Source organism: Fundulus heteroclitus, unplaced genomic scaffold (genome assembly GCF_011125445.2).
Source record: "Fundulus heteroclitus isolate FHET01 unplaced genomic scaffold, MU-UCD_Fhet_4.1 scaffold_61, whole genome shotgun sequence".
Lineage (NCBI taxonomy): Eukaryota > Metazoa > Chordata > Actinopteri > Cyprinodontiformes > Fundulidae > Fundulus > Fundulus heteroclitus.
In genome coordinates this window covers 1,392,715-1,460,214 of record NW_023397044.1, presented here as the reverse complement: position 1 = coordinate 1,460,214, position 67,500 = coordinate 1,392,715, and the positions used below count along the sequence as shown (strand labels likewise).

Here is a 67,500-nt window from a genome sequence, read left to right as displayed (position 1 = left end):
ACGTGTCGATAAGAACTTGGGATTTGCGTGCGGTCACAGAGGTGAAAGTCCGGGAAGCCTTGGCCAGGCTTCCGAAAATACTGTGCACCTTGAGAATTTAGGGTTTAAAAGGTCCCCTTGTTAGGCACAGAGGAAAATACGTGTTCCTCTGTGTGTAGCATAAAAGCGGCCATTCTGACAGACACGCCTGTACGCGTGGCTTCTAAAACATCGTGTAGCCTAGAAAATGTGGGTTTAGAGCCCCCTTATTTTCCGCGAGGACGAACATAAAAGTCGTTTTTGCGGTAATATAAAAGCTGCCTTTTTCGAAAAACGAGCGCGTACGACCTGGCTAATACACAATAGTATGAATGCGGTGGTTTGACGTTTTGTTAAAACCCCGATTACAGACGAATATAGAAAGAGAAAAAAGCCAGTGGACGCACACACAACCAGCAGGACCGGAGGTACGTACTGAGTTAATTAAAAATTGGCCAGAGAGAGTGTGAGTGTGTATGTGTGTGTGTGTGTGTGTGAGACACGTTACTATCATTGAGCCGTGGAAGTGAAGAGTGAAGGGGGCACCTGTTCAGGTGACATATAACCTGCTCATCCTGAGTACACTGGCTCATTGAAACTGCCGTGTAAAAACACAATAATAAGGCACATAGGAACATAATAAGTTTTGGTGTCTGAGAGATAAAAAATAAGCTCTCATTGGACCGGGGTCAGGACGCTGTCCCAGCAGGTTGGCCAAGACGTGTGAGTGCTGGAATGGCTGAGAATCAGGTAGAAAATGAGCTCCAGGGGTGTTCTTTAGGAACACTGCTGGAGACAGGAAAAGGGAGCATAATGGCAAAGACAAATTTAACTGATTCTCTGTGTCTTCTTTGTGCAGGTTGCTAAATAAGATGTTTGGTGTTTAAACCTAACATTAAATGGTCCTTCGAGCCGGATTTCAACATACCTAACGACCCCAGCAGGTAAAGTGAGGTTCCAGCAAGTCTGTGGCCACAGCACTAAGACCCTTTCCGGGACTGGTCCCTCCTTTACGGGCTGGGATCCGAAGGTTGAAGAATTCCAGGGACACAGAGAATTGTGAGTAGAATTTCGTTAAAGAGGAATGAGTGAACATTTCAGATAAAAAACAGTTAAAGTCCGCAGGAGGACAGACTCCTCTAGTTTAAACTAACTAGTTAAATTCTGTGAAGGACGGCGGAGTCCTCTGTTTTCTGAGAAACAAGATAAAACCCTGACAATCCTAGGCACTATCAGGTAGCAGATAAAAAACAGTTAAAGTCCGCAGGAGGACAGACTCCTCTAGTTTAAACTAACTAGTTAAATTCTGTGAAGGACGGCGGCGTCCTCTGTGTTAGATTAAAAGTAAGAGCTCAAAAGTGTGACTGTGTGTGTGTGAGGAAATACAAATACCACTAGGTATTTTATTTCATACCAAAACAGGCAAGAACAAATATGACGAGCTTTTGTGGATGCATGTAGGCAAGAAAACTCCACCTTGAAGGTTGAAGTGAGTTTTACCACAAACAGGTATTGATCGTCATCTTGTCTAAATAAACCCAGTGTTAGAACACAGCAGGTGTTGCAACCCACTGGGTCCAAACATTCACCAAAATGGGAAAGGGACAAAGTAAACAAAAACGCGAGCTGCTTGAAGAACTTACATGTAAAGATTGGAAAGTTGTTGAGAAATAAGATAAAGCAGCAATTGTGCCCTTATGTTATTGGATAAAAAGTACAGCTTCAATGGCAAACTATCCACTTCTGGCATAAACGAACTACAGGAAAAAATTAAATTAAAATGCAAAAACAAGGAGAAGCAAATGGCAAAAGAAGGTCTTGCCCAGACCCAAGTCTGGATAAAAACAGCAGGACCCACTCTGATCAAATTTAACATTTAGCTACATGGGTAAAATAATACAATTCAGGTTTAAGAGGTGACTTAACAAACAGAAAATAGCTAAAATTCCAGGAAGCTATCATTAATAAATCGGGAAATCTAAAGGGGAAATACAGAGCAACACTCTGGGAGTTTTTTTTTAGAACAAGGAGGTTTCGTAAAAAAAGAAAGAGAGAGACGTCTCGCAGAACACTACGCGCAAGCTGTCTGTCTGTCTTGTACAACATATTGTGTCTGTGGAAATGAGATCATTTTGTTTGAGTGAGTGGGGGAGAGACTGCTTGGATCCGCGGAGATTGATGTCTGTGCGCAAATGGGTTTTTGTGTATAAGTCTGTGTGTGTAGATTTGTGCGTATGACAGAGCTGAGAATAGCAACTGAAGCGTAAGAGAATTATGGTGCATTTGATCAGGATATTAGTGAAAATAAATAGAATTGTGCAGCATGGATATCAATGGATTCATGACAGCTGTAAAAAATAATAGAGTAGGGTCTTTTTATATTGTAATTTTAGAACATTGATAAAATGGCAAACAGCATATGGGGAGCATATGGGAGAATGTTTGGGAGAAATGGAACCGGATGGGATATGTTTAAGGGGAGATTTTTAACTAAGGATTTTACAGCTGCCTAAAAAGAAGAATTTAAGAGCATTAAGATATACATGATTTTTGATTTAAATAGATGAGACAAACTGTGCTTTAAACAAACTGTATGGGACTAAATATGGTTGCTTTTCTAAGGGTTCTGTATTAATTTATTTTATTTCTTTTTACTGGGGATTTGAATGCAGCTAATGAGAAATTTAGAGAAGTGTCAAGATATCACAAGGCCACATTAAGCATGTCATCAGTTACAAAAGCATCTGTTATTAGTTATGCTGAGCTGAGGCAAGCCTCAGTGGGTCAGTTTAACCTGAAACAGGACAAAAGATATGATAAACAAATCTGACCATGATGTAAACATCTGAATGTTATGGCAAGGCTGGGTCTGTGTGTTCTAGCCTGGGGGCACGAAAACTATGTCAGAGGGAAAAAATAAAATAAAGCCAGCTTGTGAAGAGTTAGATTCTACTTCTAATCTCTTTGTTTTTGGGTAGCTTTCTCAATGTGCTGAATTACGGGGAAAACTCTTATCATGTATAGAAAAACACCAGAAGCTCAAAACACTGAAAGAGAAAATGGTTGCTTTAAAGTTTCACCCTTGACAAATTAAGATTGAAAAGCATTAATAACTAAGTTTGCATGATCAAAAGGGCTAGAAAGAAATCAAAAGAATGCTATAAGATATTGGAACACACATAATGCACTCCTGGGGAGACTTTTTACTTTCGGGTTTTTATTGTTTTGTGTATATTGATTATTTCTTTGTTAAATGATTCATTTGCTTTAATTTTTACATCACCAGCGGCAAAAAAGTGACAACATTTAAGGTTGTTCGGCAGATAATTTAAGAAAAGGAGAAGTATTAATACAAAACGCTGAAAGAAAAGGAACAAGAGATTCCTACCTCCCCTGGACCAACCAAGAACTTAGACACATCACGTTAAGAACCAAGACACTAGAAAGACCAGGTTTTCTTTTTTCACCTAATACACTAACAGAATTGTTTTTCTCTGAGTTACTTCTTTCAGATGATGTGAGATGAAACTGTAAAGCCACCTTGTTCCGACAGAAGACTCTGGAAAGTGAGCTCTTTCAGGCCGTATGGTAAGAAGTCATGATCTAAAATGGACATGCAGGGATTGACAAAAGTGACTAAATTATGCTAAGTTTAACAAACTTATGACAGGTAATATTGAGACCTTCTAGGCAAGGCAAGGCAAATTTAGTTATAAAGTACAATTCAGTATTCAGTATCCTTCTAGAGGTAAGAAGGTGGCTTTGGAAATTGTTCATGTAGCCCTTCCCACTGCTGCCCTCTCCACTGACTCACATTAACATTTCTATCCTGTTTTCTGCTTTTTTCTTGCAAGGAAACCTGGTCATATATAATTGGAATGTGCTAACGGAGAGATTTTAGTCTCTTTTCTTAGGCATTCTCAGAGACAAGTTAGTACCAAGCGGTGCCACAGTGGTCCAGGGGACGGAGAAAAAGGTGATGTACTTGACTCCTGCCTAATCCAGTTTTTAATCAAATTTTGGACAAAAAATCAGTAATTTTTGCAGAAGCTGCATAGAGGTTTAATGGGGAATGTGATGCTACAAGGTTAAGAGAAATGTTTTTTATTATTGAACTTATACAAAGAGGTTGAACTGTCTGTAAAATATTTTGCTTGGATAAATTTTTAAGGGATCAAGATCTGGGGTAAAGGTGAAGAACTTCAAGAATAATTTTGTTTTAGAGGGAACAATGTGGTTGATTTTGTTTTGAGACAGTTTTCTTGTAATTTTTGTTTTGATTTTTTCTTTTCAACTTATTTACACTACACTACGGATGAAGATGGACAATTCTTTTATTAGACAATTTGATTTTGGACAAAATCCATATTGGCAAAATGCTGGCAGAATTCCTTGTGGTTTCAGACAACGATTGGAGAAAGAAGATTCATGGACAATGTTCGTTCTGGAACGATGTTGTGGTGCTGAACTGAGACATGAGGACTGAAAATGGACAACTAATTGCGGGGGCAAAGACAGAGGCATCGGATAACCTTCAATGGACCGCAACACGAAACAAAGATGAGTTGGCAGACACCCCTTCTGCATTTCACATCAGATTTTCCTGCACATAATTAAAACACGAAACACACATTAGAAACATACACATTGGCGGATGCGCTTAGAAGAAAACTTTCAGATTAAAAGCAATCAAGATTATTATTAAACCCCTAGGATGTTAATTGTTTTAAGTCAGAGCTGTTATTAGCGAGCGATAAGAGGGTCAAACGCATTCGGACAAGTGGTACTGGTCTGGAAACAAAGATGGTAGAGATTTTGGGCCGCCGATAAGAAGGATTTTCTTTTACTTTTCTAACAGAATTTTTATTTAAATCATTTAGAATACATATAGATATGTTTTGGAATATTATTAGCCCCACAAGGGGTTTTGAATAAGATTCAAAGAGGCACCTTTTAGAGACAATAAGCTTCATAAAATACATCATGCATGAAAAGAAATAGGGGGAACCGCTAAAAGACATCCATTTTGCACCAAAATATTAAGTTACGGGATGAGAGCATAGAGCAGCTTAAGTAATTATGCTAAACCTAAAAGGTTTGACAATTTATATTGGGGATTACAGTAAGGGAATTACATAGAGGGGCCGTTTAAACGTAAAAGGAAAGTGGATAAGAACAATGTATGCTATAACATCAATGGGCGATAATTATGATCATGAAAAAACTAGTGGGCGAAAAAGTTAAAGTAGGCATTACAGCAACAGTTAATAGCATAAACGAATGAACTAACGAGTGAGCAAGCTAATATTTCAATATAAGCAGAATAAACTCTAAACCTTTTAACCTTGTTCAAGCGAAGGAGAAATTGTGAGCACAACATTTACTGGGTATCTTAAAGTAAGCAGAGGCGCAACTAAGAAATTAATTATTAGGATGTAAAGCAACACAAAGGTTAAGGACTTGAATGGATAAAACTGCAAGTTTAGAATAATGCCTTATTCTAATAAATAACTTGGGTAAATTAGGGATTAAAGCACCAGTGTAAATAGTTTGGAATTGTACGCAGTTACCTAAAAGGTGTGAGGAGACTTAACAACTATCTGTTTGAACACAAAATAGCACAATAGTTGTTCTTTAACTAAATGTTAAAACATCCAGAAGAAAAAAAAAAAAACACATAAACATAGTTTAGCCACCTATTAACCTAGTGGTCTTTTAGACCAGGATAATCTAACGATCGTCCTCTTGTACATGCAGAAAAGAAATGAGGTCAATTAGATTAGTTGGACATTTGGTATCTGGTCAGGACAGCAGAAGTGACTCCTGGACACAAGATGATGAGGAAGGATAACAGCTTCAACATGATATCGATGCATGAAGGTTGGCTCTGAGGAACATCAGAGCTGCAATGGCACCGGACAGTGAAACTCCTGCTGTGCTAACAAGACTATGCATGACTGCTTTGCTTCACAGGTGATGGAATTCAACTACAAGGTTTCACGAACATGACATGGAGAGGTTGGCGTTCAGAAAACGTACCTAGAACACACTCTTGGACTCTTTGGGGTAAATGGGCTCTAAAGGGGGACACTTAACAGGAGATAAACTGAAAGCCTGGGCTTACGACGAGAGACATTTCAGACAGGGGGTGTGGACACCCAGGAATTGCTGCTGTGGTTCGAAAATGTCAGAGATTTGTCGCAGGTGGTGGAGTGTTTCGATGACCCAGGCGCTTGGAACCAGGTTGGACCAAGGAGACAACGTCGTGTTCCCACAGGGATTACCTGTAACCTAACACTGACTGTGAACAATTTTATGTTTGGGTTTGCTGGGGTTGCCAAAAGGAGCATCGGAGATGATTTTCTCTATCCTGACCAGGTTCACACTTAAAATGCAAAAAACAAAATTATAGAGGCCAAAACAAATGCGGACACAGAGAAGTGTTTATACAAAGAATTCCACTATTCGTCAATTTAAGGTGCAGATACTAAGGCTAAACAAAGAATTAGAAGAAGGGCAAAACTTAAAGCTGATCATTTACCAATGGGTGGTCAATATTTAAGAGGGTTTAAAGGAACTGCACAATTTCTTCAATAATCACAACAGACAGTGATTGATGAAACAAAAAAGCAAATTCTAAAATGGGAATTTTTAATCTGCTGGGACAAGACGGTGTAAACATAAAATAAGGATTTATAGATCACTGGGTGATATAAGATCACAAAGGTAATAATAATAAATGAATAATAATGTAAGAAAATCACTCGGAGTAATGTCTGCTTAAAGTTTTTCAAGGATAAACTAAACACATGAGAACAAGAATTAGATACTTGTTAAAGGGTTGATTTACTTGGGGATATAATTATGCTTGGATGTATTATCAATTAAACTAATGTTGAAAGACTGAAAAAGGTTTAAAGACCTAGAGCAGTATGGAGCTTCTTACATGATCAGGGGGCGATGTGTTTAATAAGCAACAATGAGTTACTGCTCACAGCATACTACAGTTTAAAGGTTTGTTTCAAACAAGATTCGAACAGGGGGACATAAGATAAAACCAGGGTTGTTTACAAAAGCTGTCTGTTAGAACAAGCAGAAGTGATTAAAAAAATCAAGAATTAATGGGGTTAGAATTGCTCTTCGCTTCAGGTGGAGGGCGCATTCAATTACAAGTCTTTTGGGTTGATGCACGTCAAGCTGAAAGTGATTCACAGAACTACTTCCTGTCTCCGCCCTGGGCTACACCCACTTCCGGAATAGCAACCAATCACAACTCCGTGTGGGCGAGGGGCATGCACACACTTCCTTTCTCTTAGCTGAGCTTTTCAAAATAAGACAAGAAGTACATAGGGCTGCTTCTTATTAATATCACAACATTATTCTGCAAATATATATAGTGGGGCTTTCTTTTACAAACTTAAGGGTTTTTCTGTTGGACTTTTTAGAAAAATGTGAAGTATTTTGCAGCTGGTTCAGTAAGAAGTTTCTGAAAGGTTTTAATACAATTCCTTGTGTGCTAGATAAATTGAGATGAACCGTGTCACAGTAGCCATGAAACATATGATGATAAATTTCTATTGCAGAGATTGTTCAACTGTTGGACAATTGTAAGGTGAGACACACATGGGAAAGAATTATAGAGAAATGCTGCTGCAGATAACGTTGAACTTTCAGATTTCTCTTTTATATAAGGGTAATGCAAGATCTAATGATTACAGTAAAGGAGGTTAAGCTAAGAGCACAATAATTGTGAACGGAAATATCTGGATGTGAAAGTGTTTGAAGAAGGTAAATGAAAGAAGGATTGGGAGTCTTGATAAGAACACTAATTACACCTTGTTTCTGTTATCCAACAGTAAACAAGGCCTGGTGTCTGCCAACCATCTCAACAGAGCATTTTCCTGGGGATAAAATGCTTATTGCCTGAAAAAGGACAGGACACTCATTACCATCCAACTAAATCGTTTTTGTCCATGCTGAGGAATAAGAAGAGGACTTAAGAAGTTTGGGAGTAACATGCCAGAGACCTATGATTTTTTTTATGTTTTTTCTTTCTGTTTGCCATGAAGGAGCAGTTGCCTGAGAACACTGAGCTGACCACTTATGCGCGAATAGATTCATGTCTGCCACGTGCTCAGACTGGCCTGACGTTTTTTCTACTTGCGTTATTGACGTACAGACTCTTTTTATTTCACAAAACTGATTTTTTCCTTTCTCTTCTCCACTGACTTCCATCACCATGTTTGATTTTATGTGTTATGATGTTTATACTGTGATGTTGCAATATGTTGATCGCTATGGCTTTATGACTAAGAATGAAAACTCTCTGTTACAGACACACACACCAAGACCTGCAGTTCTTGCAATCTTTTTGCTTTGTTATATAGAGAACCAGGATCTGATGGCTATCACAGATCCATAAATTACTTGGTAAGGCTAATTTTTAGATTCAATACAGGGTGTCTTCTCGCTCAGATTGGCCCAGAGTGGGACTCCCCTAGACTGGGCTCTATCAGGTTTTTTACCATTTCTTAGAGAGATGGGGTTTTCCTGCTTGAGGCTCAGCCTGCCCTCTGATGCCCCCTACTGGTACTCTTGGATTTGTGAGGTTGGAAAGTGATGGATGGTTGTCCATAGGAATGGAGAGTGGAGGACCGAGTAGGAGGTTTCTTGGGGTGGGGGTAGAGTAGACGAATTTGGCCTTGATTAAGGTACAGCTTTAGCTTATCTAGTCTAAAGTAAACTTAAAATAATGTGCGCATAGGAACCTAAAACAGGCCTAGCTCAAATAGTTGAGCCCTAAATTGTAGTTAAAATGCTTGGACTGTGGTGTTGAGTAGAAAATGCTGAATTATGAAGTATTCATGCTGATTGATGCTAAGATGTTACCATTGTGGATTGTCCGGCCCATTCCTTGGAACTGTTTTCGTTGTGATGTGCCTTTGGGGCACACCAACAGGGGGGGCTAACGGACAACTGGACTGTTTTTTGCAAAGTGCCTTTCGGGCACACCAGCAGAGATTGTGTGACCCCAGAGACTGAGCCGCACTATCGACTGCCATGGAGAACACGGATGGATGGACTCTGGAAGCCGGAAGCTGACGTGCGTGGATTGCTTGGACTGGACGGAATGACCGACTGTTCTGGGAGAGGGACAGACTGAGAGCTGTCGTTCCACTGGTTGATCATCTTTGGTGATGTGCCAAAATGACACATCATCAGGGGGTCTGTTAGGATATCAACAAGGTCAAGTGGAACGAACTGTTTATCCCAGAACTGCATGGCACACTTAGATGGCACGGACCCAAAAGATTGGCACATATCTATCAGATACCACCCCGGAGGTGACACAGCCTCCCTGCTGATGTCACAGTTTGGACGTGTACCGCCCTTGTATGGGTGTGTCCCGAGATCCCTTTATAATGTTTGTGTGATGAGCACTCGAGGCCTCCTGCCGATCAGGGGCCCATCAGCGCTGGTGTAACTGTAACTATTTCTCTGTCTTTACCTAGATAAAATATAACTAAAAGCATACTTGTCTGTTTTATGCGTCCTACATTCAAGGTAATAAGTAAGTGGGGGTCGCCTGACTGGGTAAAACGAACTGGGTCCACCGAGGGTGCTTCACCGTAGACACAGCACGGTGAAACAGTAACAATATACACATACTTATATATACATATATATATATATTTAATATGAATAACATGTAAAATATTTCAGCACCTAATTTCCTAGTAGTTAATAGTGTTAGTACATCCACTGACTGTAGAATTACCTGTGAAATATTTTCACACAGTCAGAAAACTGCTTGTTGTTGCAACCAAATCCTATGGGATTATGTGAGAGTAGGGAGTAGCAAGATGATGGCCAGTGACTTCAGTTTTTCGGCAAAATCAGCACTCCAGTGTATAATATAGCTCAGTGGTCCTGCCCCTTTAAATCTGCAGCACACGTGACTGTTCTCTGTGCTGTTTAACTCCACTGTCATTGGTTATACTGCTTTAAATCCCGCCTTCCCTCTTTCTGATTGGCTGTTTTCTAGTCTGTCCGTGTGCTTGGAGCGGAGATTTCAGTTTTACAGTTATACAGGAATACTGTGGTTACCACAATTAATACTTGGCTACGGAACTAGTCCCAGTTAAGAAACGAATTATCTGCAGTAAAATAGGTGAAAGCTGCTGAGTCCAGTTCTGTAAAGAAGCAGGCGAGAGAGTTTTGGTTTATGGAACTTGAGAAATGTAAGTAACCAACGTTAGCATCTCAAAATAGCATCTAATTCTGAAGTATAATGCATTTATCAACAGAAACCTAATCTGTTTTATAAAACTAAATATTTTGTGCCAGGCTGGAGTTCTGAAGCCGGCTGGAAAGATGGAAAAGCAAAAACTGTAGACTATTAAAAATTCTGATTCTTAGCCACAGCTGCCTGAAAAAGAAAAGGTGAGGGTTTCCCTTTTACCAATATTTCGTTGCTATTATTGTTTAATTTTTTTGTTCACCCTCTGATGCAGTTCAGGTATAAATAGCAGGTGATATTTATTTTATATGATATACAACACAACAACACTATATGCTGCCTAAACAACTGCTATATTTTGTTTAGACTTTTACTTATTTATAATAGCGTAATTAGGATTTCACAAAATGATAGTGCTATTTATTTCACTATTTCTACTTCTAGAATTAGAATTACAACAAATACAACCGAGGAACACTATTTACATTGCTTTTATTGTACAAAGATTTCCACACTGTCTATTAGTAAATTAGTGCAAACCAGGGGCGGAGCTAGACATTCTTATCATCAGGGACTTAATCCATAAAATATTACTTCATTACGAGGGTAATTTGGTACACCAAAAAAGTAAAAAGTATTTAATCTGTTGATATGGTCGTAAAATTAATTTAATATAGGCCTTAACATATCTTAAAGTTTTATCTGCTGTTCTTTATTCGTCTTACTAGTATATACCAATAGTATGTGGTTCTCATTTGAGTGATGAAATGGACAACCACTCATGAAACAATTCAGTTTTGGTGTCACCAATCTTACTCAGTACAGTATTGGGTCCTCCATGCTCCTTATGTATTAAGATTTACTGCACATTTAAACATCGACAACTCACTATTGTTAGGGAAATAATTTAATTGTCTGAGAAGATGTAGGTAAGGAGAAGCTGTTATCTACTCTTCAGATATATGATGTAAGAAATGTGTTTGGAATGTTGCAGATGGTAAAAATTGATAGGTCTCTGTTGCTGGTAAGTTCAAATGCAAACCTTTTCAAAGTGGGAAAAAAGTCTCAATTCAACGTTCATCAGATCGGGCGCTGCTTTATAATTTATAATAATAATAGAACTTTATTGATCTCACAATGGATAAATTCACTTCTGTATCTTCACCTATCCTCTTGGTGAGCAGTGGGCTGCCACTGTGCGGCGCCAGGGGAGCAATCGGGGTTAAGTGTCTTGCTCAGGGACCCAGGATGGTAGTCTGTGGGAGTTGAACTCAGAACCTCTGGGACCCAAGATCAATGCTCTAACCACTAGGCCACCAGATTAACAAAAAGCATCTAGTGTGTGTCGTGCTTTGTATAAATGTAGTAAGAAATACTGCTTTTCTCTTTAGACAGAAGAAACGCGCCCTGACGCTCAAGTCAAGCATAAAGAAATAGGAGCATGCATACTGCGTAGGACCAATGATGTCAGAGCAATGAAGTGTCCCTAGGGTTAAAGTTCAAATCAAAGTTCAAATCAAACCTACGCCCTTGATTCTATGTTACATTCTTTATAGTATGGGTTGGTACATTTCAGCCGGATGTATAGCAAGGTATGTTTCTGTATCGTGTTTTAAATCCGTGCCCCATGTGCCCACTTTTAACTTTGAGCACCTGCCCCTCCAACGGTCTCTGCATGTCCCTGCGTCTATGTATATGATGTCTGTGATTGGGACGGTACAGGATTAAATATAAATTTTTGATAGAAGTTGAGAGTGAGATTATGTTAATTTTCGGGGGTGGTGCGGAGCTGGAGGCGGAGCTAACTGGACCCAGGAAAAGCTGCTCCAGTCAGCTCCGTCTCATTTTTATCCGACCACACATGGAAGTAGACATGTTTTACTTTTGTTAAAAAGTGAAAGAGAAGTGTTAACAAGTTGTTCAGTTAGTGAGTTAAAATAGAAAAAAAACACAACTGTTCAAATAATACTAAATAAAATAAAGCAGTTTTAAATTATTGGCCGTATTATTACACTGTTGCACATTGGAAAATGAGACGTCTCAACTTTTGATAAAAGTTGAGAGGGGTGTCTAAGAATGTGTTTAATGTTCGATGAATGTATGGGTTCTGATAGTAAACCCTAATTAGTTCATGCATATTTTATTGCAAATGGAAAAATACTAATATGCTTGAATGATATTCAACATTTTCTTTTACTAAACTGAGTTGATGAACCATTGAGGTACATTATCTAAATTGTGAAAGTAATGCCTTTATGCACTTTTTTCTTAATTGAGTATAGATCTCTTGTCGGTGCATTATTCTTTCGTTTCAGCAATCTGAAACATAAAAGTAACTTCATTGTTCATGTCAAACAATTACTTAATGAATTAGTAAAAGGCAACATTGTACATTTTGTTTATTCAACTAAGAGAGGCATGGTCTGTTTCCTTGTATGTTACCTTTATTATTTATTTATTATTCCTTTTACTTTAACTGGCCTTTACTACAGCTAAAACTGGAACTTAACTGACCCTTCATAGACATTCAGGTTTAATGTATTACCAGAAAACTTAATGAAGACAACAAGAATGGGAGTGGGGCAAGAGCCATTCTGAGTGGGAGCGGGATGAGAGTGGGACGGGACAGGACTTTTTTTTCCTACTCTGGCCCGGGACACAATTTTTTTCAGTGGGAGTGGGATGGGACAGGAGTGAAAATCCACTCCAGTGTTACCCTCTAGTACGGACCTTCTCCTGCGTCAAGTTGATAGGGGCAAGTAAAGAATTAGCTTCAACCAGAATGCTCACTCGGTTCTTCTCCAGTATCTCAGCATGGACATTGGCACTAGCAGTTCTTCCTCGGATGCTACATCGTTAGCATTGGTTGCTTACTTGAGTCTTGGGGAACGTTCCCTTTTTGGGACGTTTTAAATCCTGTTTTTCTAGTAGTGTTCTTAAGTAATCAGCAAAATCATGTTCTGGGCGTTCTTCACATCTATCCTAGCACGATGCCATACCGGAAGTCTTTAGGAGCTCTCTTAAGGCAGTGTTTTGTGAAGAACTTATGTTACAGAGGTAAAATTCTGAGAAAATTCTTAGAACTGAGGAAATTCTAAGATTTTTTCCCAAAATGACGTCGCTAAGAACTACTTTTAGTCTTAAGATTCTTTATGAAAAGGGCACAGGCAATTCTTACCATTATGACTAATGAGATGAGGGATGTACCATCTCTCCTTCAACGAGTTTGTGTGTGGCTTCATTTACAGGTCCTGATTGAATCAGCTTCTGCATTTCTGTTTTGTAGGCATCTGCCCGACCGGGATCCTATAAAAGGCGTCTGTGTTTTGAAGCATGGGCATGACAGTTTCCTTTGGTGCAGATTCATGTGGTGGCATATGTGCATAACGTAGCAATGGTGTAGAGTACTGCAGGACTCTATCAACAACAGGCAAATGCATCCCCAAGAAGACACCAAACTTATACCTATGTCATTTCCAATAACATTTACAGAAAAACAGAAAATTTCCAAGTCTTTTATACAGAAATAGTCGTTTATTCCTCAATGTGTAGCGTTACAATACAGTATTGTGATTTCTGGCTTCCTAATCTTATTACAACTGACTAGCTCCAGTAATGGTATCAATTGACAAGGCTCAAACAATAATTATTTTTTTTAATAGATGGAAGAAAAAGATCCATTATACATGTTTTATTTCACCTTTGTTATGTTCTGTGCAGTATATTAAAAGCAGAATAACAAAGCAGATCAAAAAGATCCTCATCACAGTTGGACATGTTCTGTCAGCAAATCTCAAGCTTCAGTGAACATGTCTATGAATTCTTCTGTGGCACCTTGATAGTCACCTGAAACACAAGCAAAACGATGACTTCAAAATGTGCAGAACATTTTATCATACAGCACCATTACTGTGACCATGCCATCTGTCTTTTTGGGCCCCTGCTCATCACACAGACAAACAATGTGTGTGCGCGGTTTCTTTATATATGTTTTATTAACATTTTGAAAATGTTTTCATTCTTATAATTCAGTGACCAGAGCCCCAGTTCTAGCCCCCCATGTTTCCTGGGTCCAGGACAGCTGACCCCCCCCCGCCGGTGGTTGTGACTGTGAGAATGAGAAATGAATAAATGATGAAGAAATGGTTGCAAAACCTGAATAGCATCAAAGATGCTCAGGTCCAGTCCACATACGATTAAATGTGACTGATTATAAAAAAGAAAAATCCCTTTTTTCATGGTTTTGTACTTCCATTTGGGTCTCTACTGCTTCTAGAAACAGTCCAAGTGCCAAAAAATACCCATCCAGCTGTTTATTTTACTGATAACTAAATATTTTGTTGGTGTCTAAAAATATGTTGTTTCAAAAGCTTCCAGGCAGTGTTACCTCACCTAGCAAACTCCAGCTGAGCCCCAACCCTTATCTAGCAAACCAAGTGGCCGCTAAACACACCTGACTTACTTCCCCAGTGTGCTGTCAAGTTCTCCAGAGTCCTCCTAATGACCTCCTTATTTGACTCAGGTGTGTTGAAGCAGAGTGACAAATAAAAGTTGCAGGACACCGGCCCTACATTCCCTGTAAACCACTAGTTTACAGGGAATGTTACTTATATCCCGGGTGACAAATGAAAATGATTTTGGTTTATTTTACCACACAGTCCTTACTTATTGCTCCCTTAAAATACAAAATACCTTTACGGAAACATCTAGTCTCATTTCTGTGTGGACGGGACCTCAGAAACCTGAAACATATCACACCCTGACCAAGAATTCAGAAGAAGGCCTAAATCAGGGCATCAGATTGTGGAAAAACGTATTCCACAGAAGATGCCCCCATTACTGTCAACAGGCAAGGTATATGATGCCTTTATGATTAACTATTTAGTTGTATGTCAATTAGGGCTGTCAGTTTTAACGCATTATTAACACGTTAACCTTGTTATACCATAACAGCAATTTTTAACCCCGCATCAAAACACACATCTCCCTAATGCATCCCCCCCCCAGCGCTCTCCGGACCTTGTTTCTTTTATCCATGCCGCTTTCCGTAATTCCAAGAATGCAAGGAAGTGTGTGGTAGAGGTTGTAGCCAAACAGACCCGCGCTCACCGTTGCCCAGTCCGCTTATTGTATATGACTTTGGGCTTCTTTTTTTTAAAGTCGCTTGTAAATTTCATGAGTCTCGGGTTCTGGCTTTTTGGGCTTGTTTCTGAAAGTGAAGTCGCTTATTTGGGCTCTAAAATAAGTGCCGCTGCCGCACACCTTGAGAATAACCAGCTGAAATATTCCTCCGCCTCATTACATGCTGAAGTGCATCCCCCTCTAAACTGACATTTTAATGCGATTAATTGCGATTCAAATTTTTAATCGTTTGATAGCCCTGTCATTACATGTTAAATAGGGCTATTTAAAAGTAAAATGGCTGCTTTTTAAGAATCACAATAAGATTTGATGCACCCTATTTTTTTAATGGATGTCAGGGTAACTTGAGTAAGCTGCTCCAGATGGTGGGTCCCATTCTGGGCTTTGTTTTGAAACCATCACCTGTACACTTGAACAAAATGGTTAATTTTTAAAGAATAATTCTTTCAACCTCGGTATGATAATCTGCCAAGAACACACTTACTAAACGTCTTTACATTTTCACCTCAGGAATATTGCCAAAATTAGAAATACTCTGTCCAGGGGTGATGCTGAAAAACTAGTCCATGCATTTGTTACTTCAAGGCTGGACTATTGTAATTCTTTACTATCAGGAAGTCCACAAAATGCAGTTCAAAGTCTTCAGCTGATCCAAAATGCTGCAGCAAGAGTTCTGATGAAAATCAAGAATAAAATTCAAAAATTCTTCTTCAAACATATAAAGCCCTTAATAATCAAGCTCCATCATACAGTGGTCTGCAAAAGTTTGGGCAACCTTGTTAATTTCCATGATTTTCCTTCATAAATCATTGGTTCTTAGGATAAAAAAAATCAGTTAAATATATCATATAGGAGACAAACACAGTGATATTTGAGAAGTAAAACGAAGTTTATACCATTTACAGGAAGTGTGTAACAATTGTTTAAACAAAATTAGGCATGTGCATAAATTTGGGCACCACAATCAAAAAAAATAACTCAATATTTAGTAGATCCCCCTTTTGCAGAAATAACAGCTTCTAAACGCTTCCTATAGCTTCCTATGAGAGTCTGGATCCTGGTTGGAGGTATTTTGGACCATTCCTCTTTACAAAACACCTCTACTTCATTCAGGTTTGATGGTTTCCGAGCATGGACAGCTCTCTTTAAGTCACACCACAGATTTTCAATAATATTCAGGTCTGGGGACTGAGATGGCCATTCCAGAACGTTGTACTTGTTCCTCTGCATGAATGCCTTAGTAGATTTTGAGCAGTGTTTAGGGTCATTGTCCTGTTGAAAGATCCAGCCCCGGCGCAGCTTCAGCCTTGTCACTGATTCCTGGACATTGGTCTCCAGAATCTGCTGATATTTGGTGGAATCCATGCGTCCCTCAACTGTAACAAGATTCCCAGTCCCTGCACTGGCCACACAGGCCCACAGCAGGATGGAACCACCACCAAATTTTACTGTAGGCAGCAGGTGTTTTTCTAGGAATGCTGTGTTGTTTATCCTCCATGCATGACGCCCCTTGTTATGTCCAAATAACTCAATTTTAGTCTCATCAGTCCACAGCACCTTATTCCAAAAGGAAGCCGGCTTGTCCAAATGTGCTTTAGCATACCTCAAGCGGCTTTGTTTGTGATGTGGGCGGAGAAAAGGCTTCCTCCGCATCACTCTTGCGTACAGCAGCTCCTTGTGTAAAGTGCGCGCAATAGTTGTACGATGCACAATGACTCCATCTGCAGCAAGATCATGTTGTATGTCTTTGGTGCTGGCCTGTGGGTTGACTTTGACTGTTCTAACCATTCTTCGCTTCTGTTTATCCGTGATTTTCCTTGGTCTGCCACTTCGAGCCTTAACTTGAACTGTGCCTGTGGTCTTCCATTTCCTGACTATGTTCCTAACTGTCGAAACAGACAACTGATATCTCTTAGACAGCTTTCGGTATCCTTCCCCTAATTCATGATGGTGAACAATCTTTGTTTTCAGTTCATGTGACAGTTCTTTTGAGACTCCCATGTCGCTACTCTTCAGAGAAGATCCTTTAGCTATCAGGCTCCTCTCCTGTGGAACCAACTCCCAGATTTGGTCCGTGAGGCAGACACCCTGTCTACTTTTAAGACTAATCTTAAAACTTTCCTTTTTGACAAAGCTTATAGTTAGAGTGGCTCATGTTACCCTGAGCTACCTCTATAGTTATGCTGCTATAGGCTTAGGCTACTGGAGGACATCAGGGCCTATTTTTCTCACTCTACTCATTTCTACTGTTCTCCAGTTTTGCATTGCATTACATTGAAATGACTGTTGTCATTTCAGCTTTTAACTTTTTGTTCTTTGTAATTTTTTCCTCATAGTAGGTACACCTGGTCTGGCGTTCTGTTAGCTGTGACATCATCCAGGGAAGACAGATCACCCGCTATTACCATCTAATGTAGAACAGATTACTGGATCACTGTGTGCTTCTCTTGTTGTGTCTCTGCTCTGTTTTCTGTAACCCCAGTGGGTCGAGGCAGATGAGTGTTCATACTGAGCCTGGTTCTGCTGTTAATGGGGAGTCTTTCTTTCCACTATCGCTTCATGCTTGCTCAGTTTGAGGGATTGTTGCGAAGTCATGGACAATGCAGACGACTCTCCCTGTGGCTCTACACTTCTCCAGGAGTGAATGCTGCTTGTAGGGACTTTGATGCAATCAACTGGTTCCCTTATATAGGATTTTTTTTTTGCCAATCTGTATAATCTGACCCAATCTGTATAATCTGATTGATTTTGACTTTGTAAAGTGCCTTGAGATGACTTGTTTCATGAATTGGCACTATATAAATAAACTTGAATTGAATTTAATCATGACGGGGAAACTTTTGTATGCTCCGTTGCTTCTTTTTAGTTAGAATTTGGTTCAGAATTCCAACGAGAAACTGCTGAACAGCTGACATGAAAACAGCCGATGCCTCACTGGAGAGACAACCTTGATGATGAAATTCCCACCTCCAATGAGCTGAAGAATAGGGTGATCAGAACCGTAGGTCTAGGGATCCAGCTTGATTCATTGAGGTAATACAACATGTCTTAAGCTAGGAGGGAGGCGTTTTAATTTATCTAAAGCTATTTTTGGGCATATGAACCTGCTGGACCTCAATTCCTGAATTTCTACCCGCCTTCAAAGTTTCCAAGACACCAGTCAAGCATTTAGAACAATTTAACAACAACATTGAATTTATCTTTCAAAGTAAAACCTTGATAAAGCTTCTAAATGTTTAATCAACTCTCAACATTTAGTTTTAGTTTCCTTGGAAATTCCTCTTCAAATAGTTAGAATTCTTGTTTGTTTAAATGGTAACTCACCCTATATGCTTATAAACTACGGATGTTCTGTAATGCTGTCTACAGATCCCAGATCATTATTTACACAAGTTGTTGCGCATTTGCTAAAATTCTGCCTTTATGTCTAAAAACCATCTGTGTGGCACCCTCCTCGTGTTAAACAGGTGTACTGCATTTGAAGTTTAAATCAGTATTGGTATTGGCTCAAAAAATATTGTGACATCACCCAAAAAAAACTGACGTCAGCAGCTCTGTTGCTATGCGGTATATCCGTCTCGGAGGCATATCCGTCTCATACATGCCTCCATAGCAAGTTGTAGTTAGATTTTTGAGCGTATTGCACCACATGAAATAGTCCGAAAAATATGGTAAATTGATAATCTAGTACCTGAAAATCGATAGATGGCAAAGCTCACCATTCTGTTAAAATGTGTAAGTGCGACTTCGGTAAGCAACAAAGCCACTCCATTCAATGGATATTTGGAGCATTATGGTACACTTTGTCACTACCTGATCGGATTTTCCTTCTTCAGCGTAACAGTGAATGGCTGGTGGAACAGGTGCGTGCACGCAGGCTGGTGCGAGCACTGGTGTATTAGTTTACTACTTTTCTAGATGCATTTCCAAAGCGGAGCATTGCGTAGTGCAGCTCGAAAGGTTTTTTTTGCCGAGCTAATAAATGGTAGCGCTAGCTAATGTGGTTTGGGAGGTTTATAGTTGTGTTGATGTGCATTTAAGAGCTTTACTGACTTTTCTATGTTGCTCTCAAACATTCGTTTCATACTGTTCCTTGTAGTATTGACCGTCACGCTCAGCGTAAATTTGACAACTCAGTCATGGTAATGGTCCATTACACTGAAATGCACTGGCGAGAACCCTGCAAGGGTGCGGTTGGAGCCTGCTGGAAAAGAAATGGCTCTAGGTACTCAGCTAGCTAATCACACATTTTACCATCCTTTCCGCCACTTCATCCCACTACCAGAAAGTGTGGGAATTGTAGGAATTTGCCACAAGAATGTTGGCAAATAGTACACCTAGCTATGAAGGGTAAAATGTCCACGGAGAATCAGCACAGAGTCCACCAAGCTCACAGTATGCACACAGTACGCCCGACTATGTGGGAGCCTTTAGGTAGCCCGTGCCCGGAGTACGCCCTAGCAACAATAAATCTAGTAAGTTAATTCAATATAAAAGTTATGTTTATTTTGGTCTTATGTTAGAAACAGGACAGTGTAGTCCAACTACTCTGTCCTCCAGACTAAAACGGATAGCTATCCCTCTCAAGAGAGCTGTGTACTTGGAAAGAATATTCAGTGCGCCTTATAATCTGCTGCGCCTTATATGTGGACGTATTTTTGTTCTTTAGATAACGTATCACAAGATCGTTTTAAGAGTAAGTTGATGGTTGATGATATCAGATTGCCAGATCTATACAGCAAAAGCCTGAATGGATGGAGCGAGTCTGTGAAATGCTGGCCAAGTGTTCCGTACGGCGACATTTACAGCTACCTTATCAACACGCCAGGCCAGTACACACCAGAGAGCATGAAAGCCATGAAATCACTTGACAGCTACAATTATTTAATATCGGGACATGTTCAGACATGTTTCTGTAACATACGAAAGCGGAGTCGGACACAGACAGCGCCTTAGCAAAGAGGAAGACCCGCCACCGGTAGGTTAAAAAAAACATTGTTCACAAAGGATTATTTTGGTGTTTTTGTTTTATTAATCCTTTTCACAGACTCATGCCAGAGGGTTTGCATACATTGTACATGTACGTATATTATTACGAAACAAACGTTTACATCTTGACTTAAGTATACACTCACCGGCCACTTTATTAGGTACCCCATGCTAGTAACGGGTTGGACCCCCTTTTGCCTTCAGAACTGCCTCAATTCTTCGTGGCATAGATTCAACAAGGTGCTGGAAGCATTCCTCAGGGAGTTTGGTCCATATTGACATGATGGCATCACACAGTTGCCGCAGATTTGTCTGCTGCACATCCATGATGCGAATCTCCCGTTCCACCACATCCCAAAGATGCTCTATTGGATTGAGATCTGGTGACTGTGAAGGCCATTTGAGTACAGCGAACTCATTGTCATGTTCAAGAAACCATTCTGAGATGATTCCAGCTTTATGACATGGCGCATTATCCTGCTGAAAGTAGCCATCATGGGTTGGGTACATTGTGGTCATAAAGGGATGGACATGGTCAGCAACAATACTCAGGTAGGCTGTGGCGTGGCAACGATGCTCAATTGGTACCAAGGGGCCCAAAGAGTGCCAAGAAAATATTCCCCACACCATGACACCACCACCACCACCAGCCTGAACCGTTGATACAAGGCAGGATGGATCCATGCTTTCATGTTGTAGACGCCAAATTCTGACCCTACCATCCGACTGTCGCAGCAGAAATCGAGACTCATCAGACCAGGCAACGTTTTTCCAATCTTCTATTGTCCAATTTCGATGAGCTTGTGCAAATTGTAGCCTCAGTTTCCTGTTCTTAGCTGAAAGGAGTGGCACCCGATGTGGTCTTCTGCTGCTGTAGCCCATCTGTCTCAAAGTTCGACGTACTGTGCGTTCAGAGATGCTCTTCTGCCCACCTTGGTTGTAACGGGTGGTTATTTGAGTCACTGTTGCCCTTCTATCAGCTCGAACCAGTCTGGCCATTCTTCTCTGACCTCTGGCATCAACAAGGCATTTCCGCCCACAGAACTGCCGCTCACTGGATGTTTTTTCTTTTTCGGACCATTCTCTGTAAACCCTAGAGATGGTTGTGTGTGAAAATCCCAGTAGATTAGCAGTTTCTGAAATACTCAGACCAGCCCTTCTGGCACCAACAATCATGCCACGTTCAAAGTCACTCAAATCACCTTTCTTCCCCATACTGATGCTCGGTTTGAACTGCAGGAGATTCTCTTGACCATGTCTACATGCCTAAATGCACTGAGTTGCCGCCATGTGATTAGCTGCTTAGAAATTAAGTGTTAATGAGCAGTTGGACAGGTGTACCTAATAAAGTGGCCGGTGAGTGTATATCCTAATTTTGTATTTATATAACTATTTAAGTAGAACAATTACTAGTGCAAAATTAAGTTGTATTTACCGGAGATGAAGTGTAGACTGCAAATTCTGTCATGGCATGATGGCTCCCACAGTCGATTGGGATTGTCTGCCTGCATCCTTTTCATTGAAATTATCCATTTATTTCTTCTGTCTTCATCCTTCGGTAAACGAAGGAAACGTACATCCAACGATTTGGAATGCCTCTGTGTGCAACCGGGAGCACAACAAGTCGTAGGCATTGTTTAGATCCCCAAAATAAACTAACAGTACCCTCGAATTCACCCGTTTTGTCACGCTGGTAGACAAAAACAGTACCGTTTTTGCCTACCAGCGTGACCCGGATGTAGCGCGGATGTAGCTTGTGACGTCATGCGTGAACCAGTCTATTAATTTTTTTAAATGAATTGCTCCACTTGTGAAAGTAAAATCTGTTGAGCTCTATTTGGCATTAAGACATCAATTCTTATTGCCACAATGCTAGACAGGACACTGGGAAAATAAATAAATAAATAAAATTAAAAATAAATAAAATTAATAATCGATACTTGCCGTCAAGAATCTATGCAGTAGATCACGAAAATTAGAATCGTGATGCATTGTCATGACGATTATTTTGCACACCCCTAGCCCTCACCCCTTGCACATTCCATGCTCCACTGGGCACCTACTCCTTTACTGACATTTTTCAAATTTTAGATTTGGGTGGAGCAAGGCTCTCATACGGGGGTGAGTTACAATTTAAGTTGCGCTGTTGTTCAACTTAGTTAATCATTGAAGCTTGGTGTTATTACTAATAAGATTTTATAAAGTAACAAATCAATTGCTACGGGTAATATTTAACCATTTTCTACATATTAGTGAACACTGTGCTTCATCTGTAAGCTTTGAGACATTATCCTTCCCTCCACCACATTCAGACTTTATGCACTCATATTCAGCATTTAGGATGTGATGTATGTGTTGAGAACCTACCGTTTTAACTTCTGTATAGGCTTCCAGGCCATACTCCCCCAACTCTCTGCCATTTCCTGAGGCCTTGTAGCCTCCAAACGGAGCCTGGGCTGAAAACACATTGTAGCAGTTTATCCTGTAAAGGGGGAGGTGGGGATGAGTCACTTTAATGGCATATACAAACAGCTGCAGTAAAAGTAGTTACACTCCTTGTTCATTCATACTTAGTAGCAGGAAGTTGACATAATTGACACTAAAGAACTTTAGCCCACTCCATTTTACAAAATCTTTATTTGTTGGGATATGTAAAAGAATACTCCAATCTAGTCTCAGCTCTGGACTTTGACTGGGCTATGTTTGCTACCATAGTTCTTTTGTGCCAATTTAGCTGGCTGACAGGTGGCCTCTCCCTCAACCAATACTGTTCAGACAAGTTTATGTTTGACACATTTCAACAAGTTGTGAAATAACTTTTTTTAACCAGTGTTTTAGTTAAAATGGACCATCAGATCTTTCAAATTGCAGACTTTATTTTGAAAATTCCACATATGCAAACCTTATTTTGGCAGATCAAATTTTTCAAAGAGGATTTTAATTAAGATTTAACATGGACAGTTGGTGGCAGGTCACATTTTATAATACAGGAAGAGAAAGGTGAAGGGACATCAAAGTGAAACTGTTGCTGCTGTGGACGTCTCTAACATGTACAGACTTCCACAGCAGCAAATCCTTTACATTAATATGGGTAAATATTATAGCACATTTAGCAAAATTCAGACATTTACATATACAGTGAACCCAAACTATATAGCCCGCCTTATTTTACATCTATCAAGTCTTTTTCTCAATGACAGTTCTTATTAAGGCTCCATCCAAATACCCTCAGAGTAAGGATTCTTTAGTCAAAGCGGACATGCGTCAGCGGTAGCCATGATGAGTGCTGTGTGAATAGTAAAGTCAGTAAGGATGGAGGTAGGAAAAGGAGCCTGTATGGTTCCTCTCGCTGCTAGTTTTGCCTAGGAACACTGCAACGTCCCTTATCGGCGCCAAGAAGCCTTAAGGATGGCACAATCCTTTGCATGACATGATGTATCAGCACAACCCACTCATGGAGAACAACAAAAATGTCCTGAGAAAAGGGAGTATGCACTTAGTGGTTCTTTTTCAGAAAGGCTGTGGGCTTGGATTTGACTCAGACATCCATGTGTGTTTCCGTCATGTAATGACGTCAGAGCCAAAGGCTGCCCGAATGCGGCACAGCAGTACGAATCTCCTTTACTCCACATGATTGCGTTCTTACTGTTGACCCCGTGAAAGGTCACAATGCAAGAGCTAGGAGCTATTAAGGGTATTTGGATGGAGCCTATAACCAGGAGAGAATATGTAGGATTCAAATCAACAGCTATCTGATTGGCAGCCCCCCTTCAGAAAAACATTCATGGTTGACACAATTAAGACTTTAGAAAAGGTCCACATACCAGACTGTGCCAGCCCGGAGCCCACTAGACACATAGTTGGCTTTATCAATGTCATTTGTGAAAACTGAAGCTGCAAGTCCATATTTGGTGTCATTTGCTCTGGTTATAACTTCCTCCAATGTTTTAAACTTCAAGATCTGCATCACTGGACCAAAGATCTAGAAGACAGAAGAGACTTCCATGAATCTGAAGACCTTACAGAAATAAAAGCTTTACAGCAGTTCTTCAGACAGCTTAAGACATAAAAGGTAAAAAGCACAATATAGCATAAATGAGTCATGGATATAGTTTCCTAAATCTTTGAAGAAGAGTGGCTCCCATAACAAGTTGTGGCGGTGGGGGGTTATCCAATCCACTTTATTTATATAGCACGGTTTAAACAAACACAAGGTTTCCAAAGTGCTGCACAAAGAGATAAAATAAATAAAAATAAGTAAAAGCGCTGCCCGCTCATAATAAAAATATGCATGTATATACATAAAAATCAATGCTCTACGTGGTGTCAAAAGCCAAAGAAAAGAGGTGTGTTTTAAGAAGAGTTTTAAAATGAGACAGAGAAGTTGCCTGTCTAATGTGCAGTGGCAACCCATTCCAAAGTTTTGGAGCTGCAACGGAAAACGCTCGATCCCCTCTGAGCTTAAGTCTTGCTTTAGGCACTGTCAGGAGCAGCTGGTCAGCTGACCTGAGAGATCGGCTAGGGGTGTAGCAGCTCAGAGAGGTAAAGTGGGGCAAGGCCATTTAAGGCTTTGAACGTAAATAAAAGAATTTTAAAATAAATCCTAAAATGGATGGGTAGCCAGTGGAGTGAAGCTAAAATAGGGGAGATATGCTCATACTTGCGTGTGCCAGTTAGAAGACGTCTAGGATTACTAGAGAAGGAACACAAACAGGATGATCTGACCGTAAAAAAGGGGTGGAGGTGTCTGGGCAAAGTTACCACTTCAAGGCCCGGCCTAGTCAATGTGTGACAGTTGCAACTTCTTTTGAAATTGCTGCATTATCGGGCCTAATCAATGCTCCTAATTTTCAATGACAGAGCTGGTGAAATGTGCACATTTGCACATTGCATCACCATCTGGCATTACCAATGCTGCCAAACTTTTAGTTTCCTTTTACCCAACAAAAATGCATTTTGTTTTTTTTTTGCACAAATGCCTTCTTGCAAATTATTTTTGCACATAATGGTCTGAACATTCTCCTGTACACTATGATTGCACACTGTTTTTTTTCTTCCACATTGTTTACTTTTGATCACTGCTGCACTTTACACTGTAAATGTTGCCTTATTCCAACCTACTCTTATAAGCTGTATGCACTCTGTACATACAAAATGACAATAAAGCTGTCCGAGTCTAAGAAAGAGGGGGCAGGGAGTTGAAGTCCATTGGCAGTGTCTGAAAATAGAACTGCTTGCCTGCATCTTTGTGGAATGTTTATTCATATCTAAGGAGACTATAAGGTTCAGAAAACATAAGTCTGAAAAAAAGAGGATAGAACATTTTCCATTTAACCATTCCCACAACTCTACCTCCTCCCTGGCAATGGTCATGTTGTCCTGGACATCTCCAAACACTGTGGGCTGTATGAAGTAGCCTCTGTCTGCAGCCACTCCTCCTCCACACATCAGCTTGGCACCTTCTCTCTTCCCACTGCTGATGTAGCCAAGAATCTTGTTGAACTGCTCCTGATCCACCTTGAAACCATTGCAGAAGGATCAGAGTCAATTCCATCTTACAGTCTGTGAATTCTAAAAGAGCCCTAAAAGTTACGAGGTCCAGCAAAGGATGGGGTCTGAGTTTGTGTTACCTGAGGGCCCTGCTCAGTCTTAAAGTCAAACGGGTCTCCCACCACTCTTCTTTTAGCACGCTCCACACTGCGCTCCACAAACTCATCATAGACATCTGCCTGGACGAAAAGTCGAGAGGCAGCACAGCAACACTGGCCTTGATTGAAAAACAGGCCCATGTGGGACTGCTCCACAGCATTATCCACTAAAAAATTAAGAAAGATTGTTAAACAGCATAAATGAGATCACAATAGTCACAGACTGTGAAAAACGTTTAGCCTTTTTCCAAAAACGAAAAAAAAGGAGCAAAGATGCAGAATGGTTTAAATGATTGGTGCTGCCATACTTTAACAACTTAACAAAACTCTTCTAAGTATGTTTATTTAGAAAGTGAAGTGAAGAAGAAAAGCTTTATAACAACTAAGCCAATAAAAAATATATATTTTATAACAACTAAGCCAATAAAAAGATATTTGATAACAAAAGGCCTCATCAGGAAGCCACTAAAGTACTCTTGAAATAGTTCTGATTAATCATAGAGCCATAAATTATTTATATGGCTTTAATGATGGATAATCTCACAGGTTGCTGTGGTGTCGGGTATGTAGAGTTTTAAAGGGATAGTTTTTAAGTTGCGTTCTGTGTAGATGTCAGAGATTCAGTTTTCTCATTGGGATCCAACCTAAAGGCTATCTGACTGGAGCCATGTTCAAAGCAGGTTTCTGACAAGTTAAAACAGCTACAATTTAAAAAAATCTAACCTCAAGGGAAACAAAATAAACTGTTCTAATTCTTAGTGTGTACCCAATTTTCTGTGAAACATGCGCAGACTTTTTTATTAGGAACATTCCAGGACACAAACTGGAACGCAGTTTTTAGTGTACATGACAGTCTAATGCTAAACCGAAAATGCTGGAACGGTTTCTACTACAATGTTTCATAGCTTGGAAACTGAAAACTTTGGAGACTGGAGTTGTTTTCAGACTGAAGAGCCACTTTGTAATAACGTCCAGACTGACCCGCCCTTTGCTGTCCACTCTGAACGACCTCAGAAATGAAGGTTAGATTCATCTGCCATTTACTACAGGTAAAACACCAATTCCTGATAGCAACACCCCATATCCCAAACAAAAAACATCCTTACTACCTTTATAGTTATGGTGTTCCAACTATATAAACTCTAATATCAAAAGTGGGGACAGTGTGAGGAACAGAACTTAACAGAAATAAAAATAAAAGCCAACTGCTGGACGTATGCAAAGATCAAATAACATGCTTGTACAGAGTACAGAGGAAACATACAGCTGGCATCAGACAAAACAATATTCGGACTCTTCCCTCCCAGTTCCAAGGTGACTTTCTTCAGGTTACTGCTGCCTGCTGCCTGTTGAATCAGATGACCGACCTGATGGACAAAGCGGAGAAGTTAGCACACCCAGTTCAGACAAAATCAATTTAATGGTAAAAAATACAAAAATATGTTTATTAAAATGCAATGAAATCAATCTGACCTGGAACCAAGTAATTCTGTGGGATTTCATCACAACGTATGGACACAGGTGAACCCGTTAACCCTTTCTCCATTTACTACACTGAGAACAATCTTTGTGCAAGATATCTCATCAAATAATGATATATCCTCCAACAGCAACTAAAGTTTGTTCTTGTTAGGAGCAAAGATTGAAACTAAACTTAAAAATCATGTCTACAGCATGCCTTGCTCATCACTACTCACCACTCTGGCTCTGTATAGGTTAGATACCAAAAATACAGCTCGCTAATGACATATTTATAGTGATATTATAGAAAGTAAATTAAATAAAGAACTCCACCCATTGACCTGAATCAATTCATCCTTGTTCCTTATTTATTCCAAACAGCATAAAAACACCCTGAGACTGGAGATTAGGGCTAAATCTCTTATAATAAAAGGGCAAAATCTACAAATGTGAGTGTAAAGGCAAGGGGTGGAAGGTAAAATGGGATTCAGACTATGTAAGCAGAAGTCATTATGTATGATAGAGGTTACCTAGCAAAAGAAACATCCCATAAATGTTAGTCAGGCTCAGCTGCCAGCTGAAAAACATTAAACAGTGATATGCTGGAATAAAAGGGGGAAAAAAAAGAAGCTCAGTAGGTCCTCTGGATGGGTTCTTTTGTTGAAATGTTTCATCTCCTCTCCAAAAAATGTCTTCAGTCTGTAGAATTGTTAGTAAACTCAGTCTTATCAGCTTTACCTTTGCATAGTGGATAAAGTTTAACTGGGACAATCAAAAGAAGACTGTTAGTGCTCTGATGGCCGCTCGCTTATTGTTCCCAGGGGGCTGAGTCATACACACAATAACACTATTATAAGAGCGAGATACGTGGATCCAGAGGCCTCTATTAACCATGGGTGGTTTCTCTTCACAAAAATGGCTCCCTTTTCAAACTCTCTATCCAGGATGAGAACATCTTCATCCCTGAAAGAGTGACCCCTGGCCTGCAGAAGAGCATAAACTGCAGAATCTTGGTCTGATGATGCTGCTCTTCTGTGCTGGGCCATCCTTTTGGCCAGAGGCTGCTTTTTATCCCTGATGTATAAGTGGTCACAGTCCTGGCACTTACCAGCATACGCAGCATGGCTCTGTTTAGGGGACCGAAACTTTGTGGGTGAACCAGTCTTTGTCATGATGCTTTTTGGGGTTAGAAAGCCACTGGGACATCATGTTTAGAAAATAATCATCTCAGTTTATATGAAACTCCCTCAACATATGGAATGACTACTGGTCTGGGTTTCGGGTCCTCCTTTTCATCCAAAGGCTGGCTGGAGTCCTGTTTCTTCTCAGTTTTGAGGAAAGCCCAGTTGGGATACCCACAGTGCTCTAGGGCCTGTCTTGTGTGCAATTTCTTATGAGTTTGTGGGGATGTTGTGTGCGCTGTGATCCAGAGTCCTGATGACTCCTAACTTGTTCTCCAGTTGGTGATAGAAGTCAAACTGCAGGTTCTGGTCTGTGTGGGTAGGGTTGCAATACAGAGACTTGGATGTCACAGTCCAGGAATGTCAACCTGCCCTTTTTACATCCTCTCTTGTGAACTTTACATATTTATCCACAGAGTTGATGTGATCAGGGAAATGTACTCCCTGAGATTTAATATTAAACCAGATGTCATCAACATACCTGAACCAATAGCTTGGTGGTATCCCTAAAAGGATGCTAAAGCTCTCTTTTCTACCTGCACCATGTACAGGTTGCAACAATAGGAGAAACCGGGGATCCCAGAGCACACCCATATTTCTACATATAATATTGACCTCCCTATGTAAAGTAGGGTTACTGCAGGCACAGTTTCAGGAGTTGTCACAGTTGCTCTGTGGAAAAAGTGGTTCTGCTGCTAAGGGTGGTGTCTGATTTTAAATTTTTCAAAGACTCCTCACCTCGTCATCAACAGGAACACACATAAAGAGTAATGTGACATTAAAGACCATAGTTTCATCCGTCTCCATGATGACATCCCTCATCTTGTCCACAAAATCCTTGGTGTTCTGTATGTGGTGTTCTGAGCTACCTCTTTTGCATGTAAGCAACCAGTTTTGGTAGTCACCATTAAACTTGTTGATCCACCATGCAAAGACAGTGCTGATAAGGCTGAGTTTATCTGAAACTGCCCAGACTGAAGAAGTCTCAGAGAAGAGACGTTTCAACAAAGAACTCATCCAGAGGACCTACTCCTTTTTTCTTTTTCTATCTGGATTATTGAGAACACAAATGCATCAAAGTTTTCTTTGATGCGTTTGTGTTCATCTGCTTGTGGAGAAAGAAATTGACCAATTAGGATGTATTTTACTGCTAGGTGTGAACATTCCTACCTAAAGCTGTGCATCTGAGAAAAGGACCGGGCTTCCATTAGTGCCAAGTCTGAACAGGACCTTCAAACGCATTTACCTCTGTGGATCCAGTAAAGGCCACCTTGTCAACATCCATGTGCTTTGCAATGGCCGCACCAGCTGTCGGTCCCATTCCAGGCAAGATATTTACCACACCTTCAGGAAAACCGACCTGCACACAAAGGTTGACAACACAAATCCAAGAATAGATGAGAACAGGAAAAACAACAAAGACTCAATAAGATAGTATTTAGGTCATGTTCAGGTTCATTTTTTTGTATTAACGTAGTAATAGTGATCGTAAAACAATTAAAAAAACAGAATACCTCTTTAATAAGACTGGCCACATAGAGTGCTGTGAGTGGTGTTTGCTCAGCAACTTTCATCACAACAGTATTACCAGTCGCTAAGGCCGGCCCAAGTTTCCAGGCCTGCATCACCAGAGGGAAGTTCCACTGCAGCAAAGGGGGGAAAAATGTAAAGTACTTTACAGAATTCTTCACAATGCGTTTCTGTAATGTCACCATTTTTGTCTCGTCAAAACATTAGTGTTACTAATGCAACTAAAAACACAGATGTGTTTCTGCATTAATGCATCTAAATCATCTTTGCCAAGAGTACAATACATCTCAATGAAAATGTTTCATTTCTGCTGGAAAATTAATCAGTTAAAAGCAAACGATATTCACCTGCATCCCTTTATTATGTGACAATAACAAACTTTAGAAAATATTCAGAATATATGGTCTATTATCCTTTAATCCATTAAACTGCAAGTACAAGAACATAAAATGTATTTTTTTTTTTTTGCCAGACATTTTTGCCATTTTTTTTTTTTTCACCACAGTTCTGTAGAAAACCTAGAAGTACTGATCAAATGGAGCACGTTCACTTTTCTTGTAATAAACAATTTCCTAATACTGGCTTTTTATGTAAGACTAACACGGTGGAGTGTTACCTATTGATTATTTCCTGTTTATGGTTTTATACTGACAGCTCTGCAGGAGGAGAGATGCAGGATGTCAAAAGCTCCCAGGGATCCTCTCTGCTGAAGTAGATGTTCTGCTGTCATCTACTCTGTCTACACATCTTTTACTTTAAATAAATATTTGCTTAGAATTTGTCTAAGTTTCCTTGCACCTGTGGATTTCAGTTTTATGTTGTTCTAATAAAATATTAAATGTTAAAATGTTAAAAAAAATAAGTGTTTTAATAGTTTTATATTGGTTATTCTTAACAAATCATGTAGCTGTAAAGCAACATCTCTGGGTGGTTGCAGGTTGGCAAAAAATTAAATGTGATGTGTAAACTTTCATGCTTATCCAGTACAACTAAAGGTATAATGGAAGGAATTATGTAACTGTATAGCTCTAAAACTGCTCCTCATCTACTGTTATCAGTTGGATTTTTTTTAAACACTAAAAAAAAGGTTACAAGGGATAGCTAGCATATACAGAAGAAGGACAGAAGACCTCATGAGTGCTTCTGTAGAAAACTGTGGTTAAAGAAAGTAAACCACTTTAGTTAAAATGCATGACACTTTGTAAGTTACAAAAGTATGATGCAAAATTAAGTACCAACTCATTTAAGAATACAATAACCGGGAGAAAATGACCTGCAAATACTCGATGGGTTCTATTCTATCCAACTAACCACTACTTACAGAGAATTTACTAATGTTTGGAAAAAAAGAAAATTATACGGCTTTGATTGTTGGCCTTTGGTTTCTTATTACCGCCACCCACTGGACTGAAGGTGAAATGCAGTTTCCTGTACAACTTCCCTTTGCCATTAGGCTGATTTAAATAAATAGCCTGTTGTAATGGAAACACTCACTTAAAGCCCAAGGCTTTCATTTACCCCTGGAAAACCAAACCCTGGGGCTTTAATTGCAATTTCTGGTTTCATAAGATGAATCTTTGTCAGCTATGATCAGTTAAAAGGACTCCGATTTTGTGCAAAGAGTTACATAGGTAGTGTAAAGTAAACTTTGCCCTTGTTTTGAGATAACAGAGGCTGGAGCTGCAAAAGCAGTTACCAAGGAAACAGCAGACAACTCACCATGTCAAGTACTTGTGGCATGCATAAACAAGTGGACAGTTATCTCAGGGCAGAATGGACACGTGGATATCCCTGGAGCTAAGCTCTTTTAGTATAATGGTGACATGTATCCCGGAAGACAGCAGGGAAAAAAAAGACCATTTCTGAGCAGGTCTTTGCTCATCTATATAACCTCATAACTGTATAAAGACTAGGTGCCTAGGATTTATCTCCTCCTTTGCCTGTGGAGTGTGAAAGCATCCACACTGGAGAGACTGGCAAACATGGCCGCAGTCCAGAATTGCAGCTAACAACCTGCTGTTCAACATCAGAACCTAACCAGCCATGGAAACAGGCTCCTTGTAATCTTTCCTCAGCTTTTGCAGGAGAAAAGCTGATCCGAAAATCACCCCTTCAAGCTGTTCACGGAGCCTAAGAACATAGCCACGCTAGGAAGGCAACGCTGTGACCCCCCACACCCCTTCACAGGCCAAATGCAGACCACAGGAGAACCGACTACGGAAGTTTCATCCCAGGCCGGGTTTCTCAAGGAGTGAGAGCCGCTTGCTTTCTGCTCAAAAACCATCCTTCAACCCGGCCCGACTTCTTCCAACTGGATGCCAAAAGTCAACCGAATTGACACAGAGGCACAGATAGATTTGGCAGAGTAAGGCAGGGAAAGTAAAAATTTTTATTTAAAATGTTTTTTACCATTTTGTTTTAAACTGTGAACGAGGTAAAAACACCTGGAGTTAACAGGCATAGCTCCCGCTAGCATTCCTGAAATAAAGCTTTGCTGATGTGTGTTTTTACGGTTATAACTAATTTTATTTCCAGAAGGGTTTTATACCCCAATGGGATATTAATGTTTGTGTTGTCTGGTCCTCTCATCCCAACCAAATAGAGCTTAAGACTTTTTAATTAGCTTTGAATGTCCGCTAGCATGATAACATTAGTGCTACCACTTATTAAATGTAAATACGGTACATTTTAAACATAATGCTGGTTTTCGTTTAACTCCACCATCTTTCGATAGTGCTACGAGTGTTATTACAGCATGAATTGGGAACATTAATATCGATTAATGGCGTTTGTGTAACATTAGGATTAAACTCAAGGTAATGTAAACATTGGCCACAGAAAGTGCCCCAACACGTAATTTCTGGTTGATTGTTATTGGCTTGGTGGGTTATTGGATCAGTGACTACATGGATGAGGTCCGCAATCTCACACAGCGGTGCTCCAGGAACAACCTGATCCTGAACACCAGTAAGACCAAGGAGGTAATAATAGATTACATTAGGTCCAGGAGGACTGAACACGCTTCTCTCTACATACAGGGGGAGGTGGTGGAGCGTGTGGACAGCATTAGATTCCTGGGCACATCTCCTTCGACCTCTCCTTGACTGTGAACTCCTCCCACCTGGTGAAGAAGGCCCAACAACGGCTCTTCTTCCTCAGGAAACTGAAAAGGACTGGATCTTACACTAAACTGCTAAAGAACTTCTATAGAGCTACCATAGAGAGTGTTTTATGCATCAGCATAACTGTATGGTATGGAAGCTGCATAGTCCAGGAGATGAAGGACTTAGCATAGGTGGTGAGAACAGCGCTGGGGACTGTGGGATTCGTCTACATGATTTGGACTCAAATTACGCAGAACAAGTCCAAAGAAGAGCCAGACACATCTCCACTGATCCCATCCACCCAGGCAATGAACTGTTTGGCCCTCTCCCATCAGGTAAACGCTTCAGAAGCATTAAATCCAAAACAAACATGTAGAAATAGCTTATTTCCAAGAGCTGTGAGGGCAATCGCCCCCTGATGGGAGACTGCAGTCCAACACGTTAAAAAAAAAATAAAAAAATAAAAATCACCCTACTGTTACTAGCCCAACATCACGTTAATGCCTTTTTCTACACCATTATCTCAGAATATCGAAATGCACATCTCTGTAAATGAAGCCTTAAATCATTGCACAAAAGCACCTTATTACCTCATTATTTATTTTGAATGCTATAATGGAAAAAAAAAACAAAAAAAAAAAAACACCAATCCTTGTTCATCGCCTGTTTGTCTCTTATGTGTACTCCTAGCCGGAGTGGCCAAAAACAAATTTCACCACATTAACACGCAATGACAATAAATAATTTATGAATCTTTAAATCCAAAATTACCAATTCCAGTAATTTAATAATGAACGTAATAAAACCAAGTGTCTTAAAGGTTATTGATTTTTAGTGACCAATTCGTTCTTTAAAAATCTTATTTTCTTACATGTTTTGCATAACTCGGATTTGCATTGTGGATGGGTGTAGTTTAGTTAAGTGTCACCAGAATAGTAGATAGAAAAATTGTTGATTGAAATATAATGTTAACTCAGATAAACAGCATTCTATAGTGGTGTTCCCTCGATGTTCATTTATTTCTGTTAATAAATTCTTGAACTTGAAGAAAATTTGTCACTCATTTATTCCATGTGTGTGCAGAGTTTGCTGTTAAAAGAATGCCAGTGCTCGAATCACCCTTTCCAACTATTGTCCTAATATCAGCTGTTTGGGCTATAATTCCCCTCATAATGCCTAACAGAGTTATTTATTAAACATTAAATAACTTAAAACAGTGTGTAATGGTACAACAATGGAAAGCAAAGTATGTGTGACATATGGATATATAAGGGACACCATTTGTAGTCATTCAGAGAAGGCGTTGCTTTGTACCTTATTTGTGCATAATGTAAAAAAGGATTCCTTGAATAAACAACACAGAACTAAGTCAAAAAGATTGTCACCTATGACAATCCTTTGATAACGTTTTCATCATCGGTTGACACAGAATACAGATAATTAAATTTGAATAAAGGTTCTGCCTCAGTAAAGCAGAATAGCACAAACTGACATCAACTTCCTCAGATTAAAGTATACAAGTATATCACAACTGTATTGTAATGATGTATTGTTAATTAATATATATATATATATATATATATATATATATATATATATATATATATATATATCTATATATATATCTATATATATATATATATATATATATATATATATATATATATATATATATATATATATATATATATATATACACACACACAAACATACATACAGGTATTATCTGTCCACAGACGCCAACAGGTTCATGTCTGGTGTAGGTGAAGTAATCTCCATCAACGGGGATGGTCTTTCCCTCCCACTTGTCAGCCCAACCTGCATAGTACCTAAACACAGCAAAAATTCTAATGCAGTATACATTAGTGTGTATTTCTTCAATTTTTACCCCCCAGTTTGTAAATGTTTTACATCAAAAAATTATCAACATGCAGTTTTTAGTATTGTTTAAAGGGAGAGAAAATAAAGAAGACAGCACAAAAATTGCATTGATGAAGAGTTTTAAGAAAAACACTGCAAGTCAAAAAGAATGCAAAGGCCCATCTCACATTTTCTAAGGAAAACATTTTGATGATAAAGGAATTTGGAGTAAGAGATTTGGGTTATGCCTTCATGGACAATGAGGTTCTGGAGTCTATATGCAACACCAATGCCTACTGGTTCCTGGGATCCGGACTAGTTTGACAGGTCTCTGGGTCCAGGGATACTGGTAGTGGGCTCCACCTTGCTTGGCTGACCGGGGTTCTCAGAGACTGCTTTCACCCAGGGGGCAGCCGCAGGGGCCCTCAGCATCTTTGGGGATCTCTGTGGGGTCCCTAGCCATGGTTGTGTGGGCCAGTTGGGCATAATATATACACCATGGGGTGTTGGCAACACCATGGGTTGTTGGCATGTGGTGAAAAATGTTTCTCTTTTGTTCCAGCATCCGGGGTTTGTTCAACCAGGTCTGGATGTGTGGGGATGGCCTAGGAGTTTCTGGTGGCATTACCTTGGTTTGGTGTCATTTGTGTGGGTACTTGGACCATGTTTCGGAGTAGAGGGTTCCCCTTGAGCATGATGGTTCTCGTGGCTGTTTCAGGCCGTCTGTCAGCCACAGGGACTAAGCTGGACTCTGGTGGTAATCCTTCCCTCTTCTTGCCAGATCTAGCTCACGTGGTGGAATGTAATGTAGGAAGGAATTTGACTTTTCAGATTGTTAAAAACAATTTACCGTATTTTCCGGACTATACGGCACGCATTAATTTTCTCAAAAACGCCTTATAATCCGAGAGAACTGAGAAGTTCGACCCAAGTATGGAACAACTGGAGACGGTTGACAGTGGGTGGCCAACTTGGAGGACACAGCAGCGGTGAACGAGACAAAGAAACGCGATGGAGACAGCACTCAAAAAAGCACTGGAGAGGATGGATAACTATGAAAATCAGTTGCCAGCAAAACGAGCAGTGGTGGTGAGGCTACATAATTATGCAAACAAACAAAAGACCTCGTACGCAAGAAACAAAGGCAGGGTTAAGCTGGATGACCAGAACGTCACCCAGCTGAGGTTATGAGGCAAAGGTAGGCATCGGCAAAGGTGCACAGGAGGCTGCGTGACACAGGGATTAAATAAGTGTTCCTGTATCCTGCAGTGATAAATGTTTTTCCTCCGAACGGAAAACCAATGTTTTTTATGGTAAAGGATGGAAACTGTTTGCTTCAGACACACAAAGACCTACGGTTTATGCAATTTTTTGCTTTGATATAGGAAGAACCAGGGTCTGATTGGCTCTAAAGATCCTTTAATATTAGCTGGTAATGGTAACACCTAGTTTTAATATACAGGGACTTCTCGCTCAGGATTGGTCGAGAGCGGGATTTCACCTGGGGTCAAATCAGTTTTTAATCATCTTTTAGAAAGGATGAATTTTTATGGTGACAAAGGCCCAGCCTGCTGTCTGATGCCCCTCAATGGTACTCCTGGATTTGTAAGGTATGAAAGTGATGGATGATTGTCCATGGGAATGGAAAATGGAGAACCAAGTAGTTTACAGGGTGGGATAGAGTGGACGGATTCGACCTTGGTTCCTGAACAGTTTTATCTTACCTAGTCTAATGTAAAATTCAAATAATGTGTGCATAGGGACCTAAAACAGGCTTTACGTAATTAGATGAACCCTAAATTGTAAATAAAAGCTAAACCTTTCTTCTTGTGTGATACAACTCTATGAAGCATTCATGTTGATCTGTACTAAAAGTTCCAGCACTGCCCGGTTCCAACACGGGAACCTTCAATGTTGTGGAAAATATTATTCAGCTGTACGGAAGATCGCGGTTAAACCAAAGGACTCTATTAATAAGCTGCTACTTTTTGAAAGAAAGAAGACGTCATGAACGATTGAAGTGAGATGAGAAAAAGAGTATATTAAATGACAGGGGAGAATGATAGAATTATTCTTACTATCCATCCATTTTCCAAACTGCTTAATCCCTCATGGGGTCACGGGGGTTGCTGGTGCCTATCTCCAGCGTTCCCTGGGCAAGAGGCAGGGTACACCCTGGGTGGAAGCCGGAGTACCCGGAGAGAACCCACGCATGCACAGGGAGAACATGCAAACTCCCTGCAGAAAGACCCAGGGGTGTACTCGAACCCAGGACCTTCTTGCTGCAAGGCAACAGCGCTACCCACTGTGCCACTGTGCAGCCCCTTGATGAGAAAAAGAGTATATTAAATGACAGGAGGGAATGATAGAATTATTCTTACTATGTCTACATATGTTATTTACTATTTTCATTGTCTTTATCAAATATATTTACTTTTTACTACTAAGAAGTTTTAAGGTTTTAGATCTCTCTCTTATATTTGCAGAAGGCCTGCAGAAAGCAGAGAAATATGTTGTGACTATGATAAGTGTATTCATGAACTCTATTCAGCCATCTGGAGTGCTGCACTGTGTGAACTGCTTGGTTTTATCTCGAAGGTCACAGTTATTTTGCTTATCCCTACCACTTAGCTTGACAATGGAACCAGGGATTCCTTTTCCTAATATATAGAGAGGAGGCAACGGATTTGCTTCAGATCGGATTTGGAGATCTGTATTAAGCATCTCCGTTCGATCTCCTTGCAAGTCACTCCAAAAAAACAAAAAAAACAAAGCAACTGGACTTATTTTCCGTAGTTGAAGACGTTTCACTTCCTCTCCAGGAAGCCTTCTCTTTTTTTTTTTTTTTGGGGGGGGGGGGTTTTTTGCGGCTCTAGTGGCTCGCTTTTTTTGAAAGTAGGCTGACAGGAAGGGGGGTAGAAGAGGGGGAGAGACATTCGGCAAAGGACCACGGGTCGGATTTGAACCCGGGTCGACCATGTCGAGGACTAAGGCCTCTGTATATGGGTCGCGCTACCCGCTGCGCCACATTCGCGCCCCAACAGGAAGCTTTCTCAATTCAAAAAGTCTGGAGTAATGTGGAGTGCCAAGCTTTATACTCCTACCAAACAAAGGCCTTGTAATGGCTTAGATAACATGCAAATTCAACAGAAACAGGTCCACCCCTTAGTAATGGGCGGTCGTTAAAGTCATTAAGCCATCAGATTGAACTGAAACTGGTCCACTCCTCTGTAACGAGGAGTCGTTAGGGTTGTTATTGGCCTGGTTTAAAGGAACGATGTTTTGATCCCCCATATGAGGGTGAGAATTGAGGTGATGATTGGCCGGAATTAATCCTATAGCTGGATTGTACGTTTTTGAGAGTTGGAACCTAAGGCCTCCTCCCCTGTTTAAGGTTGGTTTTTCTCTCTTAACGTAGATGGCTTCCTTCACGCCCCTTTCAAACCATCTGTCTTCTTTGTCCAAAATGTGAACATTTTGGTCCTCAAAGGAGTGTCCTCTGTCTTTGAGGTGTAGGTGGACAGCAGAATCTTGTCCGGAGGAGGTAGCTCTCCTGTGTTGAGCCATGCGTCTGTGGAGAGGTTGTTTGGTTTCTCCAATATAAAGATCAGAACATTCCTCACTGCACTGAACTGCATACACCACTCCGCTCATCTTAGGTTTGGGGATTTTGTCCTTGGGATGCACCAGCCTCTGTCTGAGGGTCCTGTTTGGCTCGAAATGTACTGGGATTTTGTGTTTGGAGAAAATCCTCTTGAGTTTTTCAGAGACTCCAGCAACATATGGGATGACGATGTCTTTGCGTTTATTCTTCTCACCATTATGTTCTGCAGCGGGTCTTTTGGATTTCCTGCTTGGTCTTGGATTGACCATGACCTGGATGACTGAGAATCTTCACCAGCATCTCCTTGTAAGATTATTTGAAAACCAACTTCATTGTTGTCTCTCCTTCTTGTGTTGTTAATGAATGTTTTAGGTGTTTGAACCTGACACAATTAGAAGAAAAACTTAAGTTACTAGAATCCTCTCAAGAAGAAGGAAAGTTAGGTAAAATCCGTGAAGTAAAATTAGAAATAAAACACTACATTGAAAAGCAAAATAGATTTCTAATACAAAGACTTCGAATAGAAAATTTTGAACATGGCAATAAGTCAGGAAGCTTCCTAGCTAATCAGCTTAAAATAAATAAGGAGAAAACTACTATATTTGCAGTTACAGATTCAACTGGTAATACAGTAAGTGAACCGGAGTGTATAAATATCACCTTCCGCGATTTCTACAAATCTTTATACACGCCACAGATAAATCCATTAGAGAATGATATCAAGCAATTTCTGGATAAAATTACACTTCCTAAATTATCAGATAACCAAAGAATGAGACTGGACTCCCCGCTGACAACAGTTGAAACCCAGGAAGCTTATAAAAGCATGACTGATAAAAAGGCTCCAGGTCCAGATGGATTCCCTACTGAGTCTTACAAAGAGTTCTGGAATATTCTAGCCCCAACGTTCCACAGCATGTTGCAGGAAATACAGGAAAAAGGCAGATTTCCAGCTAATATGAATTCTGCCACCATCAGCCTTCTGCTTAAGCCAGACAAAGATCCTATGTTGCCCACCAGTTATCGTCCCATATCCCTAATTAATGTAGATATTAAGATAATCTGTAAAGCTTTTGCAAAAAGATTAGACAAAGTAACTCCTCTCATAATACATCCAGATCAAACTGGTTTCATCAGAGGAAGGCAGTCATCCACAAATACACGCAGATTACTTAATTTAATTGATTATTCCTACAGTAAAAACATTAAAACCAATATTTTAATCAGATGAGGTTTTGCAAGAGTTGAAGAAGACAAGAATAAGTTTAACTAACTTAATCACAAGGAAAGCAGAAACTGATATTTTATTTTCCCGTCAAATTTTTTTTTGAATTTAGCAATAAACCCAATAAGTTTTTAGCCTGACTGGGGAGAAACCCCCCAATAAATCTTTTATATCAGCGATATGGAGTGACGATAACACACGACAGACAAAAACCGTCAAGTTTAATGAGTGTTTAAAAAAAACATATATGAAACACTGTACAGCTCAGAAACAGACACTCATAAACTCACCAAGGGTCACAACCTAGTCATGCTCAAATTGTCAGACAAACGAGGTAAACTGCTAGAAGGACCTATTACTTTGACAGAGATAGATAAAGCTATCTCATCACTGCAATCAGATAAATCCCCAGGGGCAGTTGGATTTTGTGGGGAGTTCCACAAAACCTTTAATGGTAAAATTAACAATCTGTTACTTCATGTTTTCAAAAGGTCTTTTGAAGGGGAGCTCCCCAAAGCCATATACTGCGCATATAATTGTTATTCCAAAAAAGGACAAGAATCCTGAACAATGTTCCTCATATCGGCCAATCAGCTTGCTTGGAGTTGATACGAAAATACTTTCCAAAATCATGGCCAACCGATTAGAGCAAGTAGTGACCGACATCATCAATGCTGATCAAACTGGTTTTATAAAAGGTTGTTCCTATTCGAATAACACCAGACGTCTAATTAATATAACCCATTATCTAAATTTTCGTCAAATTCCAGCTGCCATTATATCGAGGGATGCAGAAAAAGCGTTTGATTGCATTGAATGGGAGTAAATGTTAGAAGTGGTAAGAAGATTCAGCCTTCAATCTGATTTCATTGGCTGGGTACAATTGTATAAAATGCCTATAGCGTCTGTTGTGACCAGCGATTTCGTCTAGGATCTATAGAACATAAAATTATGCTGTAAGCAGATGACAGTCTTCTAACTGTAACCAACCCCACAAAATTAATACCATCGTCAATTAAGTGTGTCAACGAATTCACACAGATTTCCGCATATACGGTTAACTTCTCCAAGTCTGAAATGATGCCTGTGGCCATCATAAAAAAAACATTTGTGAAACCATTCAGATAGGCCCCTGAGGGACTCACATATTTGGGTGTTAAAATTACACCTAGGATAAACAAACTTTACATGGAAAATGTTAATCCATTAAACATGTAAAGCAGAAAACAGCTAGTTGGATGAAGCTTCCGATATCTTTCTTGGACAGGATCAACTTAATCAAAATTACAAAATAATGCATCTTATGTCTATGCTCTTCTTAATTCTAAGACAAAACTATCTTAAGGACATTAATAAGGTTATCTCTGACTTTATCTGGGCGGATCAAAAACCTAAAATTAAATGAGATATCCTACAAGTCTCTAAACAGCAAGGGGGGGGGGGGGGGGGAAATCGGGCATACCCAATGTGGCACATTACATAACGTCAATGCAAGCTACAATTATTTGTGTGTGGGCTGACTGACAGACAAAACCACTATGGTATGAGATAGAAACGGTGCTATGTAAAACCTTTCCCCTAGTAAATATTCTGGACAAAAGTAGAAAAAAATAGCTGGTTATGGTCGGGGAAAACTTCATGATTACAAATGTCATTAAATCTTGGCAGTATTTTAAAAAAATATATTTGGGGCACAACATACGCTCTGTTGTCTTACATCACTTGTAAATAATCCAGAACTATCAAGAAGGGACACTGGAGCCAAATTTTAAAAAAAAAAATGGGAGGAATCAGGAATTCATAGAGTTTATGATCTATGGGATAAATGGAAATTTTAATAATTTGAAACAGTAAAAACTCAATATCAAGTTATCCAAAACTGAATTCTACAAATACCTTCAGGTCAGACATTATATATGCTTTAAAATGAAAAAGTTTAGCCTTCCTGTAGACTTTAATTTAATTGAGAAGGTACTTTTGGACAGCTGGAATCAGAACCACTTTGTCCCTAGGTTTTACGCAATCTTGCAGCATTCTGCTGAAGACAGGTTATCAAGTTTAAGATTGTCTTGGGAAACACTTCTGAAAACAACAATAGACCCCAATGAATGGGAGGACATTATTTTACCGCCCTCTAAGATGTCAATATGTAAGATATAAAGAGATGCAGTATAATATCTTACATAAAGCTGATACATTTCCAGACATGTACAGCAAATATACAACAGGGGCCCCTGCAAACGGCAAAGTACTCAAGGGAACTACAATACACTGTCTCTGGGAATGTGAGCAGATTCAATAGTTTTGGCAGGCCATGTACACAGAGATCAGCAGCGTGATTGGACAACAGCTAAAGCCCGATCCATTATTGTATCTTCTGGGACACAGACTTTCTCCTCATGATGGCAAGGAAAGCAGTGATGATGAAGTGGGTGGGTGATGTGTCCCCATCACTTTCATTGTGGAAAAATATAATCTTGGATACAATCCCTTTGGAAAAGATGAGATTCTGTGTGAATGGACAATATGATCTGTTCAAAACAAAGTTTGGCATGGTGTTGAAACGAATGCAGATAAAAGCTAAATGATCCGTAGAATGATAATGCAGAAGGACTCACGAGTGGCACTGTTTTCTTGAGTTTGTGTGCCAAAGTAACGGATTCAATTCAACTCAATTTTATTTATATAGCGCCAATTCATGATACATATCATCTCTAGGTACTTTCCAAAGTCAAATTCAATCAGATTATAAAGATTGATGCAATCTACTGGGTTTTCTTAGATAGGGAAGTTTTTGACCAAGTCTTGACAAGCAACATTCACTTCTTATGAAGAGCCCATGGTTTTGCAGCAATCCCTCATACTAAGCAAGCATGAACCATAAGTGGAGAGGAAAACTTCCCTTTAACAGGAAGGAAAAACCTCCAGCAAAACCAGGCTCAGTATGAATAGTCATCTGCCTCAACCACCTGGGGGTTAGAGAAGACAGAGCAGAGACCAAAAAGAGCTGCTTCAGTTTAAAACCTAGAATATGTGTAAATGTAACTAAGTGGATCTATTTTTAGCTCTCATTTTCCAATTGACGGAAATCCATCGCAGCGACGGAGAATTTTAACTCATGATATAAGGACCCCAAAATGGCACCTGTCAATAGACACACATGCAACGCAGACTTCAAACTCAAGGCAATCAGTTACGTAGCAGAACATGAGAATAGAGCAGCTGCAAGAGAATTCCACATTAATGAATCAATGGCACGGAAGTGGAGGAAGCAAGAAGATGAACTGCGGCAAGTAAACAAAACCACACAGAGTTTCCGAGGGAACAATGCGAGATGGCCGCAGAGGACAAAATTGAACAGTGGGTTATTAAACAGAGAGCAGCAGGCAGAAGCATCTTTATTTGAATAAAGGTAACAGCGTTAGCACAGGACATAAATATTAATGACTTTTGTGGTGGTGCTTCTTGGTGCTTTCATTTTATGAAAAGACAAAACTGTTCATATATCATATCAGAGCTCTGATTACCCCGTATGTTCCTAACAGAGCACTTCGCTCTCAGACTGCAGGTCTGCTGGTGGTTCCTAGAGTCTCTAAAAGTAGAATGGGAGGCAGATCCTTTAGCTATCAGGCTCCTCTCCTGTGGAACCAACTCCCAGTTTTGGTCCGTGAGGCAGACACCCTATCTATTTTTAAGACTAATGTTAAAACTTTCCTTTTTGACAAAGCTTATAGTTAGAGTGGCTCATACCCTGAGCTATCTCTATAGTTGTGCTGTGATAGGCCTAGGCTGCTGGAGGACATCAGGGTCTAATTTTCTCACTCTACTGATTTCTACTGTTCTTCAGTCTACTGTTCTCCAGTGTTGCATTGTATTACATTGAAATGACTATCGTCATTTCAGCTTTTAACTTTTTGCTCTCTCCCTTTTTCTTCATAGTAGGTACACCTGGTCTGGCGTTCTGTTAACTGTGACATCATCCAGAGAAGACGGCTCACCCGCTACTACCATCTAATGTAGAACAGATTACTAGATCAATGTGTGCTTCTGTGCTTGTTTGTCTGTCTTGTTGTGTCTCTGTTCTGTCTTCTGTAACCCCAGTCGGTCGAGGCAGATGACCGTTCATACTGAGCCCGGTTCTGCCGGAGGTTTTTCCTTCCCGTTAATGGGTGGTTTTTCTTCCCACTGTCGCTTCATGCTTGCTCAGTATGAGGGATTGCAGCAAAGCCATGTACAATGCAGATGACTCTCCCTGTGGCTCTACGGTTCCCCAGGAGTGACTGCTGCTTGTCGGGACTTTGATGCAATCAACTGGTTTCCTTATATAGGACATTTTTGACCAATCTGTATAATCTGACCCAATCTGTATAATATGATTGAACTTGACTTTGTAAAGTGCCTTGAGATGACATGTTTCATGATTTGGCGCTATATAAATAAAATTGAATTGAAAAATTGAATTCATCCGCACACAAACTATTGTCTCGCAGAAACTGCCAAAAGATTACAAAGAAAAGCTGACCAATTTCCGCACATACTGCAAAGATCACTGAAAAGAAGATCCAGCCAGAGCCCATCACAGACATGGACGAGGTTCCCCTCCCCCCCCCGATATCACCGTGAACCGCACTGTGGAGAAAACAGGGACCAGAGCAGCATCTACACGCACCACAGGGAATGAGAATTCATCCTTTACTGTAGTCCTCGGTTGCCAACCTAATGGCCAGAAACTTCCACCCATGGTAATTTTCAAGAGGAAGACTTTGCCAAAAGAAACGTTTCCAGCAGGTGTCATCATCAAAGCTAACCCGAAGGGCTGGGTGGACGAGGAATAGATGAGTTGAGGCTGAGAGAAATTTACGTCAAGAGACCAGATGGCCGTCCCTATTGATTTGCGACTCCATGCACGCCCATCTCACCAATGCTGTTAAAAACCAAGTGAAGCAAACTAATTCAGAGCTTGCCATGATTCCAGGTGGATTAACTAAAGACCTCCAGCCACTAGATATTGGTGTCAACAGAACAAAAGTTAAACTGCAAATTGAGTGGGAGCAGTGGATGACAGAAGGTCAACACACATTCACCAACACAGGGAGACAGCGCCGGGTGATTTATGGCACTATCTGCCAATGGATAGTGAATGCCTGGGCTGAGGTATCAGTCTCAACTGTGGTCCGAGCTTTCACAAAGGCTGAAATCATCACTGAACTGTCAGGTAACAGCAACGACACTGACTCGTATAATGACAATGCCGTAATCGCCAAACTGTTTTCCGTTTTCCAAAATCCTCTTTTTGCTTAGACAATACAGGAAAATAATTAGGTTTATACAAGTATTTGTGATTCTGTGTAATCCAAATATTTAAACTTGTTATAGCTGAGTATGAAAGGTGCTAAAAAAGACAAAAATTCCTCAGTTACCATACCTATGGGCATTGCCTCGCTCTTCTCAAAATTCACCTTATATCTAAAACTTGTCCCACTTCACCTAGTAGCCTAGCCGTCTCTGCGGTCTGATCCGGAGAGAAGCATCCATCCTACTTTGGATGGTGCAGCTCTTCTTTCTAGGAATCTGGCCGGATTTATTAGTTCTCCTAAATGCTGACAACCCAGGGTCCAGACCAGGAAGCAGAGCTGTAGTTTAACACACCTCTTCTCTGCAGCTTCTGTACTGTTACCCACCCATTACCCTATTGAGATGGTGTCTTTCCCACGGCCAAAACTGAACAGATCAAAAACTGATCTAAAAAGGAACAAATCATAAAAATCTAATAAAAATCAACTCACCTTGAACCTAAAAATAAAACAATTAAATGTGGTCTATTAAATATAAGGTCTCTCCCTCCAAAGACTTTGTTAGTTAATTAATTGATTTCTGATAATCAGATTGATTTATTTTGTCTCACAGAAACCTGGCTACAAGAGGACTATGTTAGTATAAATGGGCCAATGCCCTCCAATTATTCAAATGTCCACATTCCCAGATCTGCGGGAAGAGGAGGAGTAGCAGCAACCATCTTTCAGTCTGATTTATTAATTAGTCGCAGGCCAATTAATAACTACAGTTCATGTTTTGTATCATCCACCAGGCCTTTACACTCAGTTTTTGGATCAGTTGTCAGACTTCTTATCTGATTTGGTGATAAAAACTGACAAGGGTATTATAGTGGGGGATTTTAACATTAATGTTGACAAAGTGATAACCCTAGTGTAGCCTTTAAAATGATCCTAGGTTCAATTGATTTTGCTCAAAATGTGCATAAACCGATGCACTCTTGGCTCCATACTTTAGACTTTGTGCTGACATATGGCATTGATTGTGAAGAATTAAGAATTTCCTCACAACCCTGTCCTGACCATTTTTTAATAACCTTTGAGTTTAATCTATCTGAGTTATCCATCCGCAAAAGAGGGTTCCATTATAGTAGATCTTTATCGGATAATGCTGTATCAAACTTTAAACAGTCTGTCCCCCTTTTAATATCCTCAGTATTGCAGAAATGCCCTGCATATAGCAGCAATGTTGTTTCTTCCCATTCAAAAATAGACGCCTTTGTTAACTGTGTGACTTCGTCATTGTGTTCTGTATTAGACAATGTAGCTCCCTTGAAAAAGAAGGTGATTATTTACAGGAAGCTGGCTCTTTGGTTTAATTCAGAGCTGCGTTCCTTGAAGCACAATGTTAGGAAATTGGAGAAAAAAATGGCGCTTTACACACCAAGAGTAATCCTACCTAATCTGGAAAGATAGTCTACTGTTGTATAAAAAGACCCTTCGCAGAGTTAGAGCAGCATATTTTTCATCTTTAATTGAGGAGAACAAAAATAATCCTAGATTTCTCTTCAGTACAGTTTCCAAACTTACTCAAGAGTCACAGCTCCGTTGATCCATCCATATCCTTAGCTCTTAGCAGTAATGACTTTATGGTATTGTTCATAAATAAAATTGATTCCATTAAAAATAAAATAATTATTATTATATAATTAAATAACATGATTACCTCGTCCCCAGTAAGTGAAGCAGCGTTGGAGGAATCTTTAGAACCTGCACAGTGTTTGAACTGCTTAGAAGCAGTAGAGCTCTCTGAGCTACCTAAAATTTTAGCTTCATCTAAACCTTCTACCTGTATGTTAGACCCAATCCCAACCAAGTTGTTTAATGAGGTATTCCCTTTGATCGGTGGCCCTATTTTAGATATGATTAATATATCCTTAATAATTGGATATATACCACAGGCTTTTAAAGTAGCTGTCATAAAATCTTTACTTAAGAAACCTTCTCTTGATCAAGATGAGTTAATAAATGACAGACCTATATCTAATCTTTTCCTATCTAAAATTCTTGAGAAAGTAGTTGCTAATCAACTATGTGAACATCTACAAAGTAATGACCTACTTAAGGAGTTTCCGTCAGGCTTCAGAGCTCATAACACAATGGACAATGCAGACGACTCTCCCTGTAGCTCTACGCTTCTCCAGGAGTGAATGCTGCTTGTCGGGACTTTGAAGCAATCAACTGAGTTCCCTTATATAGGACATTTTTTTGACCAATCTGTATAATCTGACCCAATCTGTATAATCTGACTGAATTTGACTTTGAAAAGTGCCTTGAGATGACATGTTTCATGAATTGGCGCTATATAAATAAAATTGAATTGAATAGGAGCGCAGATACGGCCGTGGGAGAGCTCAAGTCCAAGTCCTCTGGGACCCCTATGATGCGGATATTGGATATCCGCATCCTGCTCTCTATGTAATCACATTTATCCTTCAGGTCAAACAGCTCCTTCTTCAAACTCTTTACTGTAGATTGCAAGGTGGTCACCTCTTTTCTCCACATTGACAGCCCATCCTGTTTCTTTCACCATGGCCTTTACTCCAATTTCAGCGCATGTTGTCGCCGTGCTATTAGAGATCTAATTTTTCACCTCTTGCAGGTCACCCTAATTGTTATGAAAATCTTCTTTCAATGCATTTCTGAGTTCCTCTTTTAACACCGCACTGATACCATCTTTGATGGACGGAAGAAGCTTCAGTTTTAGGGCAGCAGTATCCATATCACACGTATAATTCTGCTGAGTCTGCTCCTCAGTGGCCATAGAGCTCAACGCCACCTTTGGGTCATCATCGGTACTCACACCCGAGGAATCGCCGGGCCTAGTTGCCGCTCCTCCTGTGTACTTATTTTCATAGGTTAGATGCCATTTTGTCTCAAATAAAGCTGTAGTATGATGCAAAAAACTGTTAATGTCGTCTGTGGCACAAAATAACACTTTGCAGGTTGAAAATAGCTACTTTTTGAAACTCAGTTAGTGGGAGCCTTCAGAAACATCGTATTCCATTGCTGGCTTACTAGCGCCACTGATATCAACATCTGATTAATATCTAAAAACATTAAGCAACAAAAAAAAAAAAAAAGCAAAAAGGAGGATTTTTTTAATGGATCAAAGACACTTGTGGCATTGAACAAACACTTTTAACCTATTTTTTGGGAGGGAGTGAAAAGGGAAAAAGACTTGGACCTGGTTCTTGCATATTATATCAGATTGACCAATAGGGGGTTTTCAGCTGACGTCACGCTCACGTGACTACTCAGCGCGTCCGCCATATTGGGTGGCAGTCGTTTCGCACCGTTGACCTGCGTTGTATGACGCCTTAGGCAGTATTGGAAGTGAACAATGAGGAAAACGTGTTTAATGGTTGGTTGCACGGCCCGTGGAGGTGGAGATCAACGCTCTTTCTATCGCCTACCAGCCGTAATAGTGAATCAGTGTGAAAAAACAAAACAGCTATCTGAGCAACGCCGTCACCTATGGCTGACACGGATATCCAGGTCCGATTTGGACGGTGTTAAGCTGGAATACGCCAGAGTCTGCGGTGCTCACTTTGTCACAGGTAATTAACTGTTAAGTATTTAAAACATGTAAGAAGAATATATTAATAATAGAGCTTGGGCGTTATGACTTATTACTTTCCGCGGCTGCCGTGTTGACTACCTCCGCCGCCTCTACTGCCTATTACTACCGCGTACTGTACTCCCTCTCTCAGCCGTGTTTTAATTTGATTAATTTCACCTTAACTTGATTTCAACCATGGTAAACCGTTGCTGTATTATGGGCTGTAACAGCGCAACACATGATCGCCATGGGAAAAACATAGAAACAGATTAATTTTCCACCGCTTTCCTGCCTGGAGGCGCAACCACGGAGAACAACTGTTAGCGATAACAAAGAGTCGTCGGCTCGCTTGGATCGCGGCTGTAAGACCGAACATAACTTTCCACAGTATCCCGATGTCAATGAGAGTGTGTTCTAAACGTTTGAAACACATAGCAGCAAGTTAAAAGTACATTACATGCATGAGTGGTTGTTAGCGCTAACGGTTAGCAGCTACTAAACTAGCATGTGCCAGAGCCCGTCTGAGCGCAGCTTACTTTTGAACGAGTTACTGTGTTCCCACTGTTTGCTGGCTTTATGATCTGCAGCTCCTACCGGCGCCAATACGGTAAATACAACTTAATTTTGCACTGGTCATTGTTCTGCTTAAATAATTAAAGCCGCGAGCGGCGTCGATCGGCCGTGCAGCCAAGCGCCTTCGCGCACCGCCGGCCGCCAGCCACCGCAGAAGCATGCAACACATTTGCGTCGGATTGTTTACATTTTTACCATCTTATTAAAACTCACCCGTCCACGTATGATGGCGATTTCCTTGATGTACATAACCAGATGTGAACTGGTTGTGAGCCTCTAGATCCTTGTAAGCTCTCATTTCCTCAAGAGTGTGCAGAGGGTTTTCACCGAACACCAGGTAATGCACCATGTCGCCGTGCTCTACATTTGGCCAATCATCTGGATTACGGCTAAACAAGGCACCGTGGAGGGCATACGGGTCCATATGGTCGATCACGGAACATTTCCTCAGATATACGTCCTTATCTGGTCGCTCTAGCGTGCTGGCGTACTTATCCATTCGCGATACGATAATACGTGTACGACAACTAGAGATAAGGAAGTGTGCCACCCAATATGGCGGACCGGAAGTTGGCCAGTGACGTCAGTGAAAACCCCCTATACTCAAACATCAAGAACTCAACTGCTGCATCTAAAACTATGTGACCAAGGTTCTATTGTAAAAAATTTTAAACAATAAAAAAATGAGTTCTGTGGAAGAGTTCCCAGGGGAAAGTAGATTCTAAAGAAGAAAAAATTACTTATGTTCTTACTTTACATTTTAACAAGCAGCAAAACCTAAGAACATATTGTTTTGACAGAGGCAAAGAGATGTTGACCACAATTTACAGCAACATGTTAGGAGAATTTCAACAAACACGTCACCGCAACTGCTGAGCATGGTGGAGGAGCAGTGATGATCCCACAGCCACACGATGGGGACTCTGCAGTCGACCAAAAACTCCTCGGTACACTAAACTATTCTAGAGTCAAAGATAGGGCCATCTGTGTAACTGCTGCAGCTGCAGCACAGACACGATCTGATTGAATTTACCTCATTTGGCAACCTCCTACAGTCCATGGGATTTTATTTTTGCATCAAAAAATACAGATAAAAACTTGCATTCTGAATTTATTCTGTGAAAGAAAAGCAACACATGGGAACCATATTTTTTCTTTAAAAAATAAAGTGGTTTCTTTTCTGCATCAACAATCAAGTTATAATTGTGCTCGTGAAATTGCATTTGATTAAACTTGAAAAGTATCGAGGAACAGTCAGCACTGATATATTTTCTAATTAAGTTAGTACTTCTGAAATGTTACAAGACACAAAGAACAGCTTTAGACAGACTCTAGCTTACTGTTGTGGGTTTCTTACCTCAGACATTTCACAACCAAGGGTAAATCAGCGTTAAAAGCGATAACATACGGCTTCCCATTGTCCAAAGTCTCCAGCTCCTAAGGCAAGAACATAGGTTCACTTACTTGTTCATTGCATCGACTAATTATTTGCTTCCTGAGTTGACATCTTGATTTTAGGATTTCTGACTTTAGTCTTAACAAAATTCAGTGATTACATTTAGAAAAACTAATGTTTATAAATGATTAAATCGTTTATAAAGTCCAGAACAATGACTTCTTGCATTAAGGCCATCCCATGAGACTCAGGACACCTGTTGTAAGACTTTAGGTCAAAGCTTCTCCAATTTACAGTCAGGTTACCTTCAACTAAACTGAACTCAACATTTAGGTTTAAAAGAAAACCAGCAGAGATATACCTATGTGATGTGAACATCCTGGAGCAAACAAATAAAGGAAGGTTTCCAGACAATTCAAATGCTGTTAAACTCCACAGTGACATTTAATAACTACTCACTGCAAGGTAGGCAGAATCTCTTTCAATAGCATCAGCCAATCTGTAAAGGAGCCGGCCCCGCTCAGATGCATCCATAAGGCGCCAAGGTGAGCCCAGCCTAAAGGCATTATGTGCTGCCTTCACTGCCTTGTCTACATCTGCCTGCAAATGAACATGGATTTAATTAGTTGAAAACTACCAGATATAAGAAATTTCACAAATCCCCTGGTTTCCATTTAAACGAACAGATTCATGGTCATTACCCTCCAATCAGTTTACCTCATAGATTCAGAGACGCATACTGTGTGAGGAGGCCAAAGAGCACTTTTACTTCATGCTATGAAATACAGCTGTAAAATACAGCCAAGAATAGCAACATGAGCTGGTACAGCAACACCTTTCCTGCTTTCTGCTAAAAATGTAAGTAATATGATTAAAAGAACTGCAGAACAAGCAATGCTAAATGATGACCCAGAAAATACGGGATTTTTTTTCAAAATAAAGTCACACATTTCTAGCAGTATTATTCTAAAAAGCTGAAATTGTTAAAAACTAAGGAAAATAAATATTCCCTTACATAGGAAGCAGTTTTTCAATCAGACAAAGGAAATTTTTTCAAGTCAGGATTTACCTGATCAGCCTCTGCAACTTGACAGATGACTTCTCCGGTGGACGGATTGATTGTAGGAAATGTCTTCCCACTCATGGCATCCTGCCATTCATTGTTAATAAACAGCTGAAACAGAAAACACCATGTTTTGTGAAATGCTTCAAATTCTCTGCTACAGTAATGTCAGTGAATGAAAAAAACATTTCTCAAAATGTTACATTTGTCTTCTACAGGCATGTATCCCTCAAAAATAGTTTCACCACCTTTTCCGATGGCTATAACCTAGAAAAAAACCCTTCCTAACCCTGTACAACAATCTGAAAATCACTGCTTCAATTATTTTTAAAATTATAATTTTGATCTATGTTTAGACAGTATCCTCTTTTACTGCTTTTGCAAATCCTTTCATTGTAATTATATATTTGCTTATTCATGCAGCAGACAGAACACCCTCAACCTGGACTATATCCTATAATAAAACCATGAAAAATACTGACCAGTTCATATCTAACTATCTGAAAGTTGATAAGCAGGTTATGACTCGACAACCTTTAGGCCCAGACACTCCTTTCCTTAATTTGGGATGTTAAAAGTTTCACAAACACTGTTTTAGACACAAACCATGATTAACACTCCAGCATTCAGTCCTGCTATAAACAGACATTGTGCTGACTGCCCACAATTCCTTCTACGTGTGTATATTCTGGTTTCCAGCAGTGTTTCAGCTTTAATCAGCTAGGTGGACCTTTTACCTAGAAAAACTAAACCAAGAACAAAGCAAGGAGTCAAAGATGCGAGCACAAGCCTTGAAATTAAACTTACTAAATTAATTGGTTCCAGAACACACCCAGGAAAAACTGAATGACATGTGAATATGGCCATTATGGAATTTTTTTGAAATAAAATAAATAAAAAAAAAACATTTTTTTGCTTTTTCATATCGGCGTGTAGTTTGGTGTTGTTTTGCCACGGTCACGCCCAAATTTCTCCATTGAGGAACAATGAATATATTTTTGTATTATTCTATTCCATTTCCTCATTGCGACGCCTGGTGTTCATATATGGAACTGCTACTTACTTCAAAAACACCTAAACAGAGTTGAAAGTGTTGTCATTTACAAATTGATGTGTATAAAATCGTGCTACCGTCCACTTGGCGGTTTAAGCTCTAATATCCGTACCCTACATAAATCAGCAATTATTATTCTAATCGCTTTACATAAAACTTTATTGCATGCTCGCGCCCGTTGCTCGGGATCCTTTGCGGAGACGCATGCACTGCGCATTGCGCATATGCACCTCAAACAGTAACTCCAGTGGATGTTTCTACAAACACAGGTGAGATGGACTTTGGACCCGTTACCTCTCCTTTTAACGTATTACTTCGATAATACTTGCTTAAATCAAGTCAACTGTTGCAGCAACATTAACACCTTACTTCGTTGAACAAAATATTCCAGACTATGTTGGGTTCAGTCAGGGCTGAAAGCCCTACGTAACATTGCAAGCGGTTGACTCGTGTCCTGCAGGCTGGGAACAGCTGCTAACTTTACCTTGTTGTAATGGACCTCCGGCTGAGCGCTCGGAACAGGAACAGCTCTCCCGTAGTGACAGACTAAGGGCCGGGTCAGTCGGGGGACAAGCCGAGAAAGCACGGTGCCGAGCATGCTGAGCGTTCCTTCACGTAGTAAACCACGAAGACGGAATGTCTTCTTCTAGGTTCCTCCTTCTTTGGTCAGGCAGGCTGGTGAAGCGAGGGCAATCTGCTGCCCCCCCAAGGACAGACGACGCTGCTTATCAAAGTAACCCCTAAGGATGTAACTACGGAAATGGTAGGTTTAAAATTCAAAACATTTTATGTATTCTCTATATTTTGGTTGTGTCGTAGTTGTGAGACAAGTCTACACTTGTAGCAAATAAAAAATAGCGCTCGTTGCTTGTTTTTTTTCCACAAAATCTGGCCACACTGGAAACTACCTTTAAGTATGTGTTGCACTTTCTAACAAGAAGGAGGACATCCGGTGATTTTCAGATGGTTTTATACATCATTATACATAGAGTAGACGCGTCATTGGGCGGGTTCTGCCTATGCTGCGATGCGTCAGAGCGTCCGCCACGTTAAATGTGGCAAATCTGCAGTTACTCAGTCACTTAAACAGTATCAGAGGGACTTTAATCTCTGAATATACTTTGTATTCGTAATATTTTTATTTTTGTAATATTAAAAGTTTATTTTCGTATCCCTTTAGCTTCATTCTCCTGAATTTATTCTCGTACAGAATTAAAATAATTTAAATAATCTAACCTGGCCCTATTACTCCAGGAGTGAAATAATTCTGCAAAATGTAAACATTCTGGAAATGTTCCCGCTTAATTGTCATAATATGACGTTTTTCTCATAACATTACCACTTTTATGTTTGATTTTTTTTTTTACTTTATTGTCCTAAGTCTTTTTTTTTCATATTAGTAACTTTACCCCAAAAAGTCTGTTCCTAAAGTTTCACATGTGACACAGTTTTATGAAATAATGAAGACCACAATGTTTAGATTTAACAAATTGATCCTTATATTCATAACACACACTGTAACGGTTTGGGTTGTGTGGAAGGGTGGAGATGAGGCATAGGCTCGTTGAGACGTTCAGAAACTCACGACCACATTGGTACTGGAAATTCCACAATGCTGTCCTTTAATGAATTCTCTTCACCAACCTTACAAAGCCCGGTTGAACGGCTGCTATTTTATCAAACAATGACATGAGCAGAGTTCCAACAACCTAAAACGTCACTAAATAAAATAGGATGCTAACATAACCGCCTCCGTTTTGCATATATATCTCCCTCTCTACATAGAAAAACAGTGGCACATACATATGACGTCACTAGTGAGACTGTAGTGTCTTAAAGAGATATATACAATTACGGTTGTTACATATTCCCCCCTGGTCAAAAAAAGGCTGCCCACAGCCGAACAAAGCAAAGGTTCAGTCGATACTAAACGGCCCTCCATACATGGATAAGCAGTCAAAAGTAAACAGGGAATTCGCAGCACCATATTGAAAAACCGGCATACATGACAGTTTCCAACAAAGGGAAAATACTGGAAAACGAAAATAAACTTAGGGCATTATAAATGAAATTCCCTTTTTTTTTTTTTTTTTTTTTTTTTTTTAGAAACCCAGAACAGTTACCCAAATATGTGAGAAACATTTAAACATGACCTACACAAAACTTAAACAACGGTCATAACACCAACGAACACAAAGAACATAAAATGCAAATGAGGTCACTTCAGGTCAAACCTGGAGGTATGAAATGGGTTGGTCCACCTATTGACTGACCAGTCAGTGGTGACCCTCGGAACACGTCTTGGTCTAGTTATAAGAAACACCAACAGCACACCCATTGTTAGCAGGGGGTGAACTGTTAACAGCTTTCTCCGAAGCAACTTCAGTGCTTTGAACAGAGTCCTGTTCCAACAAGGGTGGAACAGGGTCAACGTCATCAAAGTCAGTGTCATCTGAGACATCGTCAGAGACAACAGCAGCGTCAACAACATCACAGTCATGCTCTGGGTCCATAAGAGCAGGGGGCAAGCTGCTGTCTGGTAAACTGGAATCCAAATCATGAGAAGTCTTTCGCTTCAAGTGTTTGTCAGGTGAAGTTGTTGCCCAGGTGTAGAACGGTTGAAGGTTTGCAACATGAAATACTCCGGCTTTTTCTCCCGTGTCCGCTTTGGTTAGGCAATAGTTCACATCGGACATCTTTTTGTAGACACGGTACGGACCCGTGTAGAGAGGTGCCAACTTTGCTGAGAAGTTAGCTGATGCATCAGACTTTGGGTGTGATTTTGCTCTGACCAAATCTCCAACTTTAAAAGAGACTGGGCGTCGTCTTAGGTCATAGTAATGCTTTCGCCTTGTATGACTTTCTGCGAGAACTGTACGAGCATGGTCATGAGCATCTTGAATCGAAGCTCTGAGATGATCTGAGTAAGAAGTCTCAGGGTCGTCCATTCCTTCCCACGACGGCTGAGTGATGAGGTCCAAGGGGGTGTCCAACTCCCGTCCATAGAGCATCATTGATGGGCTCAAACCTGTGCTCTCATGAGGTGCAGTCCGCAGTGCAAAACAGATCTGGGGAAGATATTTGTCCCAGGAAGTGTGCTTATCCTCAATATATGCTCGAATGGCTGTTTTCAATGTGCGATTCACACGTTCAGTTGCATTAGTTTGAGGATGGTAGGCAGTTGTCAGTCTGTGCTCAGTTCCAAGTTTTGACACAACATGCTCAAACAGTTCACTGATGAAAGGTGTTCCCCTGTCTGAAATAAGGTAGGATGGAGAACCATGTCGGGCAAATATGTCGGTGATGAACTTATTAGCAGCAACTTGAGCTGTTGCTTCCCTCACAGCGCTCACTTCAATCCATTTGGAGAAATAGTCTACAAAGACCAGGATATATGCATTTCCCCTTTGTGTGCGGGGTAGTGGGCCAATGTAGTCCACACCTGTGTACTCCCATGGTCTCTGTGGTTGGATTGGGACCATAAGACCTGCTGGTTTTCTTTGACTTGGCTTAGAGGTTTGACATGGACAACATGACATCACATATTTTTTTACATCAGAGTTCATGTTTGGCCAGAAGAATCTGAGACGCAAGCGTGCCAGAGTTTTTGCAATGCCCAGATGTCCGGCTGTTGGATGGTCATGGTAATACTTGAGCAGATAACTACGAAGTGCAGAAGGGGCAAAAAGTTTAATCTGCTTGAGTGGGTGAAGACCACACCTTGTTTTTGGATCGATGAAATATAAGAGACCATCCTGTACAATGTACTTTTGCAGGTCCTGATCATCCTCGTCCCTTTGTTGGTCATTTTCGAGTCGACGGAGCAAGTTGCCTGTGACTGGGTCCTCCAGCTGCAACTGACGAACATGAGGACGGTCCGACACAATTACAGAAGGCAGAGCTCGAAGATCCATACTGCCGATCATGGCGTAGGGAGGAAGAAGATCTATAGGTGCATCCACATCAGGGAGGGGGTTACGTGAAAGGGCATCAGGCACCTTATTACGTTCTCCAGGTTTGTGTATGATGCTGAAGTCGAAGTCCTGAAGGCGAAGAGACCACCTGGCGAGCCTACCAGAGGGATTGGGGCGAGACATCAACCACTTGAGGCTGCTGTGGTCGGTGTAAATAGTCACATGTAAACCTTCAACATAGGGACGGAAATGTTCCAATGCCCAGATAACAGCCAGACATTCTTTTTCTGGAGTCGAATAGGGCTTTTCTGATTTATGCAGAGCACGGCTAGCAAACGCCACAGCCACATCTTTCCCATCCTCATCCTTCTGCATTAAAGCTGCTCCAAATCCAGCATCACATGCATCAGTGTGGATGAAGAACGGACACGTAAAGTCAGGGAACTTTAAGACTGGTGCCGAAGTTATGGAATGTTTTAGAAAGTCCACAGCTGCTTGGCACTTGTTATTCCAGTTGAATGTCACATCCTTTTTTGTGAGAGCGAAGAGTGGTTCTGCATGATTGGCATAGTCTTTCACAAAGCGGCGGTAGTACCCTGTTAAACCAAGAAACTGTCTCACCTGCTTTGTTGTGGTTGGCACGTTAAACTCCGTCACAGCTCTCACCTTGTCGGGGTCAGGATGAATGCCAGATGGAGTAACACGGTAGCCGAGGAAGGTGAGTTCTGTAAGGCAGAATTGACATTTGCTCAGCTTCAATGAGAGGCCCGCAGATTTAAGCCTGATAAGGACTTCCTCCAGGTCAAGTAGATGCTGTTCAAACGTTGGTGATGCGACAACAATATCATCCAGATACACCGCACACGACTTATAAATCAGGCCTGCCAGAACATTGTTCATAAGTCGTTGGAAGGTCGCAGGGGCATTACATAGGCCGAAAGGAAGGACTTTGAACTGAAACAGGCCACAATGTGTGATGAAAGCAGTCTTTGGGACCTGCCAGTAACCTCGAGCAAGGTCTAATGTTGTCAGAAACTTTCCTCTTGATAGAAAGTCCAATGATTCATCCACTCGTGGGAGTGGGTAAGAGTCTTTCACAGTCAGCTGATTTAGACCCCGGAAGTCAACACAAAACCGTGGTTCACGGGGGGGTTTGTTCACAATCACTACAGGAGCTGCCCATGGTCCAGATGCAGGTTCAATGATGTTATCCTTTAGCATCTTTTGCACTTGCTCTTCAATGATTTGCTTTTTAGCTGGGGAGGTGCGGTAAGGTGGCAGGTTAACTGGCTTCGCATCCCCCGTGACGATGACATGTTCTGCCAGAGAAGTGCGACCCAGGCGACCATCAAACAGATCACTGTAGTTATCTAGCAACTTTAGCAGTCCTCCTTTTTCTGCAGAATTTAAGTTGGCGTCTTCAACTTTTTCTTTGAGTGAGACCTCTGGAGTGTTCTGCAGAGTCATTGTTCCACACTCAAAATCAGCCACCACAAAGTCATTTTCACAGGGTTCATCCAGAAATGGGGGATTGTCATCCATAATTACTGTTCTGGATGGGACATGAATAGTTAGTGAAGTGCGAGTCATAAAGTCCATCCCAAGAACTAAGGGAGATGACAGGTCTTGCACTATAACAAATCGTTGATAGATTGACTTGCCCATAAATCCAATGGTCAACCAGGTTACTCCTAATGGATTGCAGTCAGTGTTGTTGGCCAGTCTTATGGGCGGGGAATGCCACTGATTCTTTAATGAGACATTTTGGGTCTTATCAGGTATCAGGTCTACATTTACTGCTGAAAGTGACGCACCTGTGTCAAGTGTGGCCTCCAGAGCTGTTCCTTTAAAGTTCACTTTAACTCTGAAAGGAGTGTTCCAAGATGATTGCGAAGCTCCATCTTCAACGTGATTGAGCATAGGTGGCGAATTTGGTACTGACACAGGCAGCGGGGCCAATATTACTGACTGGGGGGAGGGTTGGCCCTGTGAAAAACTCTCCCCCCCCTGAAGTTTCCCTGCTTCCTACCCGCTGGGTTTGCTTCTCTTGCCACGTTAGCGCTTTTTGGGTCTGCAGTCTGTGTCACAGGATGATAATCCACAGGTGGAGTTTGGGGACGCTCCCTGGCAGACCTTTTAGAATGTCGTTCCCCCTGATATTCAGTGGAACAGTTCGGGCATGTGCGGGTTGTAACACCAGGCATAGAACATTTGAAACAGTAGGGTCCACCATCAGTTCTATTTTTCATCTGGACTCTTGATGGCTGTGATAGGCTGGTGCCGAGAACAGAATGTAGCTCATGGGCACGCAGCACCAAATCAATTACTGACCTGATAGGTGTTCCATACAGTGCCACTCTGTACTTCTCTACTGCATGCTTACAGATAAGGTCAATTTGCTCTTTCTCAGACGGAGGGTTCCTCAGTCTTTTGAACTCACTGAGCATGTGGGCTGTAAATGTTGGGAGAGGTTCTTCGGGGTGCTGGAAGCTGTCCAAGATACCTCTCATAATATGCTCCTGGTCGTCAGTAGGTAGGAACACAGTTCTGAAAAGTTCACAAAATTCAGCCTAAGAAGATACATGAGAGCTTAGAACACTAAACCACTTCCTTGGTTCCTTAGCTAGAAAATGTGGTAGTTCTCTGAGAATCTGTGTGTCTGTCAAGTCCAAAGAGGTCTTGTAAGCATTGACAGACTGCAGCCATTCCTCTGGGTGGAGACCACCATCATTAGTGAACACGGTGGGTTCTAATTTAGCTTGGTGTAAAGTGGCTGCGAGGACTCTGGTAGTATTAATTAACTCCAGCGAATCCGAATGGTTCTGAGGCGGAGCTCTCATGGACTGAGTGGGGTCAGGTGCTGAGTTGTAACGCTCTTTTTTCCTGGTATGTACACTAGGCACATACGGAGTAGACGACGCCTGAGGAAAAGGATGAGTAACCTGAGCACCTGGGACCTTAGGGACAGTTTTAGCTGGTTGAGCCCAACGTTCTAAAATATTTTTCTGGAGATCCAAAGATTCATGTAGACATTGTTGAAGCATGTCCACCTCATCTTTTAAACTTTGAACTTTACGTTCCAGATCATGGGTATTGAGGTTTGGGAGCGACCTGAAGTCCAGATCATCACCTATATCAGCCAAGTCAGGATGAGTGGCCATAATGCACACTTGTGTGAACCCCAGTCTGTATAATGCAAATTATGCTGGAATAACTTCAGTTCTGTTCACACAGAAATAATTCCAAAACTTTGAGTTATTAAATGTTGTTTTTTTTTTCTTTCTTCTTTTTAACTGTCCTCTTGTCTTTTCCAAAGAAATTATGCTGCTGAGTCTGATGAATAGCTCCCGTACATTTGTTTTAATCCATTCTCAGTCAGAGTTCAAGATTTTTCTTTGTCCTATCTTCTTTTATTTATATATATACATTTTGTTTTTATTATTATTATTATTATTATTTTTTTTTTTATTTTTTTCACGGTTTCATTTCGTATCTTCTCAGATGAATTTGTCCTGCAGCTCTGATCCAGTACAGAGTTGAGTCCGGTGAAAAAGTTCCGAAGAGATTGTTCAGGAAAAACTTGCAGCGCGCGCTCAGCTGATGAGGGGGATTTCCGTTTCACTCCGCCGTGCATACATGCACATTCAGAAATTATACAGCATAATCCGTCTCACGTTCAGGCAGCGCAGTTGCTCCAAAGTTGTCACAGTGAAGGATTTTAACGGAGGCCCATACTATACTCCGAAAACGGCGTTTTGAAGATTCCGCTTGTTGCCATGGAAACGCTCTGTCGTCCGCGTCTGGGTTAGCCTGGTTCGTTTCCCACTGGTACGGCGGACATTCACTGCACTGCAAAGTACTTCCTTAGCATTTCAATCACCAGTCGATAGAAGATACTGCATTCTGAGGTCCAAGATAAGATGTTCGGGCGCCATTTGTAACGGTTTGGGTTATGTGGAAGGGTGGAGATGAGGCATAGGCTCGTTGAGACGTTCAGAAACTCACGACCACATTGGTACTGGAAATTCCACAATGCTGTCCTTTAATGAATTCTCTTCACCAACCTTACAAAGCCCGGTTGAACGGCTGCTATTTTATCAAACAATGACATGAGCAGAGTTCCAACAACCTAAAACGTCACTAAATAAAATAGGATGCTAACATAACCGCCTCCGTTTTGCATATATGGCTGCGTCCTTCGAATGACCCAGCCTACTCAGCCTTAGGAGGACCCAGCCATCGGAGGATGCTCCGGAGGATCCTCAGCCGTTGGTAAATGGGACGGTCTAGCCTTTGGAGCACTTCCTGGTTGCGACACGACGTCATCACGTCTACCCCAAGCCCGGCGAAAACAGCACCAGCGCCGATAAACGACGCAAAAAAATGGATATTGATTTTTTTTTTTTTATTTACTTGTTATTGGTGGAGGAGAGTCGGTTTAGCCGGCTTCGGCGGCAGTAAAACCGGCGACGAATTTTTCTCAGGCTGGAGGAGCGCAGTGGAGAGGTAACATTTACCTGCTATTATTTTCACCCACAGGGGCCTGCTAATGATCATAATATACCAGTTATTAAACAAACGCTTGTCAGCAGATTGATGAATATGTTTAAATATAAAATGTTATATTTATTTGTAAGACTTGATATAGGCTTATGTTTGTAACTTTAGTAATTGAATTGAATAGTGAAATGTGTACAAACCCTGTAAATAACTGACTTAAATCACTACTTTCACTATCACTAATGTTGTGTTGAGAAGCCAAACTAATATTGAGAAATAAATCATTATTTGTCTAAATTGTTATCCCCTTACTGCCTGATTTTATTTGTAATTATATAACGAAAAAATAATACAGGAAATATAAATCTAAATATAAAAACGTAAAAAAAAAAAGTTGATGAAGTAAAATAAGTAAAGGCCAGAATTGTTTGGTCACAAATTAGCAACACCAGGCGTTAAGGGGTTAACATTCACTAGAATTATATCAGCTAAAATGACATTGCTATCATCTAATCCTGTTGTTCTTAATCTTCATGTCTCTATCCAGACAAGGCTGATGTACTGCAGCATCAACTTAAATGCACAACATCTGCCTAGGAGCCGGTGACATCATGGCCCCATACGATGAAGTGCAGGACGACATGCCAGAGGATGAGGAGGGGGAGAACGTGTTGGAGGCAGTCAGTGGTGCTCCCTGGCGGGACCAGCTGTCTGCCGAGGTGTCTGCCCTGGAGGAGGGTCTACCCGACCACGATTACATTTAGATGGCAAGTATAATCACTTTTTAGCTTTTCTCATGTAAGGGTTATGAAAACAGTTGTAGTAAAGTCATTTTCTGCGTCGTCTTAAACATTTTTAGAAACATGGCAGCCGTCGATTGGGTCAGCCCTGCAAACCCTGATGGACGATGTGGTGAACAGTGGAGAGAGGCATCCCCCACCCCCCCAGATGATGTCCCACTTGCAGTCAGAAGACTCCAAGGTCATCTGTGTGGCATCCCATCCAGTCCAGCAGCACCACCAGAGACTCCTGCTCAGTCAAAATTGTGTATATATATATATATATGTTCTTTAGTAATATTTATTTTATATCTTCTGTAAATAGTTAAAATGTTTTTGATAGTTTATTGTAAATACTTGTTTCCCTAAAAATAAATAGATGTTATCACTGAGAAGTTGTTCTAAGTTTACTTAACTGTTGTAAAGAAGTGATGAAACAGATGATGTAAAAGGTTAAAAGACTTTAAGAACACACAAACAACAATAACTTTTATAAACAATTTAATAATTTAATTTAACAATAACAGCAACACAGAACCTGAGGATAAACCATGGCCAGGTGGCAGCAGTAGGCTTCCCACTGAGCCCCTGCCCTGTCCCTGGATCTTTGCATTCCTAAAGTAGAGGAAAACAATTTGTGTCAACAGATGCAATTTTCTGTAGTGTTTCTTTGAAGCTAGAAAAAAGGAGTGTTTATATATATATATATATATATATATATATATATATATATGTATGTGTGTGTGTGTGTATTTCATTACATTAGCCAAACCTGAACATACTTTGTATTTTTTTTCCAAGTTGTCCCACTTTTTTTTGGCCTGTTGTGGCTCAACTTCACCCTCCAGACCCGTTTTTTGCAGGATTGTTCTAAACAAGAGAAACGAGAAGAGATAAACACACAAGGATCCCTACTATCACAACTATAAGATTTATAAAAAAAAAAGTAATATCTGGGCATCATTTGATGTGATCAAAAGATTATATTTGTACGTTGGTGTTTGAACAGGACTTCTTTGAACTTGTGTGACTTTTACATATAAATGCAACATGTATATGGAATTATGTCTCAACTCTTACCTCCATCCGACTGCGGCAGTATTTTTGGCCCCGGTAAAGAGGTGGTTATTTTGCCCACGGAGTTTTATCAACTCCTCTGTATGCTCCCTGCTCCCTAGAACAAAACGACATGTAAAGCATATTTCTGTTATGTCAACAGGCAAAATGACTGTTCTGTATAATTACGCTGGTATTGTTCTTCAAGTGAATTATACTTTAAACCTTATTATACTGTACTGTAAATTAACTATACGTTATTAAGTATTCAAACAAAACGTTTGCAGTATTGACAGCCCAGCACAGCTGGACTGATTTTATTTCTTCAGCTGCATTAAGCTTTGACAGTTCTAATCACTTGTAATAAACTGTATGAGAATAAATTGATCGGATTTGTGAGGGACATGGCTATCAGCACAGTTACAATAATATGTAGGTTAAAATAAAAAATTGTGACATTTTTATTCAGTCTTTTAATGTTGCTAAAAGTCTCGTATCAACAGATTAGCTCTAAGCTTTAGCTATAGCTGGTCTTACAAATTCCGGTGGCTCCGTTACCGTCATGTATTTTAATAATGTTCAGTTAAAAAAATAAAAACAAACTACTTACATAGCTGTACTCAGCACTACTGCCAGCGCTGCTGCTGCTTTCCTTTAGTCTTGATGAAAATCCGCCTTCTTTCTTCTTCTTAAACTACTAAAAAAAAAAGCGAGCAAAGCACCTTGGGAAATCTTATGGCAGGCAAGGCCAGTAAGGATGGTCGCGGTGCATCCTCAGAATTCGGGGAAAAGGAGGACGCATTTGAAGGCTGCATTTTAAGCATCCTCAGAATTTTTGCCAAATGGGACAGCCTCCGCGCATCGTTGTGACGTCACCGGCCTTAAAATGCGTCCTTCGAAGGACGCAGCCGCCGGATTGAGACACAGGGGCCGTTTCTCAATATGCGTTCTTGAGCGTTCTCGTGTACTCGTGTACTCGTGACACGTCATCAGCCTCAGCCCGAGCACTGTTCCAATGCTGAGAACGCCAAATCGAGAACGCGCCGAATTCCCCGGATGTTGTTCTCGCCCGCCCTCTTTATCGAGCATGCATCAGAGCAGACTTGTGCGTTCTTCAGACTGACCGCTTGCCCAGAATGCACCGCGGCTGCAGCTTGATTCAAGACAGCGCAAACAGAGCTCACAGCGGTAAGTTAAAAAAATCCCTTTTCTGCTGCTGTTGTTCTTCAAAAGTACCTTTTCAGATCGTTTGAGGCGAGAACATTATACTTTTAAGCTTCCCTATGTGTCCTGTTTACAGAGTTAGTGCGTAATTAAAAAAAGTAGTGTGCATAATATCGCTGGTTATGATTTATTTGTTTTGTGTTTATCTGACTGACGTGTGTTGCTTTATTAACTCAATACTTGCTGGAATAAATTGTAATTGTCTCCCTAGGACGGCAGCAGCATATAAAATAAATAAATAAATACATTCTACAAATGTTTTTCCTATCTAAGTGAGTTTATTCTGAGTCAGGACACGAATAATTGAGAGGAGAAAGAGGGAAAGAAAATAATAGTAATAATAGTATATGAAAAAACAGACATTTATTTTATACAAATGTTTAATCTTTGGAAAAGAATGAAGGTGTAATATATTCAACAAATTATTAACAGTTACTAACATGGTTTAAAACAAAGAAATAACTCATTAAGATCTTATACAAATAGACAATGCCTATAAACTTACAATTAAAAATAGTTGGAATAGAAATTAATTTATGCATTATTTTATGTATTTTTCCTTGTGGTGAAAAAAAAATGAAATGAAGCAGCATGTGAACAGGACTCCAACTGATCTACATTAGGTCAGGTGTAGTCATGTTCACTTAAACATGCAGCCAGCTGGAGCCGCTGGATGGCCGTCCTCCTCTGGATCAACCTCCTCGTCCTCCACGTCAAGCTGGTCCCCTGCCTCTATACTAATATTGTGAAGGATGCAGCAGGCGGCGATTACTTTTGGGGCAAACGTCGGCCAGCCAGCAGAGGGTCAGCAGCACCTCTGTCTCCTGTGGCCATCCATGGACCTTCTGGATGGGCAGCAGCTGAAGGAGGAGGACGATGGTGGACCTGTTTAGCCTGAAGGCTGGTTTCAGGTCCCCTTCATTAAAAAATAGTTGGAGGATTGGTACCGAGGTGTTTATCCTCACATATTTTGTTGCTTTTTCTTCCTGTAAATAAAAAAGTCCAAATGTTACCAAATTTGTTTGTTTTTTTTAGTTCTCACCTTTTCACACCATAAAACTATACCTGCTTAACATGCAGATTAATATAGTTCTCAAGAAATAAAAAGTAAAATGTACAGTGCTGTAAAACTAGTCATATATAGTAAATGTAACAACTGGCTTCCCTTCTCTGGTATTTTTAACATTTCACTTAAAGAATGAGCTGAACTTACTGCACATAATTTAAAGATTAATCACTGTAAGGGTGGGCAGACATAGAAATGACTCGTCCTTTCTAAATATTCAATGCTGGAATGGTCAATAAGTGCAAATGAAATGGCTTAACACTACTGACATACTGTTACTAATGTTAAAATTGTCTTTTTCTTCATTGAGCAATAGTCACAATTACAACCTGCTCACGTGTTTAATACCATCCTCAATGTTTTTGTTTTGTTTTTGTAAAGATAAAAGTTGAAAACAGGCTGTCAATCTTAAAATGCCTACCAGTTGGAACAGGTGGGCGAGCAAAGCCTGCCTTCTGAGCCTCCTCTGCCGCATCAATCTCCTCCTGGTTCGTATTTGCCTCCTCAACTGCGCCGCCCGTTGTGCAGCCTGCTGGTAAAGGTGACTAACGGCCAAAGCAACAGCAATAGCGCGCCTATTGCTCATTTTATTTCCACAAAGGAATGATTTATTTGCAAGTCTTAATCGACGCTCCAACTACGAGCAGCACAACTCCCAACAAAGAAATTCCCGCGACTGCTGCTTTTATACCCACAGTTCTGTTAAAAAAAAATAGATTTTTTTAGGCGTTTTAAAAATTAGAAATGTTTTTGAAAAAAAATCAATAAGATTTATTGTGGTGTAGTGTATAAATGGTTTGGAATGCAAATGAAATGCTAAAGAATTGTGCGTCTCACAACGTCACGAGTACGCTTCTGTTCCAATACACAGTGCGTGCTGCGTGCTCGCGTTCTCGTCAAGTCCGATCTTCCTGTGTTCTTACCGAGAACAGACTTGACGAGAACGCGAGTACGGACTCGCGTTCTCGTGAATTGAGAAACGGCCAGGCCGTTTCTCAATATGCGTTCTTGAGCGTTCTCGTGTGCTCGTGTACTCGTGACACGTCATCAGCCTCAGCCCGAGCACTGTTCCAATGCTGAGAACGCCAAATCGAGAACGCGCCGAATTCCCCGGATGTTGTTCTCGCCCGCCCTCTTTATCGAGCATGCATCAGAGCAGACTTGTGCGTTCTTCAGACTGACCGCTTGCCCAGAATGCACCGCGGCCGCAGCTTGATTCGAGACAGCGCAAACAGAGCTCACAGCGGTAAGTTAAAAAAATCGCTTTTCTGCTGCTGTTGTTGTTCAAAAGTACGTTTTCAGATCGTTTGAGGCGAGAATATTATACTTTTAAGCTTCCCTATGTGGCCTGTTTACAGAATTATTGCGTAATTAAAAAAAAGTAGTGTGCATAATACCGCTGGTTATGATTTATTTGTTTTGTGTTTATCTGACTGACGTGTGTTGCTTTATTAACTCAATACTTGCTGGAATAAATTGTAAATGTCTGCCAAGGACGACTGCGGCATATAAAATAAATAAATAAATAAATTCTATAAATGTTTTTCCTATCTAAGTGAGTTTATTCTGAGTCAGGACACGGATAATTGAGAGGAGAAAGAGGGAAAGAAACAATAGTAATAATAGTATATGAAAAAACAGACATTTATTTTATACAAATGTTAAATCTTTGGAAAAGAATGAAGGTGTAATATATTCAACACATTATTAACAGTTACTAACATGGTTTAAAACAAAGAAATAAATTCTATTAAGATCTTATACAAATAGACAATGCCTATAAACTTATAATTAAAAATAGTTGGAATAGAAATTATTTAACGATTATTTTATGTATTTTTCCAGGTGGTGAAAAAAAAAAAGAAATGAAGCAGCATGTGAACATGACTCCAGCTGATCTACATTAGGTCAGGTGTAGTCATGTTCACTTAAACATGCAGTCAGCTGCAGCTCCCTTTCTTCAGCTGCCGGGTGGCCG

At 40.4% G+C, this 67,500-nt stretch overlaps 1 protein-coding gene and 1 long non-coding RNA gene across 2 annotated transcripts; both read right to left on the bottom strand.

Annotated features, from left to right (window-relative positions):
• Positions 1-13,770: 13,770 nt before the first annotated feature.
• LOC105922821 (aldehyde dehydrogenase 2 family member) lies at positions 13,771-53,652 on the bottom strand. The gene is made up of 13 exons (XM_012858746.3): positions 53,468-53,652; positions 51,936-52,040; positions 51,326-51,466; positions 50,828-50,907; positions 35,031-35,142; positions 30,194-30,322; positions 29,926-30,039; positions 27,302-27,404; positions 26,020-26,204; positions 25,742-25,906; positions 24,214-24,371; positions 22,757-22,871; positions 13,771-14,104 (listed from the first exon to the last, which is right to left on the bottom strand). Exons 1-13 carry the CDS (start codon positions 53,579-53,581, stop codon positions 14,072-14,074), a joined length of 1,554 nt encoding a protein of 517 aa, XP_012714200.1. The 5' UTR covers positions 53,582-53,652; the 3' UTR covers positions 13,771-14,071.
• A 9,008-nt stretch (positions 53,653-62,660) lies between these two features.
• Positions 62,661-64,098, bottom strand: LOC118561328. The gene is made up of 4 exons (XR_004929956.1): positions 63,843-64,098; positions 63,257-63,350; positions 62,959-63,046; positions 62,661-62,791 (listed from the first exon to the last, which is right to left on the bottom strand). It is a non-coding gene; the product is annotated as an uncharacterized LOC118561328 (long non-coding RNA).
• Positions 64,099-67,500: the final 3,402 nt, after the last annotated feature.

What these genes read in the sequence shown, in the direction of transcription:
- LOC105922821 (XM_012858746.3), bottom strand. Translation starts at nt 53,581, where the DNA reads ATGCTCGGCACCGTGCTTTCTCGGCTTGTCCCCCGACTGACCCGGCCC. An exon ending in TCTGTGGACAGATAATACCT is followed by an intron (nt 30,323 to 35,030) that starts GTATGTATGTTT and finishes CCTTTGCTGCAG; the next exon opens with TGGAACTTCCCTCTGGTGAT. An exon ending in CTCCGGGCTGGCACAGTCTG is followed by an intron (nt 22,872 to 24,213) that starts GTATGTGGACCT and finishes CCCCCTTTACAG; the next exon opens with GATAAACTGCTACAATGTGT.